The sequence below is a fragment of the Lactuca saligna genome, chromosome 4 (genome assembly GCF_052625555.1).
Source record: "Lactuca saligna cultivar CGN05327 chromosome 4, ASM5262555v1, whole genome shotgun sequence".
In the NCBI taxonomy this organism is placed as follows: Eukaryota; Viridiplantae; Streptophyta; class Magnoliopsida; order Asterales; family Asteraceae; genus Lactuca; species Lactuca saligna.
In genome coordinates, this window is record NC_136420.1 from 88956188 (window position 1) to 89028276 (window position 72089).

Consider the following 72089-nt stretch of genomic DNA (forward strand, 5'->3'; position numbering starts at 1 on the left):
AACCTTCAACCACCTTGGTGAGGTTACCGTCGGCCTAACCAAGTCCGTCGCACAGCCATTGTTGTCGGACAAAGAGCCACCAGTTAGCCCAATTTGACAAACAAACAACAAAAACTTATGAAGAAGCACAAACCAAAATCCAACCTCGACATACTTTAGATGCAGTACAAATACATGAAAAAGGTGATAGTTTATTGAAAGTCATTGGCGGTAAGAAAATCATGTCTGGGAAACAGATCGATTGGGGAAGAAACAACTGGTAGAAAATGACGTTGAGGGTTTCTATGATGGCGATGACAGACAATCAAACGTACATACCTCTAACTGTAAATAATATGATTGTTGTGGAGAACAAGTGGGGCCTCAAAAATGAAGTCGTCGATTTAGTAGATGACATCGATGCTTCCTACAAATGAATTAAATCAAACAATCCCTAATTGGTTAGAGGAGGTGAGAGTGAGAAGCATTCTCAACATTTGATAAATGACCTTAAAAGGCTATTGCACCAAATGGAGTGATGCGTTTGTTTTCTCTATTTTGATGATTTTGACTTGTTCGATATTTTTGACTGCTTTTCTAAATGCGAACCTAAATAGAAGTAAATGAAGAATCATATATGTGAACGAACCTTGTTGAATTCCCCCCAAAGCATGTCTTGGTTCTATTTCTATTTCTCTTTCTCTTTCGATTTTGAATTCGATGTGAACATCAACGGTGAACTCACCGACATCAGAGCAAGGGAACGTTTGGAGGCGGTGATGGGTTTTCCCGATATTTAATCTTGTTCTACACCTGTGTCATCTACTTCACTGATTCCTCATCACCCTTTGCTTTGTTGTATCAAAAGTTAGGGTTGAATGGTTGCCTTTAAAACCGATAGAGGAAAACAGTACCGATTGAACGGTGGTGGCAGATGCCACCAAATCTGTCCAATATTTGCTGCAACTCCTTCATTTATCTCTCAATTTCTTTCTATGGAAAACCCCCCACTGCAGTGACGACAACAAATCCAACATCGAAGAGTCAAAACTCGTGATATCCATTGTACGATTATGAATTGAGGAAGAATCATATCGATAATAGGGTTTTTGAATACACAATGGAAGATGGGTATTCGAGGAAGGGGTGAATGAGTTATGGAAGGGAAGGAAACTGAAAAGGTACCCGTTTAGTGATCGTCTCGAAAAGAAGGAGGTATATGAAAGAAATTGAAAACGGTGGAAAGCAATTGTATGTGATTGGGCACGAGAGATGGTGAGGAAACATGGATGAACCTTGAATGAAACATGGAAAAATAAGAAGCTACTTAGATAGGAACATCACACGTAGCAAGCACTGACCCACTATCATGGAAAAAATACATATCACAAAAAAGAAAAAACAACCCACCAATAGGAACAGAGTACTGTTCACTAAGGGGTTCAAAAATAAATTGTATATATAATCTCTGTCTTACATCAGAAATTGAAAAACATCATGGCTCGCCATGGCTCGTGAAGCTTCAGGCCCTGCCTTACCTTCACGCCACGCCTCACGCCTTTTAAACCATGAATTTTACTATTATGGATGCCACCAATGACAAAATGGTCGATAAACATGGAAATGAAGATGATATTTATAGTTCTGGTCTTGAATCAGAAACAAGCGAAGATGATTCAGCTTCTTGTGCTGAAAATGATGAAACTTTTTCGGGGGATGATAATGGTTGGTACTAAATTAGTTTAGTCTTTATAATATAGTGTGTGTGTGTGTGTGTATATATATATATATATATGTTACTTTACATGCTTTGTTTGATTGGATTTGGTATAACAAAACGCAGCAACATAGGTTACACGGATCACTAGATTACCAAAACTTCAGGTCGACAGGGATAGATTTTGAGGTAAAAAGCATAAGATAACCGATTTTGATAAAACGGGTAAATTTCTGGTGATAATGCACCCTTATTTTCAAGCTTATTGGATAATCTTGTTTGGAAACATGTCGGACTGAAATACACAGATCGGGCATCGAACATACATTAAAAAGTACAAAGCAATATAAATGTCACTTTTATTGATAGATAAAAGAATACATTGGATTATTAGAATTCCTAATACAAAGCTAGGTGCCTTAACAGGTAGGCATAACGATAAATGATATAACTCTTCTAAATGCTTCCTTGATCAACTGCTGCTTTCGGGACTAAAACTTTCAATCTCACGGTTTCCTAGGAATCCATGAGTTTTGAAAATGTCAACATGATGTTGGTAAGCTCACATGTTTGAGTGTTATATCATTGAAAATACTTTTTATGCGTAACTTTATTAAGTTATAAAATTATATTGATTTATATTATTAAGGTATCTTCTAATAGTATTTCTATTTCTAGATACTATACTTTTAAAACTTTACTCTTTATCACATACTACCATTTCTTTAGGTTTTCTCTCCTATCAAATGGAGTATAATATAATCCTATATGTAGTATTATTATCTTATAGACACATACTGCTTATACTTTATATTTCAAAAGTATGCCCCACTTGGATACTTCTATTAGAGTGATTATATCTTTTATTCTAGAAGTATTCCCCCTGGATACTTCTATTAGAGAGAATATATATTTTATTCCAGAAGTGTGCCCCTTGGATACTTCTACTAGAGTGATTATATCTTTTATTCCAGAAGTATGCCCCTTGGATACTTGTATGAGAGTGATTATATCTTTTAGTCCAAAAGTATGCCCCTTAGATACTTCTATTAGAGTGATTATATCTTTTATTCCTAAAGTATGCCCCTTAGTTACTTTTATTAGAGTGATTATATATTTTATTCCATAAATATTACCCTGGATACTTCTATCAGAGTGATTATATATTTTATTTTAAAGCTAAATGGGAAACTATGGCAGAGTAACAACTATTACGGTGACTTATCCTAAATTTGGCTCGTGCTACGACTGGGTATAATGTTGCTCTAGAGGTTCGGCCAGAGTAACGACGATGTATACTAAATTACACTATTTAAATGGACAAAGTGACACTGGCGTACAATAGTTATTAACATTTATACGGGCAGAGTAAAGGCGCCGTATACTAAATATCAGTATTTATACGGGCATAGTGACGACGGTGTGTAATAATTATCGATATTTATACAGGCATAATAATGAAAAATAATAATAAATATCTTTATTTGTATGGGTAAAGTGACGATGATGTACAATAACTATCACTTAGAATTGTCCATCATAACGAGTAGGTGTAAGGTTATCCAAGGAACTTGATCAATATAACTACTAGGCATAATATCATTGCTTATAACTAGGTAGAGTTTCTACCGACATATTATCCTAACATATTTATCATCAAGGTTGCAGAAAATGCTCGATGTAGGCTCGACGGTGGACTGGGGTCAAGGGATTAATCGGCTATGCGGGGATTAATTGGGGACCATTAACTATTAAAAAATTAATAAATATAACATTAATCCTAAGAATATAATATTAGATATAGCATCAATAAATATAACATTATAAATTAAAAAAAATTATTAAAAATTTAATAAAAATAAAATGAAACTATGATCACAACAATTTGGTCGATTTCTTTATTTCAAGGGATTAACCAGCTTTGACTTTGAACACCCCGATGAGTGAGCAACAAAAAAAAGAACTAGAACACAGTTCAGATTTTAATTAAGATGGTATGCAATTAAATTTAATAAAAAATCATCTATCATATTCTCAATTCGGATATTCCAGTGCTTCCAAATGAACCAAGACATTCTAGAACGGATTTTACACAGATCCTCCCTATAAACTGCAATCAAGCAAGATCCAAAATTAGATATAACCGGAGTAAATTCTATCTGTTGGGGCTTCGATATCTAGTTTTCCTCAATTGGTTGATTTCTTAATGTTATGCCATGTATATACTTTGATATGGCAGAAGCAAAGGGGTACAAGGAACAACAAAGGCATATGTGAAATGCGATAAGCTTTCCATATCAATGAATGATTTGATTCAATGATATACAATCAATGAGACATAATAATTTCAATACTTGATATACATCAATAATACTTTGTCACAGAAGACATACGATTTCTGATTAAACATTTTGGTAGATTTCAGACTTTTAACCCATCTAACCTTTTTCCAATGCCATAGCATAAAAGTAATTCTCTTACTAGACATGATCTACATGGTCAGAGGCTACATACCAGTACCACCGTGAATCTAAGTTCTTTCACTGATCACATGGTCAAATGTACAACTTTGCTACCATAATAACGGAAATAATAACACGAGATGATAACATGGAAAAGCACATAACACATATAATACATAACATACAATTGTTCCTATATGTTGAACTCACTGTGAAGTAACCGGGGATTAAATGATAATTTGGGAAACACTTCGGCTTTAAATACGACTTTCTGTAACGAAAGCGGAGATTTTAGTTGAAAACCAACATTACTCGGGCAGAGTTTCGGCTACAAAATATGATTTTCTTGAGAACTTTGGGGTGTAGGGACTTGCTTCGGGTGTCAGGGATGACACCGGGACTTTTGGGGGTTAAAAGTGGGTAAAAAGGAGAGTAGAGGGTGAAATATGTAAGAATATGTAAACAAAATACGAGCAACCTCACATGCCCTTTTATAGCTAGCCGAAGCCTCGAAGTATGATGGGAATACTTCGGTACACTTGGCGTACGTGGCGTGGCAGCTACTCCATTCCCAAGTCTCGGACATGTCACCCAGTGTAATACGTATTTGCATGCGAATAATAGGGGGATGTGGCCGACTCCGGGTCGCATACATGCAAAGTACGTTGGGCGTACCCTTCGAATAAGGCTTCAAATATTCATTTATTTTTATTTAAAAACTTCAAAAACTCATATCTTTTGCGTACAAGATCCGTTTTTGACGTTCTTTATATCTACACGTAGGTGAGATTATACTCTACAACTTTTGTTTAGACACCATCGGCTCATTTTGACTTCATTTTTATACTATATTTTTAATGGGCTGGGACAGGAAAAGTCCGTTAAAAATTCATAACTTCTTCATCCGATGTCCGTTTTCGTCTGTCTTTTTATCGTTGTACTACTATTAACGAGACTTTTGATTCTCGTTTACGTTGTGTTGGTTAAAAATCACTCGATCTTTATTTCGAGTTTTTAGCTGTCTACTCATATTCTGAAACTTAGAAAAATCATAAGTTCCTTATATGAAGTCAGATTTGAATGTTCTTTTTAAGAAAATTCTCGGTTTAACGAATACTATGACTTTAATTTAGATCACTAAAGCTAAAAAGTAGTTTATCAAAAACATAGTTTTTACGTCATACGGCGTCGTGCGGTTCTATAGCGGAACTTCAATAAGTCATAACTTCTTCGTTATAACTCGGATGCCAATGAGGTTTTCGCCTAAATGTTTCTCATAAAATTCTTTAAACCTTTCAATAATATAATTTTACTTATTTTCAACTTTATATTTCCGTTAATTTTCAATATTTGACTTTTGATTGGAATCTCATAAGACTTCAAATATTTTCCGAGTGATTCTAAACATAGTTTTACTTCTTTTCTAGTAAAAACTATCTATTGGAACTCAATGGTCAAAATCATATAATATTTCATAATATTATTTACTTTTAAAATTACATAACACGATAACTGAATGTGTATGTTACAAATACCTCCTCCTTTTGAGAATTTCGTCTCCGAAATCAGAACGATTAAAACAAGTGGGGATATTTCGTTCTTATCTCGTTCTCATGTTCCCAAGTATTATTTAGGCCTCGATGGTGTTTCCACTTGATGAGCACTAACTCCAAGACGTATGCACAAAGCATATCTTCTACTATTTGGATTGTTCTCTTCATCTGACCATCTGTCTGGGGTTACTATTTGAACTACATACTACATCAAAATGTTTTGGCCTACTAAGTTTGAAAACTTCATTAGGCTTTCCTTTGATCTTCGTTTAATTCTTCTAAATCTTGTACAACATCAATTGCGATCCTGCTGAAGTATTGATTACCATCTTCATTTCTTCTAACTCTATAAACAATCATTGCTTCAATCTGGACAGCGGTGGAACAACTTCATAGATTACACCAATACATTTATCTCATCCAAATGTGTTTCAAACGCACATCATTCTTCCAAAGATGTTATTATTTTGCCAAACATACTTTAAATATACAATACCACTCTATAGGTATTAATACACTATTTACGATATCACCTAATTAAATATTATTTTACGATATCCCTCGATCGTTTATCTATAAAATTATCGATGTCGACTATCATAATTATTTTTATCACTTCGAAAAGTTTCTTATCAATTATAACACATAAATTTTAGAATCTGGAATACTTAAAATTTCTTCTTCCAGACCAAGGTCGGCAACAGACCTTCAATTTTCTCAAGTCATAGCAATATAAACAAGCAATTTGAAAAGAATGCACAAATTAATGAGACACAAAAGAATCTAAGGCACCAAAATCAACTAATATGTGAGCAGGTCTAGAGTTGATAAGATATGTACCCGTCACAACATTTAGGTCCTCGCGTGCCTCCTCAGTGGTAATCTGGAATGCACAACCCTTAGCTTTTGGCACCTCCTCCTTTTTAATTGGAGTATTCTTTGGTTGTTGGATGGAAGCTTGACTTCCCGCCATTTGACTAGTAAGAATAGGGCAAAAACACTTCTTGTGGACAGTAATACCACATGCATAGCAAGTAACATCCTTCCTTGGGTAAGTTGGCTTTATGTGACCCGCTTCTCCACATCCATAGCAAACTACAAATTCCTTTTCTATTCTGCATGGCCTGGGTGATTGTTTCCACAAATGCGATATGATGGCGATTGAATAAAAAAAGATTGTGATCTATCGCGACCACGATGGACACTCTGAGATTGCAATTGTTGGCTAGGTTTAGATTGAACGAATTGAGTTGGTGGAATAGAGGAAACAGGAACAGTTTGATCAATACATCGATGTTTTGGAACAGAAAGAGTGGCGCCACGTATTTGTAAGTCATGCTCATGCTTTCGAGCATACTCAACAGCTTTGTCAAATGACAGAACATCCCGATTCGCTACGAAATAGAGGATTTCATATCGCAGTCCATTCAAGAATAACTGAAGTTTATCGTCTTCAGTTGGGATATACGTTGCAGCAAATTGTGCTCTGTGATTTAATTGAGTTTCATACTCATTCACGGTCATTCCTTCTTGCTCAAGCTCAAGAAACTCTTTCTCCAATATTCTCCTCATGTCTAGAGGATAATACTTCACTAGCAAACGAGTTTTGAACGTCTCCAAGGATTAATTCTCCTGGTCATACTCGTTGAGAGCTTCATACGTTGCTTCCAACTAGACTAAGGCTTCTCCGATGAGCATTGCAGAAACATAATTTACCTTGTCTTCATTATCCACATGAGAGATGCGAAATACTTTCTTTGTGTTCTAAATCCAAGTTAGAACAACTATAGGATTAAGGACACCAGAAAACTCTGTAGCACCACTACTCTTGAAATCTTTGAATGAGGGACGTTTCACCTTTCCTTTTGAAGATTCTCCGATGGCTTTTTCTGTGCCTTTATCACCATTCTCTTTGTGTTCTTCGAGATTTTTCCGAATAATACCAGTAAGTTTACCCAAGTGTCGCTCCTCACAAGGGGGACACAAGAGTATTTACTTCCTCAGGATGAGGATCTCCATCCACTTCTTGTGTATGGCTACCTTCCTATTTAGCCATTCTTCTGAAAATTTGGAGCAATATAGTATTTTAGAATATTAGGATTTATTATTACCTAATACTTTTACTTAAATATTTCTTATGGTTTGTATCCATATACTTACAATGAATCCGTTCATATATTGAACTTCCGACGGTTTAAGTCTAAATACCAATCCTTGGTATTTAGTTCACTTAAACTGCCACTCTGATACTATGATTGAAAGACCCTAACTTTTGTATTTCTGAAAGATCCAAACTTTCATACTTCACAATCTAGTTACTCCCAAAACATGCTACCTGTATATTTATAAATAATATTTTACATTGATAGTGTGATGACAAAAGACCGGATACAAACCGACTAAGTTTAGTATATTACAAAGTGTTATATCTATTACATAACTACCCATGATATTATAGTTTTATACATCCGTAAACACAGGTACAAAAGTAATAGTATAAACTATTCTAAATATTCCAACAATATATGACTATACTGGATTCTCATTTCCTAAAATTGTTAAACACTGAGAGGAGTAAGAGGTGATGCTTAGTGAGTTCAATAATAGATACAATATAACGTTATGCCATATATATATATATATATATATATATATATATATATATATATATATATATATATATATATATATATATATATATATATATATATCCATACTTTAATATGGCAGAAGCAAAGGGGTACAAGGAACAACAAAGGTATATGTGAAATGCGACAAGCTTTCCATAACATCAATCGATGGTTTGATTCAATGATATACAATCAATGAGACATAACAATTTCAATAGTTGATATACATCAGTAACACTTTGGCACAAATGGCATAGAAGACATACGATTTCTGATTAAACATTTTGGTAGATTTCAGGATTTTAACCCTATCTAAACTTCTACCAATGCCATAACATAAAAGTCATTCTCTTACAAGACATGCTATACATGGCCAGAGGATACATACCAGTACCACTGTGAATCTAAGTCCTTTCACTGATCACATGGTCAAAGGTACAACTTTGCTTCCAGAATAATGGAAATAATAACACGAGATGATAACATGGAAAAGCACATAGCACATATAATACATAACATACAATTGTTCCTATATATTGAACTCACTGTGAAATCGGGAGTAAATGATAATTTGGGCAGCATTTCGGCTCTAAATACGACTTTCTGTGACAAAACCGGGGATTTTAGTTGAAAACAGGCCTTACTCGGACAAAGTTTCGACTGGAAAACATGATTTTCTTGGGAACTTCGGGGCGTCAGGACTTGCTTCAGGTGTCGAACATGATATCGGGGCTTCGGGGGGTTAAAAGTGGGTAAAGAGGAGAGTAGAGGGTGAAAGATGTAAGAATTTGTAAACAAAATACGAGCAGCCTCGCATTCCCTTTTATAGTTGGCCAAAACCTCGGAGTACGTTGGGCGTACGCGGCGTGGCAGCTGCTCGGATCGCGGGTCTCGGATGTGTCACCTTGTGTAATATGTGTTTGCATGCGAACAAAAGGGGGACGTGCTCAACTCCGGGTCGCATACATGCGAAGTACACTGGGTGTATGAAGCGATGTACGCCGGACGTACCCTTCGGATAAGCCTTCGAATTTTCATTTATTTTTATTTCAAAACTTCAAAAATTCATATCTTTTAGGTATGAGCTCCATTTTTGACTTTCTTTATATCCACGCATAGGTGGGATTATACTCTACAACTTTTTTTAGACTCCGTCAGCTAATTTGTTCTTCATTTTTAATATTGTATTTTTAACGGGCCGGGACAGAAAAAGTCGGTTAAAAATTCATAACTTCTTCCTCTGATGCCTGTTTTCGTCTATCTTTTTATCGTTGTACTACTATTGACGAGACCTTCGATTCTCATTTAGGTTGCGTCTGCTAAAAATCACTCGATCTTTATTTCGAGTTTTTAGCTGTCTATTGTTATTCCAAAATTTAGAAAAATCATAACTTCCTCATAAGAAGTTAGATTTGAACGTTCTTTTTATGAAAATTCTCGGTTTAACGAATACTACAAATTTCATTTAGATCACTAAAGCTAGAAAGTAGTTTATCGAAAACTCATTTTTACAACATATGGCGTCGTGCTAGTTCTGTCGCGAAACTTGAATAAGTCATAAATTCTTCGTTATAACTCGTATTTCGATGAGGTTTTTGCCTAAATGTTACTAATGAGATTCTTTCCAACTTTCAATAATATAATTTTTCTCATTTTCAACTTTATATTTTCTTTAATTTTCAATATTTGACTTTTGATTTGAATCTCATAAGACTTCCAATATTTTTCAAGTGATTCTAAATATAATTTTACTTCATTTCTAGTAAAAACTATCTGTTATAACTCAACACTTAAAATCATATAAAATTTCATAATATTATTTACTTTTAAAATTACATAACATAATAACTGAACGTGTATGTTACAATATATATATATATATATATATATATATATATATATATATATATATATATATATATATATAAGGTCTTAAGTCTAGTATATTTGACATTGGTCACTTTTCATAAATGACGATCGGTGCCAAAATTCGCAATTTTTACATCCCGTGTCAAGGATACTCTTTGAATCATCAACTTTATGAATACTCTACTTGATTTTGATTTACGGTGGAGTAAAACCTGAACACTAAACTGCATTTCAGTTGCATCATGTCTATTGATAAAAGTTGGACTACTAATCCACATTGTCACTCTCCCGAGTTCCAGCTAGGACTCGACTCTTTTGTCGAGAGTTCCATGTCACACCTAGATAGTAAAGGTGAAACCAGATGTCAGTGTGAGCAATGTGATAACCGTTACTTGATGGATCCAAAAGAAATGAGATGCCATGTTTTTATTTATGGTTTCAGCTGGTCATATGAAACATAGACATATCACGATGAACCTTTAATTCCTATAGTTGTAGATGTCGTAGCACAAAGTAACGAGATGATTGATGTTATCGACGATGTTAAGTGGGATTTGAGAGAAAATAATACCAACCTCGATTAAGTAACCTCGAATAATGGGAGTAGTGGTGTCGATGATGATTTGGAACAGTTGTTAGAGGCAAACGAAACCAAGTTATGTCTTGGTTATACTTTTTCTTCCCTTGATTTTGTTAGCAAACCTGATGCGTATCATGGTCAACAACAAATGGACTGATAGTTTATGTGATCAACTCCTTTAGTTGCTCCATTCTACATTTCCTAGAAGACAACAAGGTTCCTCGTTCATATTATCTATCCAAAAAGAAACTTAAGAAGATAGGTTTGGGGTACGAGTCAATACATGTATGCAAAAACAATTGTTTTCTCTTCTAGAAGGAACATAGTTTGTTTTGTAAAGAGAGTTGGTGGGTTGATAAAAACACCAAGGGTAAGAAGGTAGCGCATAAAGTGTTACGGTACTTTCCAGTGACCCCTAGACTACGACGTTTGTATTGTTCAAGGCACACTTTAAATAATATAATATGGCATTATACCGGAGATCAGAAGATGATGTGATGCGTCATCCCGTTGATGGAGAGTCTTGAAAAAATTTGATGTACATTACCCCGACTTCTCGAGTGAAACGTGCAACGTACACCTAGGCCTGACAGTTGATGGCTTGAATCCATTTGCTAACATATGTAATCCGCATAGCCTGTAGACGGTCGTACTCACCACATACAATCTTTCACCATGGCTTTGTATGAAAGAGTCATCATGCATGTTGGACTTGTTGATTCCTGGACCCAAAGCACCTGGAAAGGACATAAATGTTTTCCTTAGGCCGTTAGTGGAAGACTTATGTTTTCTTGGTAGTTAGGTGTATGTATTAAAGACGCAAAGACAAACCCATTATTCACGATGAAAGGTATATTGTTATGGATAATAAATGACTTTCCAACTCGTAGTAGTTTATCAAGTTAGAATGGAAAAGGGTATAGTGCATGCCCGACTTGCAGTGAGGACACTCCCTCGTACCATGTAAGAAATAAAGTTGTTTATGTCGATCATCGTTGGTTCTTAGATGCTAATGATGCACTAAGGATGATCTAAAATTTAACAGACAATCGGATACAAGACCTGCTCTAAGACACTTTGTAATTGAAGCCATATAAGAGCAACTAGGTCTTCCACTACTTCGTTAACTGGGTACACATCCTAATATTGTCAAGTAAAACAGGGATCAGAAAGGATTCGAGTTAAATTGGTTGAAACGTAGCATATTTTTTGAGCTCGAGTATTGGTCTTCTTCGCAGCTGAGGCACAACATATATGTGATGCATGTTGAGAAAAATGTGGGTGAGAGTGTTTTGGGTACTTCTCTGATGATTGATAAGAGTAAAGACACGTCAAATGTACGGGAGGACTTGAAAATTTTGAATACCGTCATAATCAACGGTTGCATAGAAAGGGTAACAATTTTATTAGATCAAATTCAAGATACTAATTCAAGAAACCTGATCGCAAACTCTTTTGTCAATTTATAAGAGATGTTAAACTGCAAGATGGGTTGGATTTAACATCAGTAAGAAAGTGGTAGATAATGATACTAACATTATTGGGTTGAAATCTCATGTCTATCACATTCTTATGCACGTTTGATACTTATCAGAGTTAAAGCATTAGTGGACAAAGAACCTTCTACACCAATTGTAGATCTTTGTGTGTTTCCCATAAAATTTGCTACAATATACTAAAGGTGGAGAATATGAGGAAAGCAAAAGAAGATATTATTAGAATATTATTAGAAAATTGTGCGATTTCCAGATGCCCGATATGTAGTATATAGATGTATCCGTTTGAAAGGTATATGAATAAATTAAAAAAATATGTCAGAAATAAGTCGAGGCCGGAAGGTTGTATAGCTGAAGGTTATGTTGCAAAAGAAGCTTTGTCATTTTGTTCAATGTACCTTTGTGATGTGCACACACAATTCAGTCACCCTGAGAGAAATGAAGATGTTTTTATTCAAAAAAACAAAGTTGTGGATGTTTGTCTCCAACTGTTGACCGACTAGCGCAACTCGAATCAAACATCTTGCTCTAAGGAAAAAAAACGTAATATATAATGGTTTATATTGAATAATTGTAATGAAGTCAAACAATACATCGAGTAAGTGTTCTTATCTTTATCTTTCATTATTTATTGTAACTTTTTTCCATTCATCAATTATATATATATATATATATATATATATATATATATATATATATATATATATATATATATATATATATATATATATAAAATTCAAATATGAACATCGTGATAGTGACAAAAAGAGTTGTTGGGCCTTTCAATGGGTTCACAAATGGATGTTCATACTTACACTACATGCATAGTCAACAACGTTAGGTTTATGGTACTTAGTCATGATTCACAATGCACAATATAAAACTCTAGGGTTCTAGCGGTGAGTGAGAATCGAGAGAAATATTATGGATAGTTAGAAGAGATTATGGAGGTTCAATATTCATACGATTATTTTACTGTAATATTTTGATGCAACTGGTTCGATGCGGGAGATATTCATGATGATAATTCCATCAGTATCAACACAGAACAAGAAGTGTACCAAGATGATCAACTCATACATGTTTTGCAAGCCAAACAAGTGTTTTCTATCCGCGAGCCTTCTAGAAGAAACCAAAACAACAACGAGCGTTGTGTCGTCAATCATGTTCATAATGGAAGTATTTTGGATCTACCATCCGAAAATGCTCATGTCAAAATGCTTATAGTAACTCTGTCCAAAAAGTCGAGAATGTGGAGGCTGAAAATGTTGATGTAGTTTAAAACAACTCTTCATCCGGTGCTAGAATTTTTATTGAATTCTCACAATACTTTCAAAAAAATGTTGATGTATCTCAAAACAATGTTGGTTATGATGATGAGGACGAGATTGAAGTAACCTCTGTCAACGGGTAGAATCAATTATGTTTCCGACGAAGAGACTGATTATGATGACGACAATTCTTATTATGATACTGATGAATAAGACATTGAAGTATATGAGAGAGATTATGATTAAAAAAATTATATGTTTTTTTTTCATAATACAAATTTTATTTCATGTCTAACATTTATTCATATTGTTTTTCTAACATTTATTCATATTGTTTGTCCACATTGTACATCTTATATTTTGCAGGGCAACTAACTTTTATTCATATTGTGTTTCTATATTGTAGATCTTTTAATTTTACAATATGTGGGGTTTAGTTGGGCCATATTCTTATACAAGATGGTGAGTGTTATGGGCCTAGAATATGGAGGTGATGGAGATGGGGATCCACCATTTATAGGAAGCTTTGGTCACGGATAGCACGAACAAGATGGTAAGTCCTATTATGATATATTTGTTAGCTATTTTTATTAGTTTATTATAAGCTATAGTGACTAGTACCTTTATTTATATCTTTCCGCTGAGCTTCCTAAAAAAAGAGGTCTATCAAAAAACATCAAGCTAGCAAAGTTAATACGGGATTACAAGGGAAAGTATGTGGATTTGGATTAATTAAGTTTAGTTGTGATTGGTATTTAATTGACTAAATTTGAGTATATTTTAAGTTTAGTTGTGACTGGTATTTAATTAACTAACTTTTTTGTATCTGTAGAATAAGTTTGATTTAGATAAGGTTAACTTGGATCGCGATCATGCTCACTTGTTGTAGAGCATTGATGCGACTCTACAAAAAAAAGTTAGAGAGGTTGGAAAAGTAAAGTGCATGCTTATTTTTATCGGGGGGCTTTTAGATATCCCAAGGGAATTAGCCAACCCCCCAAGGGTATGTCATGTGAAAATTTGGTGGAGGCAGTCGAACATTTTCAAACGCTCGAATTTTTAAAGCGTTCGGCGTCAAACAACGAAGTCTGTGCACAACAACAAGTTGTAAACATAGGGGAACCGTGTTCATAAAGTAATGTATCTTTCAAAGAAGTAAGCTATGACATATTTAAATGTTTATTTAAAGTAAGCTAACTTTTAATGTTAAATAGGACATTACTCGAATCAAAGAATTCCGTAAGGCTAATACTAATCGCCAAGGGGTATTTAGTACTCCTGTAGTTGAGCAAACAATATGTAAGTGGTTAATTTGTATTTTCATATAAGTGTTTATATTGTCAAGGAGTATTTAGTAATCTAATTTGTAACATCCCGTTTGAAATAGAGTAATTAAATAATAATCCCGGAACCTAAGATGTAAATTTATATTTTGTATTATTTTATAATGACCCTAAAATCCATAATATTTAGCAAGGTGTTGCTTTCGAGAGCCAAATGTCATGATTTGGATTTTTGAGGGTTAAAGTGTAATTCCGAGATTTATTTTGTAAAGATTTTCAGAAGTTAGGGGTGTTTGCTAATTATTGGACTTGGATTGAGTTGGGCGCTACTTTGTAAATTGTAGGATTTAAATTGAAAAGGATTGGAGGGGGGGGGGGGCTGAAAGTGTAAAAAGGATGCAATGTTTGGAAATGACACGAGACTTAAAGTTGATATCTTCCCTCCCGTTTTTAAACCTCAACTAACCTAAAAGCCTAACCCTAGCTCTCTTCAGTTGCCACCATTCGTGACTTTGCTAGCTGCCGCCGTGGGGAAGTCATCCAATCGTCGCCACCGAGCCGTTGTTGAAGCCAGGAGCTACCAAAGTAAAACCATCGGTGAGTCTGCCAACAACGATCAAGAACATCGCATGGATGTTGTAATTTTGAGATACTGTCGTCGCTATCATTCGTCACCAAGAACACAACCTCCATTTCCCCCGCTGCTTTCACCACAGTCGAAGACGAAGGCTGGCTTGGGGTATCGCGACAGTAGGCAGTCGGAAGAGCATCAACGGTGTTGTTGCTGCTGTTTCCGGTGGGATTCACCCACCTCTTCTCCTCTTCATCTCCATTGTTACTGCGTTCCTTCTCCATTGATTTAGATTTTGGCCACAGTCACGACCACTGCCGCCCGTATGACTCATTCTTGTTGCTCCGGTCAACATCCACCACCCCGAGGGTGGTTGGAGCGTGCATTCTAGCTTCCCTATCGCAAGTATGTGTGTGTATTTGGGTGTTGTTATTCATTGTATGGGTGCCCAGGGTGGCAATGGGTGGTTTCCGGCCTAATGAAACCCTAATTAACCTAAAACCCTAGCCACTTGACTAATTGATTTTTGCTTGGGGTTAGAAAACCCTGATTTTGGAAAGGTGTGTTTTGGATTTGTCAGGACCTATGTTTGGACCATTGGATTTGGAATTTTGAATTATACCCGACCACATTGCATGTTTGGACTAGTGTAGTGATGGACTTAATGGATTAAGTCCTTAATGGGTTAAGTAGGAACACTTAACCCTAATCGTCATTTTATGTGAAAAACCCTAATTGGTTTTGGGTTCTTGTTGGGCCATTCATTTGACTAAGCTGCTGTGGGCCTTCGTGGGCCAATTGGGAGCATATTTATGGACTAAGGAAATTATTGGGCTTAAGGATAAGGCCCATTGGAAAGGCTTGGGCCTAATTTGGAAAATTGGGCCATAAGTGGGCAAAAATTGGGCCTTGATGGTTATGAGATATTGAACCATCGGAATGCCAAATGTTTGGACTAGAATAAATGATTGGGCCTTAATAAGACCATTTAGAGGTTTAGGCCCAATTTGGAAAATTGGGCCATATGCTGGGCTTTGGTTCATTGATTTGGCTTTTAGGCATTCATAGTTTGAGTTTGGGCCTTCGTTTTGGACCAAACTAGGTTAGGGTAAAATAGTCCACTTACCCCAAGTATGGAGTTGTGGTTATGTAGTGGAACCCAATTATTAATTGGGTGTCATTTTGATGTTGACAGTCTGGGAATTTGTCAAACAAGAATTGGAGTTTTATCCGCGGGACTTCAGCAGTGTCAGGTGATTCTCTTCACCATACCAATGGGTCTAAGGCACCAAGGCCGACCCATTTATCTAGTTGTGATGTTTATTTCGGATGTGCTATTGATACATTATGTATTTATGTGATGACCATGCGGGGGTTCCAATGGCAAGTAGTTATATATGTGGTATGCTAGTTGATTGTGTCATATTTGGTATGCTAGTTGTATTTATGATACACACATGGAAGATTCCTGGGGGTTCCCGAGGCAGTGGGATATAAGTCCATGTGGAGGTTCCTATGGCATTCTAGGCTAAGACCATGTGGGGGTTCCCATGACAGTGGGCTAAGACCATGAGAGGGTTCCTATGGCACCCAGTGTAAGACCTTGGATGGTTACCATGGCATCCTTATATGTTTTTATGTATGGTTTATATGTTAGGTAATTGAGACCATATGGGGGTTCCCATGGTAGTGGGCTAAGACCATGAGGTGGTTCCTATGGCACCCAGAGTAAGACCTTGGATGGTTTCCACGGCTTCCCTATATGTTTACATGCATGGATTGAGTAGTTGATATGATTTATGTGATTATGTGTATAAAACCTTAGAAGGTTTCCATGGCACCCTTATATATGTATATGCATGGTTATGTGATTTATATGGTTTGTGTGATTATGTGGGGGTATGCTCTGGGGAACTCACTCATCTTCGTGCTTACAATTTTGTTTATGGTTTCAGGTATCATTGGGTTTTAAAGGAAGGGATCAGCTTTATCGCAACGCACACACCCGTGTTTCTACAATATATGATTTTGGTACGAACTCTGATTAATGTTTTTAATTAATCATGTTTTCGGAATGTTTGGATTTAAAGTGATATGTGTATTGAAGAATGAAATTTTTACCCTTGATTTTTGGGTAGTTACAAGTTGGTATCAGAGACTTGGTTTGAGGGATTCAGACAAACTTTCGGGTATGTCTGAACTCAAACTGAGGATTTGTAAAGTTTTCAAAAGAAAAAAAAATGTTCTTAAGGAGAGAATTTATAAGACACGAAAATTTGTGGTGCAATCAATCAGTCGAGCTCAAGTACGTTTCCCCAAAATACCCATATATGTTATCTGTTATGAGTTGACTTATGAATATGTGAAATGCATGCTAGCTAGGACTAGGGGAGATGTCTTCATATGTTGTATGAGCTGGTAGACTGGCATGCTAGTGCTGAGTAGTCAGCGATAGATTGGCCTGATATGTAGTGCTTGTAGCCTTGGGAATATTAGATGCCATGCTAGAATGAGAATGATTATTGGTATTAGTAATTGCTAAGTGTATGCTTTTAAAATTGTATACAGTTAGAATCTTATTGCCTTAGAATAATTGATTTGGCCTGATTTCCTGTTCCTTGTCTGGTTGTGGTCCTAGGGTAGAGTCTATTATTCGATAGTCTATTAGATCATGTTCTGTGTATAATTTTCATGCATAAGGCAGCCAACAGTGATGATGGATGGATGTGGATAACATGAGTTGTGGTATGTGGGTTGAATTTTTTATGACAGTTCTTTGGATTAGAGTGCTCATGCACAAATTCTACTTGCTTTGTGCTTTGTGGAACTCTTGAATGATGGGAGTCAGCTACTAAGTAAATATGACGATATTCAGGAAGTAGATGGCAGGCATCATGAGGAGTTCTTCAGCAACTGATGGCAGGGCAAGGTTGGGAACCTAGGAAAGCCTAGGATATGCTCCAGTGAGTTTAGTGGGGGTCGTTTAATGAGGTTGGGAACCTAGGGGGAGCCTAGGAGTTGCTTCGGTAGGTATGGTGTTGCTGTTTTGCAGATATTTGGTGAATCAGTGGAGTAGGTGATTTAGAGGATTCAAGAGGATTGTTGAGGAAAGTATGGATAGGTGTGGACGGTAGTATTAGGCATGTACTACTAAAAGCACATGATCCATACTTGAATCGGTGAGAGTCTTGGAGAATATAAGAAGTTTATGGGAAGGAGAATTTTTAGCTATGCTCTAATAATGGGGGTAGTAGCTTTGCCAGATGAGGATGAGCACACATGGGGAAGGACCAGGGTCTGGTCTCGGCTCCGGTGCTGAGGCAGTTAGTGGAAGGACTGCCAGGCTTTTGTGTTCGTCTGGGATCTCTTGTATCAGGAGGAAATGATTGATTGTGCGATCTATTGCACTTTCGGGATTGGAGACTATGTCTTGGAGGTAGTTAATAGCCGGTTTAGAGCAGAGGTTGTTGCATCTATTGCAGTTCGGCTGTTAACGATTAAGCTGGTGAGTGGGACAGGGTGCGAGACCCTAAATGATATGGTCCCTAAAGCTCGAGGGTGGAAGATCGATTTGTAATACCTCGAGAAGAGAGGTTCATGTCATGTGAATTTAGTGGGGAATCTCGGGAAGAGACCCAAGAGTTCAAATCAGCTTTTGAGAGGCCAGAAAGGTCGTATTCAGTACAACACTTGCAAGAAACTACACGATGGAGTTTTCGTTCCAAGGGTTTGGGTAAGTGTTCCTTTGGGTTTTTTTCCTACTTGTTTTTGGGTTATACCTTCAAACATTGTTATATGTCATTTGCATACCATGAGTTCTGGGGTGGTTAGTGAAAGGTCGTTTCCATCTTTGCTGGTTTGGAGCGTTCACTGCTATCTTGGTCTATGGTCGAGATCGATTCAGGGACGCGATGTGGAAGGTCTACAGTCAGGATTGGTGACTCAACCAATGTTCTTGGATCGACTTCTGGAAGCGCCAATGGGAAGTGGTCAACTACAGAGGCTTTGGTCTGGGCATCGGTTATTTGGACTTGAAGATATAAGTGTGACATCATTTAAAGGCATCTAAGATTATAGTTTTACTAGGATTTGGGAAGTTTTCGTGTGATCTGTTGGACTTGTATGGTCTTTAGGGTTTGGGCCAATAATAGAACACTAGCACGAGTATGCACAGGTTGTCAGTACTTTGGTTATGCAAGAGTAAGACGGACTGGAAATCCTTCAAATATCATGTATTGCAAAGACTTAGTCGAATGTAAGTAGGGGAGAATCGCACAGGTATTCAGGACAGTAGCAGCTATGAGACTAGGATGAGTTTCTCATCCCCATCGAGGAAAATGGCGGCCCAAGTGGCTGTTTGGTTTGAGGGTTGTGAGAGTTTGGAGTTCATTAAAATTTCCAATCACGTGAATCGCGTCTTCTTGGTGCTTGATAGTGGAATTTGGGGAAGCAGGTTGGGGCTCCAGTAATGAATTAAGTTTAGTTTCGGTGTTCGGTCGAGTGCGTTCTTGACTCTGTATGTGTTTCGAATTGATAGATTAGGGGTAAGACATTGGGTTGCGATTGTGTTAGGGCAAAAGTGTTGTAAGACTACGGGGGAGCCGTAACATTCACTAATGGTCAATTAGGATGAAAGTGTTGTAAGACTATGGGGGAGCCGTAACATTTACTAATGATATGTTGGTAATTGTTTGTTTAGTATATAGTACAACGCTATAATTGAAAAATGAAAAAGTACAATGCTATAATGTATATGCAATGTTATGTAAGATGTATGTTTAAGTGTATTTAGAACGTAGAATGCAATAATGATATGTTGGTTATGGTTTGATGTGTTGGTATTTTGTATTTTAGTAATTTTTCGAAAGTACAAAGCTATAATGGAAAAATGAAAAAAGTTACAATGTTATAATGTATATGCAATATTTGTATAATGTAGTTTGGTTATAGTTTGATATGTTGGTATTTTGTAGTTTGATAATTTTTGGAAAGTACAATGTCATAATGGAAAAAGGGAAAAAAGAACTACAATGTTATAATGTATATGCAATATTGTATATGATGTATGTATAAGTTTATTTGGAAGTAAAATGCTATAATGATATATTGTTTATAGTTTGATATGTTGATATTTTGTATTTTAATAAATTTTGGAAGATACAAGTTGTTATGATATGTTGGTAATATATTTTGTTTTCTTTGTAATTGGAAATGCAACAAACAATGTTAAAAGACCTGACTTGTAGTGCGATACTGGAAGACTGGATTCGCTCATTGCCGTCACAAAATGAAAACGAACGAAATGAGGGGAGTGATAGGATGGTTAGCTACTTTTTTAGGATTTATGAATTTTTCTTTTGGGTTAGTATTTTAGGTATATTGCATTATTTTTGGATGAATATTTTGGACCGGATGTATATGGATTAGATATAATATTAAGTTTTGTTAATGTTTCAAACTATTTTCTACAAAATTAAGTTTCTTAGCAGCTTATACATGTATTGCTTATTATAATTTTAATGTTAAATAGATAAAAAGAAAACTACTTTTAGTGGCAACGCTTTTACCAGCGATATGTATGTATTAGTGACAACAGGTCTTTTGCGGTCACTGTGAGCATTAACGGCGACAAAGAGCATTGGTGATGACATATGAAGTATTTGCAGCGAGACAACATTGGCGACTTTTTAGCGATAACATGTCACTGCTAAAAGCATTAGTGGCGACATTTGTCTCCGCTAATGCTCTCTCTCTCTCTCTCTCTCTCTCTCTCTCTCTCTCTCTATATATATATATATATATATATATATATATATATATATATATATATATATATATATATATATATATATATATATATATATATATATATATATATATATATATATATATATATATATACCCTTAATCTACTAATAATTATACATATTCGTTTATATATTATGAGACTTGTAGCCCGAACCACTTGAAAAGAGATATATCTCTTACATAGCTTGATACATTAGTCCAAAAGTCATTTGTCAAAGATAAGTTGATAATATTGGATATAATATCAAAAAGTGAAAAAAATAATATTTATAAAAGAAAAAAAAATTGAGCAGTTACCGGTTGCAATGAATATAGTTTAACATGTTAGCCACAAAATAATACAGTGACGTAGGAGGAGCCCACCACTCAAATTATTACGTTTCGTGCTCGCTACTAGCTTAGAAAATGAAGAAAATACGTGTGATATATGCCGTGGCTGCTTCACAAGCGGATAACCGATAGTGTGAGTAGTGTTTCTCCAAAGAAGTTTCCCGGATGGACCCCAGCTTTTCGTCCCTTTCTTCTTTAATTAGTCACTTTCTATCTTTAGTGTTACTCCAATACTATATCACTGATTTAATATTACTCCTCTCGTGTTGCACGTTTTGGCTGTCTGTCTTTCAAGGCCATATAAAAACTTCACCATCGTTCACAGAAATCAAAATCTCCAAAAGAGAGACTAATTAATTAAGAGAACTAGAGAGAGTAAGACATTAAGATAGTAAGAGGTAGAGAGATGGTGAGAACTCCCACTTGTGACAAGAATGGTCTAAAGAAGGGAACATGGACACCAGAGGAAGATCAGAAGCTGATAGATTATGTTGCTAATTATGGCTGTTCCAACTGGCGACAACTTCCCAAACATGCAGGTTCAACTTGTTAAACACTTTTTATTTTATATTGTCCTTAGATGACTGGATGTTTACTTCAGTATTATTAACACGTGATGTCAATATTGGTTTTAGGGTTGTCAAGGTGCGGGAAGAGCTGTAGACTACGTTGGATAAACTATCTACGTCCGAATGTCAAAAGAGGAAACTTTAGCCAAGAAGAGGACACGCTTATACTAGAATTGCATCAATCGCTTGGAAATAGGTACTTTTTTCTTTTTCGGCTAAAATTTTAGATATTTTGGAAGTGTTTGGAGGTAGTACTTGTTGCTAAATATAGTGATATATGCAGATGGTCTACCATTGCGACACACCTACCTGGAAGAACAGATAACGAGATTAAAAACCACTGGCATTCATCCCTAAAGAACCGTTCAACTGCTTTTATATCTAATCCAACCATGGGATATGGTTTCAGAAGGGGAAGAAGTTGTAAGGAAGATAAGACGAATGAAGCTTGTGATATTGACTCAGTGTTGGACCTTGCAACTCATAACATACTTGAAAGCATGCCGATCCTTAATGGCCCACTACCAATATCAACGAGCATATCGTCAGTGTCTAACACGGCATCTTCAAGCATGAACTCCAAGAGTTTGGGTGTGGAGGATGATGCTTGTTCTAGGCAAGTGGTTGGAGTAAGCATGGATGATTTTTGGACAGAACCATTTTTGCAAGATTTCGATGGGAGCATTAATTGCATAAGTGATGATTTCTTGAAGCCATTGCTTGACCTTGGGATTTTATTTCCACAAAGCCCCATTGATGATCAAGAAAATTTCTGGTTGTATGGATTAGAAATTGAACAAACAAATGAAGTACAATGGTGAAAAACCTTCCATTTTGATCTCATCTTGTTCGTTTTCTTTCACTCTTAACTGTGTTATTTGTTTAATTTTTATGTCTTGTCTTTTTTCCCCTCTTCACTTGAAGCTCAATGCCAGCAACAAAGGAAAATGATTGGTCCCACATAACCATTATCCGCATTTTTTGAAAACAAAAAGTATCGACCATAGGATAAAGGTAAAAAAAAAAAAAAAAAGGCCAATAAGCTAGTTTTAACAACCTGTAAAATATTTTTCTTTTAATGAATTTCATCATCTAAAGCTTTCTCCAATGATCATATATATCTCACTATCTTCAAACGTAAACAATCTAACACATTTTCAAAAATATTACTCTTCTAATCCATTTTTCATTTCCAACCCATATACTAAAAGAAAAATTCTGCTAAATTTATTCATCTTTAAAAATACTTTAATCTAATTAGATTAATTATTTTATTCTAATAAATAATCTATTTATTTATAACTTACATATATTCAACATACTATGGCACCATTGCCTCTGTGGTTCGACACCCGTTACACCCACTTAATTTTTCTATCTTGTCCATATAATTAAGATCGATTCTAACTGTCGATGTGTGTAATTTTATATATAAATTTTAGGGTTCAAAACCTATTACATTCAAAATGTTTCCAAAATATTATCGATGTTTCATAAATTACCCCCACCCGATGGGCCATGTGGCAAATTTGACATTAACGTCCAAATGATTAAGTTCACAAAAGTTAAAAAGAGAAATTAAATATCTTTTTATTTTTATTACTAAAAATCTTCCCACTTAATTAAATCAAGACATGAGTTATATTAATATACTTAAATTTCATTAAATAAACATTAAATATTACTTATGTTACTATTTAATTGGATATGGAGATTTATAGAAACAAAAAATAAATGAATGTTTAATTTCTCAAGCTAAAAAAAGGTCTAATAATAGATAATTCGTAATTGCGAAATGAAAATCATACTACAAAGATCACATTTTCGTAAAAATGTTTCAAACTCTAATGTTCTAAACTATTATGTGTAACATAAACATCGATTTTGTTAATAATAGAAATTAACTGCCATCAAGGACCTAGAGATTTACATATACAAGACATAAATTAAGAAAGAGAACAAACAAAAACGCCAATCCCAAAGAACCAACGCAAAGAACATTGCCAAACAAATCAATCTTAAAGATAATAGGAAAACTGGAAACCAACAAGAAGGAAACCATGCCAACGTCCTCGAACCTACCAAGGAAAAAAATACACATCGAAAGATACAGCAGCAAATGCATAAAATAATTTTTCTTTTAATTTTTGTTCAAATACAATGTTGATCTCAAGAGTTGTACGAGATAAATTAGAGTAACGCCATTGAAGCCAAAATAAAACCAATGTTGACCACCTTGAAACTTGGACTATGCTAACACTATAAGAATAACATCTATTAGTGGTGACAACCCCTATTAGCGGTGATAACCACTATTAACGACCACAACCAACATTCGCGTTGTTTGTTGCCGCATCCAAAGATGATTGTAATGGGGTGCATAGTATAAAACTATTATTATCATGGCGGCCATTAACTGAAAATGAATTATAATCATAAATTTTCTATATAAAATATAGGTAAAAAAAACATGTTAAGTGGGAGTATGCACCCTAGTAAAAACCCCCATGTATCTGTATCCGCTACCGGCTGTCACCATTAATGACGTCGCTGCTAATGCTCTTCAACCAAACCATTATCTGTGTGAATGTTTGAGATTACACCTTCACAATCGATCTTGTTGCAAATCCAATGGATTGGACCCTGGTTGCGTACATTATCAATAGTGGTGACACCAATGGCAGTGAGCGTCGCCATTAATACTCTAAATAGATGGCGCCAAAACTTCCCTTAGGCATGTGCCGCCACAATTAATTCGTTGTCACTGCTAATACTTTTGTGTCGCCGCTAAAGGTCTGCACGAATAATAGCCTTTCGTTCTTTCCTCTTTTATTCGATGTCCCCAAATTACTCCACCGATTCTCTGCTCTTCACTCTTTCTTCGATTGCGCCGGAAACTTCACCGTCAAAGAGCCCCAAACCTCCCCATCACCAGCGACCCCCATCACTGTTGAGGTCCACAGGTAACGTTTTCTTCTTCTATCTTCTCAGTTTTTTCAGCTTTTCTTTTATTTTTCAGCTTTTCTTTTATTTTTCTCTTATCCTCACTGAAAACTCAAATTTCCATATTTTCTTTATCGGAATTTCCATCTTTACTGTTGGGATTTGGAGCTCCCTATCGAAAAATCTCAAAATTTGGAACATCAACTATATTCTCCACTGGATTACACCTCCACAGGTTCTTCAACACCTTTTTATTTTTAATTTTGTATGCAGAATGTATATTTTGTATATGTATGTATATATGTATTTTTGAAGTGTATTATTTGTGTATAATGCATGTATATACGCGTATGTGTATTTGTATGTGTATAATGTATGCATATATGTGTATTTGTGTTATGTATGTATGTATGTATATATATATATATATATATGTATCTATGTGTGTATGTGTGTGTTTTTCTATGTGTATTATGTATTTATGTTTTGTGTTTGTATGTGTATTATGCATGTATATGTGAATTTGTATGCATAGACATTAATCTGTAATAGAAAAGTATGAAGCAAAAAGTAGGATGCTATAATGGAAAAAATGAGCATACCCTTAGTTTGTAAAGTACAATGCTAGTATGGGAAAAATGAGCATGCCTTAATTTGTAAAGTATAATGCTCAAATGGAAAAAAAATGAAAAAAATAGTTTGTGTATTTGTAAGCAATTTGGAAAGTACAATGCTATGATGGAAAAAATGGAAAAAAAAATAGTTTGTTCTTTGTATGCAAATTGGAAATTACAATGCTTTGATGGACATAATGAAAGAAATAGGTCGTTTACTACTTCTTAAACTGGGTAAACATCCTAAGATTTTAAAGGACAACATAGTCAACAATAATTCGAATTGAACTGGTCGAAACGTAGCATATTTTTCGAGCTCGAGTATTGGTCTTCTCTGCAGTTGAAGCACAACATATATGTGATGTATGTCGAGAAAAATGTGGATGAGAGTGTTTTGGGCATTTCTCTGATGAATGATAAGAATAAACACACATCAAATGCATGCGAGGACTTCAAAAATTTTAATATATGGCGTAACTATTAGTTGCATATTAGAGGTAACAAGTTCAGTCGACCACATGCAAGATACTCTTTCAAGAAACCTAGCCTCAAAATCGTTGGCCAATTCATAAGAGATGTTAAAATGCTAGATCCATTTGCCGTTAGTTGAGTTTTCATACAACAACTAGCATACTAGTATCAAAGTTGCTCTTTTTGAAGCCATCTATGGCCGAAAGTGTAGATCCCCTTTGTGTTGGGCTGAGGTGGGTGACACGTAACTAGCTAGAGGACGAGTTCCTGACAACACTCTCACAGGTCTAGAAATCATTCAGGAAACGACAGAGATGATTGTTTAGATTTGTGAACGATTGAAAGCCTCTAGAGATCAACAGAAAAGCTATGCTGACAAGAGACGGAAACCTTTGGAATTTCAGGTTGGTGACCTTGTTCTATTAAAGTGTAACAACCCGAAATCTCAAGTATTGTTAAAATTACATTTTGGGGTGTTTTAAAGGGGGGACTCGGCGAGTTGGAGCCAGACTCGCCGAGTAGGATCGCATACCTGGTCGCGGGTTCGCGACTGGACTCGACGAGTCAGATAGGGACTCGGCGAGTCTGCGCTGTTTAGCGAAAATCCTAGCCGTTTAGGTTTGGGACGTATATAATGAACTTATAGGCCGTCATTTTCCGTCTTTAGCCTTTTGAGAAGAACCCTAATCGGTTGTGTGCATCTGGAGCAAGGATTGAAGGCCATTGGTGGTCTTGAAGAAGTTATTGTGCAAGGAAGAGAAGGGTTTGGCTAAAGGAACAACAAGGGAATCACATTATGAGGATTGGAGATACAGAAAGCACATTATCCAGGTAAGGATTCGTGTATACTCTGCTATGGTGATGTATTTAGAGAATTAGGGTTTATGGAACCCTTTTATGGATAGATTGAATGTTACCCTTGTTCCCCAAACGATTGTAACCCTGTATTAGGACCCTTGGAGGTCCAGAATATCCCATGTCTGTGCATTTCGGGAATTGGTGAAGGTTTTGGATTGAAATCCTTATGCCTTAAGTCAACATGTAAATTATAAGTCTTGGGGTGTATCATGAGCACCTAAATGAAGACCTTATGTAATGGACCAGTCGAGGAAGGCCAGACCTATGAATGGTTGGAGCAGTTATGACCTTAGGAAGCAGTTTGCGCGACTGCATGGCATGGACTCGCCGAGTCAGATGAGCAGACTCGGCGAGTAGCTTGAAGAATAACTGGGACTCGTCGAGTTGTTCATCAGACTCGGCGAGTGGAGTCGGGGTGGCCCCGCGATTCTTCCAGGAGTAACTCGTTGGGTCAAGGAGGATACTCGACGAGTAGAAGGGAAAGCTTAGAGGATTGGAGGACGACTAGACTCGCCGAGTCCGGTCGAGTTGACCGTGGACCGTTGACCAGAGTTGACCTATGTGTAATTTCTTAGGGTCAGTTGTCTTGAAGGATAAAAGTATTAATAAGAGAATACATTACCCAGGGAGCTTGAAGCTCGGCGGATCCAGTGCAAGTGATTTCAGGAGTTGCTAATTTCCAGTATCCACAAGGTGATTCTTCTCACTATACTGTACCCAGAAGGGTTTGACTGTGTGACCGGAAGGTCAGACATGATATGTGTTATACGTGCTATAAATGGTAAGATAATTGCTATGCGTGCTATGTATGTTTATATGGGCCGGAAGGCAATATGTTATGTGATCGGAAGTCAAATATGATATATGATATATGTGCTATATGTGGTAAGTTAAATGTATTATGTGCTGTGTATGTGTATGGGCCGGAAGGCAATATGTTATGGGCCGGAAGGCAATATGTTACGAGCCAGAAGGCAAATATGTTATGGGCCGGAAGGCATTGTGCAGTGGACCGGAAGGTCAGGGCCTGGAAAGGCGTATGTGCGTAAGGTGTATATTGGGGAACTCACTAAGCTTCGTGCTTACAGTGTTTTATGTTATGTTGTTTCAGGTTCTTTCAGTAACGCGGGATGGCACCGGCTCGATTGTACACACCAAAGAAAGAGTTGTATGTTGGAGGATCCTGGTTTTCTATTCAAGTGAAAATGGAACTATGTTTTGTAATTCAAATATGAATAAGATTTTAAACAAGTGTTTTAATATTAAATTGATTATTTAAATGAAAATTTTTCCTTGAAAATCACGGTGTTACAAATTGGTATCAGAGCCTTGGTTTGAGGGATTCGGATACGCCTTCGGGTAAATCTGGACTCAAACTGAGGAAGTAAGAAAAAGTTTTCAAATAAATAGTTTTCTAAAAGTGAATAAGAGTTCAAAGAGAAAGCAAGAAAGAGCAGTGTGTACAATCAGCCAGAGCCAAACGGTGATTTCCCAAAATACCCTTACTTTTGGTGTTATGAAATATCTATGATGCACTTTATGAGATATTATTGCATGCTAGAGACAGGCTAGGTATTTCATATCTTAGGACTAGAGTGGCCTGATTTGTGATGCCTTAGCCTAGGGTTTGTTGTTATATGTGTGTTATGCTTTTGTGTGTATGTGATGAGTGAGGGTATCTAGTTAGAACGCACGAGGGGTAGAGCTACAGAGTTCAGTGGTACTTCCGAGGATGAGCCGAGAAGGTGGAGCTATCACAGATCGGGAGTCCTATGTATTCTTCGATGCTCGAATGTTGCTTGCTTTGTGCTTTGTGGAATTCTCGATGATGGGAGTCAGCTACTAAGTGAGTATGACGATATTCAGGAAGTAGATGGCTGGCATCATTAGGAGCTCTTCAGCAGCTGATAGCAAAGAAGTGGGAGGACGGCGGAAGGGACTAGGGAGTAAACCTAACCAGATGAGTGCGCTAGTAGAGTAGAGGATTTCGCTGGGGAGCGAGCACGCACGATGGGATTGGTGAAAGAGCAGGTCGATCAACTACTTAGGAACTCTGGGATGGTCCGTGTGGAAAGTATGGGTAGATGTGGCAGGTAGTATGGGCCCGTACTACTGAAAGCAGAGGACCCATACTTAATACAGGGAGCATTCTGAAGGTCCTAAGGAACGGGATGAGGAGTGATGTTATGGTTCGAGTACCATACATCGGAGCGCATTGCGGAGTGATGTTATGGTCCGGGTACCATACATCGGAACAGATTGAGGATAGATGTTGTGGTTCGAGTACCATACATCGGAGCAGATTGAGGAGTGATGCTATGGATCGGGTACCATACACCGGAGCAGATTGAGAAGGGATGTCATGGGATGAGTACCATGGTTCGTAGTGGATGATGCTTGTAACTATCTTGTTATCCGGTCATGATCGATGAGGTAGAGATCGGACGCTATGGGTTTTAGGCCTGTAGACCATGATTGAGTATGGAGAGGCGTTCCTCGAGGGGAAAGGCGAGTGCCTATCAGAGTATTTTGGTAAGGAGTTAAGACAGAGGAAAATTTCGGTTGAGTCGAGCAATCAGTCGATAGAGGAGAGGTCACCTTCTAGGTGGGTGGTGCCATTATGTTCGTGTGCAAGACACGAGAGGCCTGATGTTTCAGTTTTGGATTGGGAATACACCCTGCAGGTCGTTATCGATAATGATTTCCCTCAGAGTATCAGGTAGCAGGTGTGCCGCGAGGCAGTGACTTATCGTGAGTAGACAGTCAGTTGGGACTGAGGTAGTCGAGGACCACACCACACCTAATTGGGAATAGTAGGTTGTGTTATAGTGGTAGCAGTGGGGAGTTCAGTTGAGTTTTGCAGTGCATAAAGTTTTCGTCTATGTTGGGAGTGGGTCCCTGTCCTTGGGACAATTCCGGGTTGGAACATTGGTTGATGAGTTGAGGTGAGAGGAACGATGATTTTGCGGTGCAGTCTATGAGCCAGAGATGTTATCGAGCAGTTCAGATGCTTAGTGTTAGATTGGTATGGGATTTGGAACGATTAGAGGCAGTCGTGATGAGAAGTTCTTGGAGAGTTAATCAGAGGTTCAGGGTATAGAGGGTTGATTGACTTCCTTAAGGGGGGAATTATCGGGCGTTGCATAGCACTTCCTCGGAGCAGGTGCGATTTCGCTGGTGAAAAATAGTCGTGGGTTGGTTGAGTGCTAATTGGTGATGGTTCGAACTCTAAGTGGGGGAGAACCGGGTGCAGTATGTAAGAAAGTAAAGATTTGTCAAGAGTGGTTATAAGTGAAGTATAGAGATATGCTGTAAGAAATCATGAGACCAGAGGTGTCGGTGATCGAGAAAAAGGGTCAGAGTGAGTTAATGCGGGAAGTACTCGAGGAGGAGAACGAATGTATCCATGATAGGTGTTTGGTGTCGTGCAAGTAGATAGAGAATGATTGGGTCGGTATGCGCATCCTTGTTTGGATTTTGAGTGTCGGGGAAAAGGGATTCGGAGGATTATCATCATATTTCGTAACGTCGGCGTTATCTCGTATTCCAATCGAGAAATTAGATGCACCGAAGTTGTAAGGTGGGAAAAATACAGATTTAATTATGGGTTCAGAAGGAATGTATTTTGTGTTTACATGATGTTTGGGGTAGGAGACCAGTGGTTGTGGCAGTATTCTGGGATATCCGGGTATGATATCTTTATTTCGGAGTTACTCGTGAATCTTGAATTGAATCGACTTGTGGTATATCAAGTATCTATGAATCCAGTAGGAGCCCTCGAGTATGGAGATTCAGGGAGATTATTTGAAAGAGTGGATTTTCGCAAAGGTGGGCATTTGTTATGTTGATTGCCTCCAGGGTCTGTGATGGATATTCGAGTCGCAGTACTCACTAGACAGAGGGTGTTGTGATACTGCGTGGAGTTGCAGTACTCACTAGATGGCAAGAGAATTTCGATGTTGGAATATTTTCGAGCAGTGTATGAGGTGGAAGAGTTTCGAGTTTGGGTAGCCCTGGTATTGAGTTTTTGGAGCTTGGATGTTGAGTCGGGGGCGAGACGGGGGTCTCCGTCTCTGTCGGGAGATGCGGTGAGATACGCAAGGAATACGCGCAGCAGTAACCACAGATTTAAGTCGAGACGATCCTCGGTTGGATTATATTTTCTCGCACGAGGAAAAGAGGATTTGGTGACTTGCGTGTCACTGGGTCGGGATAGTGGTCACGGGGAGAAAGTTAGTGGGATATTTGGATCACGATATGGGTGACCGTTGGGGGCTCAGATGTGGAGCCAAAAGTTGATCTGGTACTCAGTCTTAAAGAGGAACATGGGAAATAAGCTTATCATGATGACATCTGAGGACACTTTAGAGAGGGTGAACGATTCAGACGCTCGAAGACATGCTTCGGGCATGTGTATTAGATTTCGGAGAAAGCCGCGGTACGTATTTATCATTGGTTGAGTTGTCCCATATCAACATCCATCATTAGTGCATTGGTATGCCACCCTTTGAGCTGTTGCATGGAAGTTGATGTCGGACCCTCATTCGCTGAGGAAAGGTAATGCATGGACCCGAGAGTCCTTGCGAGCAGATCCAGAGCATGTGTGATACATGGAGTAGTGGCAAGGTTGTCAAGCGGATTTCCCTAGGTAAGGGAAGAGAAAGGTATGTTGGGGCTAGTGCAGCATGTGTATGTGTTTGCAAGAGGAGAACTCGTGAGAGTTGCTCTGAGAGTGAGAATGGATCTCGCAGTCGTTCCGAAATGGATAAAGTGGGCTTTGGATCGGGGATCCGGTGATTCATGGTTTCCTAACCCTTATGAGTCAAGTGATCGTGGAGATTTGGAGTAGAGTTGCATTGTGGGTAATTCTCGGTTACAGGGAGTGGTGGGCAGTACAGAGATCGTGCTTTAGTCGACAGAGCAGATTCAGCGGGTTAAACAGAGGTTATTGATCGCCTAGAGTTGACAGGAAAGTTATGCAGACAGACGCCGTTACAAGCATGTATTTCAGGTCGGCGACTTCGTACTTCTGATGGTCTCTCCTTGGAAAGGGGTGATTCGATTCAGGAAGAGGGGCAAGTTGGGGCCCCGGTATGTTGGGTCTTTTCGTGAAAATGCAAGGGTAGGACGGGTGGCCTACCGTTTGGAGCTGCCAACGGAATTGGGATGGATCCATGACGCTTTTCATGTGTCGCAATTGAAGAAGTGTATAGCCAATGAGTCAGGCAGTGGTTCCACTAGAGAACAATTAGGTGGATGCAAGCCTGAGTTACGCTGAGAGGCCAGTGGCCATCAGGGATCGGAAGATCAAGGTTCTGAGGAACAAGGAGGTACCTCTGGTATTGGTTCGGTGGCAACCTCGGAAGGGATCGGAAGTGACTGGGGAGCCGGAACGTGAGATGCGGGAGCAGCATCCGGGACTATTTTCAGAGTGAGACTTCGAGGGCGAAGTCTGATTCTAGTGGGGGAGAATTGTAACAGCCCGAAATCTCAAGTATTGTTAAAATTACATTTTGAGGTGTTTTAAAGGGGGGACTCGGCGAGTTGGAGCCAGACTCGCCGAGTAGGATCGCAGACTTGGTCGCGGGTTCGCGACTGGACTCGACGAGTCAGATAGGGACTCGGCGAGTCTGCGCTGTTTAGCGAAAACCCTAGCCGTTTAGGTTTGGGACGTATATAATGAACTTATAGGCCGTCATTTTCCGTCTTTAGCCTTTTGAGAAGAACCCTAATCGGTTGTGTGCATCTGGAGCAAGGATTGAAGGCCATTGGTGGTCTTGAAGAAGTTATTGTGCAAGGAAGAGAAGGGTTTAGCTAAAGGAACAGCAAGGGAATCACATTCTGAGGATTGGAGATACAGAGAGCACATTATCCAGGTAAGGATTCGTGTATACTCTGCTATGGTGATGTATTTAGAGAATTAGGGTTTATGGAACCCTTTTATGGATAGATTGAATGTTACCCTTGTTCCCCAAACGATTGTAACCCTGTATTAGGACCCTTGGAGGTCCAGAATATCCCATGTCTGTGCATTTCGGGAATTGGTGAAGGTTTTGGATTGAAATCCTTATGCCTTAAGTCAACATGTAAATTATAAGTCTTGGGGTGTATCATGAGCACCTAAATGAAGACCTTATGTAATGGACCAGTCGAGGAAGGCCAGACCTATGAATGGTCGGAGCAATTATGACCTTAGGAAGCAGTTTGCGCGACTGCATGGCATGGACTCGCCGAGTCAGATGAGCAGACTCGGCGAGTAGCTTGAAGAATAACTGGGACTCGTCGAGTTGTTCATCAGACTCGACGAGTGGAGTCGGGGTGGCCCCACGATTCTTCCAGGAGTAACTCGTCGGGTCAAGGAGGATACTCGACGAGTAGAAGGGAAAGCTTAGAGGATTGGAGGACGACTAGACTCGCCGAGTCGCCAGAGTACTCGCCGAGTCCGGTCGAGTTGACCGTGGACCGTTGACCAGAGTTGACCTATGTGTAATTTCTTAGGGTAAGTTGTCTTGAAGGATAAAAGTATTAATAAGAGAATACATTACCCAGGGAGCTTGAAGCTCGGCGGATCCAGTGCAAGTGATTTCAGGAGTTGCTAATTTCCAGTATCCACGAGGTGAGTCTTCTCACTATACTGTATCCGGAAGGGTTTGACTGTGTGACCGGAAGGTCGGACATGATATGTGTTATACGTGCTATAAATGGTAAGATAATTGCTATGCGTGCTATGTATGTTTATATGGGCCGGAAGGCAATATGTTATGTGATCGGAAGTCGAATATGATATATGATATATGTGCTATATGTGGTAAGTTAAATGTATTATGTGCTGTGTATGTGTATGGGCCGGAAGGCAATATGTTATGGGCCGGAAGGCAATATGTTATGGGCCGGAAGGCAATATGTTACGGGCCGGAAGGCAAATATGTTATGGGCCGGAAGGCGATTATCTCATGGGCCGGAAGGCATTGTGCAGTGGACCGGAAGGTCAGGGCCTGGAAAGGCGTATGTGCGTAAGGTGTATATTGGGGAACTCACTAAGCTTCGTGCTTACAGTGTTTTATGTTATGTTGTTTCAGGTTCTTTCAGTAACGCGGGATGGCACCGGCTCGATTGTACACACCAAAGAAAGAGTTGTATGTTGGAGGATCCTGGTTTTCTATTCAAGTGAAAATGGAACTATGTTTTGTAATTCAAATATGAATAAGATTTTAAACAAGTGTTTTAATATTAAATTGATTATTTAAATGAAAATTTTGCCTTGAAAATCACGGTGTTACATAAAGGTATCACCTTGGAAGGGTTTGATACGATTCGAAAAGCATGGGAAGCTAAATCCAAGGTACAAAGGGCCTTTTGAGTTTCTCGCTAGGATCGGCCCTGTAGCTTAGAAACTCAAACTACCACATGCACTTAGTAATGTACACCCTACCATCTATGTATTGAACCTAAAATAGTGCCTATCGGATGAGACTCTTGTTATCCCACTCAATGAAATCGAGATCGATGAGAGCCTCAACATCATGGAAGAACTAGTAGAAATCATAGACAAGGAGGTCAAGCAAACGAAACAAATCCATATCCCGATAGTGAAGGTTCGCTAGAATGCAAAACGGGGACCCGAATTCACTTGGGAGCGGGAGGATCAAATGAAACATAAATATCCTCATCTTTTCCCTTAATCTATGTATATTTTCTTAAATTCTAATTTCAGGACAAAATTCTTTTTAACAGGGGATGATTTGACAACCCATAATTTCTTTCTTGTAAAAGTCAAACTTGGTCAACGAAAGTCAAACATTCAATCAAGGGTCAAACTTATTTATTTTATTATATTAATATAGTTAGATGAAAGAGCTAAAAGTGTTTGGATCGAGCATTCTTAAGTATTATGTGTTTTGGAAGGATAGCCTTAAACCATTTGGGCCGAAGCCTCAGACCGTGAACGAACCTTCGAACCGTGAACCTCGGTTGGGTCGTGAACACTTCCCTCCTGATATATATATATATATATATATATATATATATATATATATATATATATATATATATATATATATATATATATATATATATATATATATATATATATAAGTTTAGACTAATTTTCACTTCACTTCTCCACTTCTAGCCGTGAACCCAAGGTTTCTCTCAAGTATCACCCACCCAAGAACTCTCCTTTCCCCTCTAAAATGTTAGAAACACTTACCTTTCTTGTTGTTCGTGTGAAATCCTTTGATTTCATCCTTGATTCATCATCTTTCATGAAGATCTTCAAGTGTTCTTGGGTCGTAATTCATCCTTGGGTCGTGAACACTTCAAATGTTGTGGTTCGTGATCCCTTCTTGGGCCATGAACCCATCTACTTGGGCCGTGATCAATTTTCAGCCTTTCATTTTCGGTTTTAACCCTTTTTTGTAAGCGTTCCCTACTTCCTAAGGTTGTTTCCTTTACATTTTAGTTGTCAATTGCACTAATTCTATACATATAAATGTTATTATATGCTAAATAGGATTCGTTTGTGCTTGGGACTTCACTAGTGATACCAAGTATCCTATATCGATCTTTCATCCTATTCACTCACACCAGGTGAGTTCATACCCCTAAAATTACACTTTTAAATGCTTTTTAAATGCTTTTAGGGGGAGAATACAATTAGAACACAATACAAAGTTGTTAACCATTTACATATGAAAATAGCAACCTAAAGGATTTCTTATACTCAAAATTTTGTTAGAATACTTTTAAACTATTTTAAACTTCTTTTATATATCAAAATCATATTCGTCTATTTATTTACGTATAAGTATGCTTTAACAGACTTAGGAGTATAGCTAGATACATTGACTCCTGTTACTTGTTTGGTTGTGGGCTTAGGGTAGGACCACTAGTTCGACTGTCGGCTAAATCATAGTTATAATCATTAAATACATATATGAATATTAAACCCATTTTTAAGGATCATACTTAACTTAGTTGCTTTTGTTGAACAATTGAGTGTTTTCTGCAAATGAGTAACAGTTCAAACAAACATACTAGTGAACTATGATATGTATAGTTTAAAGGATCACTACATACTATTTCTAGAACAGAGAAACTTACATGAGTTAGTACATTCATACCACAACTATACATTACAAAACATACTATAACAGGAACAGAAAGGAACTTACATACTATAACGAAAATAGAATAACTAAAATGTGAAACACTATTTCATGGCATAGCAATATACTTGTTGTGTCACGTTTTGTAACCAGAGTCTCCTAGAGAGAGTGTGTGAGTTTGTGTATAGATCTATACGGGGTTGACCATCCCACACCTTGCTGCTAGCTATAGTGGGACCTACAGGTCTACGGGTGACAAATGTCATACCATTTTTGATGTTTGAAGAACATCGTGTTTTATACTAGTCAATCAAGCATGGTTATAACCTAGTCACATTTTTTCCTTAATTAACAATCTGGTTTTAAGGTAGTTAGTGCTTCAGTAGAGTATTTTACACAACACTACTGTACATGTTCATTTTCCATTACATTTATACAGTGATACATTTTCTAGGAAGTAAACAAACATTTACATCAAAACACTTACAAACATTTTCATGAAACAAATGTAAACTTTTGACACAAAATACTTATGCACTTACTCAACTTTTATGTTGATACTCTCTTTTTCAAAATAACTTGTATTCTCAGGTCACCAATAGATAGGTACACTGGACCAAGTTTTGAGAAGACAGAGCTTGTTCAAGGCTCGTCTTTTATTTTGATATATTTTTGGTGTCTTACAACTATATTCTATACAAACATGTATAAACTATATTATTAATGCAATGGATGTTGTTGCTTGTTTTACTATTGTGCATTGTTATGATACTGTACATGATGTGCTCGACCCCCGAATGTTTCTTCCATCTTAGTTTGGGGGAGTGACACTATGGGTTTGAGATTAGGATATTCCCAAGACTGCATTTCGAACTCGTTATGGGCAATATAATTTCGTGGTAATACCCTTTTCTCTGACCGTGATATTTATGGACTTGATGAACCGAGTATGTCGACCTTTCCATGACAACTTTGTGATAGTTTTTATCGAAAACATACTGGTTTATTCTCAAAGTAAGGAAGGTCACAACCATCATTTTCAGCATGTTTTGGATATACTCAGAGCGGAGATGTTGTATGCGAAATTCTCCAAGTGCGAGTTTTGGATTCGCCTAGTACATTTTCTGGGTCACGTGGTTAGTGATGAGGGGATACATGTGGACCCTTACAAGATTAAAGCAACTGAAGGTTGGTAAAACCCAATAACCCTAACAGAGATCAGGCAATTCTTAGGCCTAGCAGGTTACTACCAGAGGTTCATACAGAATTTCTCCAAGATTGCCAAGCCACTCACCGCTTTACCTCAAAAGGTTGTACCCTTTATCTGGGAGAGGAAACAAGAGGCTGCTTTCCAAAATTTCAAACAAGCTTTATGCAATGCCCTTGTCTTGTCTCTCCTCGAAGGAACAGAAGAATTTGTGGTTTATTGCAACACATAGAATCAAGGGTTAGGTTGTGTACTTATGCAGTGCGGAAAAGTTATAGCCTATGCGTCAAGGCAACCAAAAACCCATGATGTGAACTATGCCACACATGAATTGGAGTTAGGAGCAGTCGTGTTTGCACTAAAGATTTAGAGGAACTACCTCTACGGTACAAAGCGTGCCATCTTCACGGATCACAAAAGCCTCCAACATATCCTAAACCAGAAGGAACTAAATATGAGACAACGGTGATGGGTTGAGCTGCTGAATAATTATGAATGTGAGTTCCATTACCATTCGAGCAAAGCTAATGTGGTGGCTGATACCCTAAGCCGGAAAGAGTAATCGGGTTGCCGAGTAAGAACACTAACAATAACCATCCACTCCCATTTGTCTTCACAGATTAAGGAGGCTCAACTGTAAGCCTTGAAGCCGGGAAACATCGCAATTGAAGCCTTGCGTGGGATGGACAAGAATCATACAATCAAAGAGGATGGAGCCTACTACCTTATGGACAGGATCTGGACCCTAAAATTTGGTGGGTTCAAAGATGTGTTCATGAATGAAGCACACAAGAACAAGTACCCCGTCCAACCAGGTTCCGAAAAAATGTATTTGGATCTCAAACAACATTATTGGTGGCCAAATATGAAAGTCGAAATTACTACCTATGTGGGAAAGTGCCTAACTTACGCCAAAGTTAAGGTAGAGTATCAAAATCCCTCGGGCCTCCTACAAAAATTGGAGATACCATAGTAGAAATAGGAGCGAATAACAATGGATTTTATAACCAAATTGCCCAAGACGTCAGACATACTAGATGCCATCTGGGTGATTGTCGATCGGTTGACTAAATCCGCCCATTTCCTGCCAATAAAGGAAACATATAAATGGAAAAGCTGACCTGGATTGTCACACCCCCAAACCAAGGATGGCGGAAATGTCTGGGGGTGGAGGACTTCATGTACAGTATCACAACAACGTGTATAATAGTGCTCAAAGTAAAAACAACCACCATATATATAATTGCAAAAGTTACACCAAAGTATATGTTTATATGTTTCAAAAGCAATTACATTATGATGACAAAATAAATTGTTGACGGTTTAGCGTCCCATCCTCAAAGCGATGAAGTTTTCCTGTTTCACTGATTTCCTGAGAATACAAGTAGTTTTAAAAAGTGTCAACACAAAGGTTGGTGAGTTCATAAGAGTTTTGTTTGAAGTAGAACCCGTTTTTCCTTGTAAAATCGATAGAGTTTGATTTCCAGAAAATCCAATATTTTCTTAGTTAAGTGTGATTAGAAATAATCCTACATGATGCATTAATGAACCCTAGAGTAACCCGTAGAGTTCCTCTATAATCGTCCAGCGTATAAAAGTTATATAAAGGGTTAAATTAGATAAAACGTTGAATATAGTGGGTCTGCCCTAGGTCCACAACCCAACGAGGAACAGGAGATGAGGCGGGCACCACCAATTCTAGGCCAATCAAGACTAAATTCTTATATGACTCAAACATATACGCTCAGCGACTATAGTTGAAGTCTAACAATTCTAGAGGAAGTATAGTTTTAATATCATAATAACTTTGTATAGAGACCCGGCACTTTGTATTTGTACCCATAGAGATAAAAGGTGATTTTAAATCGACATAAAACTCATTTAGGTTTTAAAAATAAAATCCCGTAAACTTATGGATTGTTCCCTATGTGAGCCGTTATAATCATACTATGACTATGTGAACCTGCCACGACGTTCTCAGTGTCGCGAAAAATAAAATGACATTTGTCACCCGTAGACCTGCAGGTCCAACTGTAGCTAGCAGCAAGGTGTGGGGTGTCAATCCCAATATAGATCTATATACAAGTATCACGTTCTCCTTCAAGGAGATTCTGATTATAACTACCAGGAATTATATCCCGCACTCGGACGTACGGGGAGAGAGAGAGAGAGAGAGAGAGAGAGAGAGAAAAAAAATAGAGAAACTCACAATATAGGATAACAAGTTTACGTGAAATGTGTGTGAATATAAATATTTCTTGTATGAATGTACCCTTCTTGTACGAGTGCGTAGAGTGATGTATCATAAACTATACCTATTATAGTTTATCTAAAATGTATGTAATATGTATGAATTCTTTCATGGAAATGTATTAGTGTTGTGAATTTATCAAACTATACTTTTTATAGTTTAATAGTACGTGTTCCAAAATGAATGAATAATATTTAATATGAATGTCTTAGTTTCAGTTCATAATGATAAACTAGCAAGGAAACACATTCAAATATTAGAACTTATGATTATACACTTTGCTCAACATAATACAAAGTGTTATGATATTTACATGCTGTTGGCAAAATTTAGCAATTCTTCCCTGTTTTGGAAAAATCATAGAAAAATCATACGAAGTCGAAAACTAGATCCGTAAATTCTGAGAGTTCACAAAATGTGTCTAGTTTGCTCATAATGTTTATCACAATTTATAATGACCTCTAACATGGGTGAAAAAGTCCATAATCACAGACTGGTCCGGATTGTTGTTTGAAATGATAGGTAGTTTTGTAAAAATCACCATAAATTGTAGAAAAATCGTATGGAGATGTGCAAGTAGCCATTTTAAAGCTAAAAACTTGAACTATTTGCACCTTGTACAGTTTTGAAAACAAAAATGTTTAAGATGCCCAAAACAGTCCGTGAATGGAGTTGAACTTTTCTGATGAAGGCTGTTAGAAAAATTTAGTTATGTTCCTAGTGTTTTAACTTGTATTCCCCCCCCCCCCCCCCCCCCTGAAAACTTGAGAAAACATGAAAATGTAGGGGTATGAACTCACCTTGAGTGATTTCAGTAGGTAAGTGTTGAAGAAGATAAGTGTTCAACCCAAGAACACTTGAAGAATCACTTGAAGATTCGAAGATCTAACACAATTATGAGAGAGTTCGCCTAAGATATCCATGATTTGAGTGGAAATAAATGAGATAATCATAAAGAGAATGGATTATGCTTACCAAATGTGGAGGAAAAACTCAAGATCAGCCCTTGAATCTCGGATTTCTAGAGAGAGAAAGTGAGAGAGGAAAGAGTTTGATCTTCTTGTGAAATGAAAGCAAATGAGAGAAGTGAGGAGAGAGGATGAATAATCAGCCCTCAAAAACGTGGGAAGAGGGATAATTGAGTGGAAAAGACATTGATGTGACCTAGGTAAGGTGGAGAGGTGTGGTTAGTCAAAGAGTGGGTGTGAGGTGGTTGCTTGTGACTTTGGATAAGGCAAAGTCAACACTCTACCTTTAATAATTCACCCATTTGATTTTTATTATTTAAATAATGATTTTCATCAAAATATGTTTAAATTATGAATATTTAGAGTTTATAATGTTAAAATATAATTTCTGGAGAAAATCCCGCTTTAAAATCACGAAAAACGGGCTTAAAATGTTAAAAATATCAAAAATGGGCTAAAAGTGACAAAAATGCGAAATCTGGCCGAGGCTCGGCCTTCTGGTGCTGAACCGAGAGAGAGAGGGAGGCAGAACCGAGAGGGAAGAAGAAGGAGGGAAGGAACCGAGAGGGGGAAGGAGAGAACAGAGGACGCGAGACAGCGAACAGAGAGGCGGAGTAGCGAACAGAGACCGAGAGGAGCAGAGCGTGAAGCGACAGAGGCAGAGGCTCGGTCTCTGGTCTCTTAGCCACCAGAGGCTCGGTCTCTGGTCTCTTAGCCACCAGAGGCTCGGTCTCTGGTCCTAAGAGGCCTCTCACTCCGGTTTCGGTTCCTAAAGCCTATTTTTCTCGTTTTCGCCCCGTTTCAAGCCGTTTTTGATACGGTTAAGGGTCGGAATGACCCGAATGATTCCAAAAAGTTACGGGAAACTTTTGAGAGAGATTTGGGAGAGATTTCTCACACTTGGAGAGATTTGGGAGAGATTTGACATTCTTGAAGAGATTTCTCATACAAAGAGATATTTGAGAGAGTTTTCACATACTTAGAGGGATTTGGGAGAGATTTGACATTCTTGGAGAGATTTCTAATACAGAGAGATATTTGAGAGAGATTTCACATACTTGGAGAGATTTGGGAGAGATTTGACATTCTTGGAGAGATTTCTCATACAGAGAGATATTTGAGAGAGTTTTCACATACTTAGAGGGATTTGGGAGAGATTTAACATTCTTGGAGAGATTTCTAATACAGAGAGATATTTGAGAGAGATTTCACATACTTGGAGAGATTTGGGAGAGATTTGACATTCTCGGAGAGATTTCTCATACAGAGAGATATTTGAGAGAGATTTCACATACTTGGAGAGATTTGGGAGAGATTTGACATTCTTGGAGAGATTTCTCATACAGAGAGATATTTGAGAGAGTTTTCACATACGTAGAGGGATTTGGGAGAGATTTGACATTCTTGGAGAGATTTCTAATACAGAGAGATATTTGAGAGAGATTTCACATACTTGGAGAGATTTGGGAGAGATTTGACATTCTCGGAGAGATTTCTCATACAGAGAGATATTTGAGAGAGATTTCACATACTTGGAGAGATTTGGGAGAGATTTGACATAGAGAGAGATAGAGTGAACACGATTGAGAGAGGTTCCGAGTGTGGCATTTGTGAGTGTCTAGCTTCGCAAGGCAAGGTTTGTGAACACTGTTAAACCTTATTTTAGGATCTTACACACTCCTGATGAGTATGCAACATTGTTTTATCGGTTTGGCTCGCCACGTACTAAAGTTTTTAGGTTAAAGAGATCTAGTTGTACGTACGTTTTGATTTATGTTCTCTTATTAGTAGTGGGTTGTTTAGTAAATACTGAACGTAAGTCCAAGTACACAAGGGTTAGTTGAGCTGACCGGTTTGACTTGTTGACTTTATTTGACTTTGGATTGACCAGAATTTGACGGTTGTCACATCATCCCCCCGTTAAAGGGAATTTCGTCCCGAAATTTGCACTTCGAATGGGGATCCAGGAATTTAGAGGAAAGATGGGGATAACTTTTCGTAGTACAAGAATTTGATTATGGTGAGGAATAACTTGCCCGATGCCACATGATTACTACTATGCATGCTTTAATCGATGCTAGATTTAGCATATAAAGAAATTCGGGATTTAAATGTCGATGTTAGAAACACGTACTGATATTTGCGAGTGGTTCCGGAGTGGTTTCTCCCTCGGTGATTGCAAACATCCTCCCGCCACCACCAGCATCTCTTGTCCTTGGGCATTCCCTTTTAAAGTGTCCCGTTTCTCCACACTCGTAACAGGTTGGGCTTACTCCAGAGTCGGGTACCTGGTTGATGGGTCGTGCTGGTGCCTTACAGAAACGAGCAGTGTGCCCCTCTCTGTCGCAGTTTTTGCAATGCATCTTTCGGCAAGCCCCAGTGTGATGGAAGTTACACTTGTTGCATTTTGGAAGTGTTCCAGCGTATGGTTTCATGGGAGTTGGCGTGGTGAGGGTTGTGGCAGCATGAACAGCAAGGATCTGTTGCTTCTTAGCGAGGCCTTGGGTTGATTGGTCCTTCTTGTTGTCCCAAAACTTTCTTTCGTTGTTCCCTCCTCTTGCTTGGGTAAGGGTGGTTGTCATAGTGTCATGGTGGGCATGATGGTCAATGAGTTGTTGTGCTAACTCCTTAGCGCTGTCGAAGGTAGTTGGTCTTGAGGCGAGCACGCTATCTTGAATTTCGGGGGACAATCCCCAGAGGTAACGCTCCAACTTTTTGTCTTCCGGGGTGACCATAGCGGGACAAAGGAGTGCTAGATCACAAAATCGGTTGGTGTAAGTTGTAAGGTCGGAGCCTGCCATTCTGAGATTCCATAGTTCTTGCTCCAGCTTTTGCACTTCACCTCTTGGGCAATATTCCTTCAACATCATCTTCTTTAAGTCCTCCCAACTTAACGAGTTAGCCACTGCAAGCGTAAGCGACTTAACTTTGTCGTTCCACCAAGTGAGAGCTCTTCCGATGAAGGTGAATGTCGCGTACTTGACTTTGCTCGCTTCGGGGCAAGCACAAATCTCAAAGATTGCTTCGGTCCTCTCGAACCATTGAATTAGTGCGAGGACACCTCCACTTCCATCGAAGGAATCGGGTTTGCCATTTATGAAGTCCTTGTAAGTGCATTCCCTTGTGCGTCCTGCACTATCCCCGTGGTTAGGGTTTGTGGCTCCAGATCCAGCACCACCAGTGCTATTTGTGCCAATTTGTGACATTGCAGCTACCACGGCTGCTGTTACTGCAGCTTGGAACATTTCGGGATCAAACTGGGGAGGTGGCGTCGGAGGTGGTGGCGCTGTGCTGCCCGAAGGTCTGGGTCTTTTCCTTGGTGGCATCGTTCTGTCACGAGTTTGTAAAAAGAAAAATGATCAGATGGTAAGTTTCTACTAGTAAAGACAAGTCAGTTGTTATAGATTTTGATTTTTTTTTTTCTGCATTATTCTTTGATTTAAGAATTTCTTATATATATTTCATAAAGGAAGTCCATATGAATGAACTTCACGAGTTAGTAGGTTTTGTGGTCCTTTTAGATTTTTCACGAGTGTCCTCAAGGCGATTGGTGCGGATCGTATGTATTCTTGCATTTCTATCAACCTATGCGATACTATAGAGAGTTGTTCTACCCTGAATCTCATTTCGGGCAACTCTATGGACCAGGATTGGAAAAATCCTATCTGCTGAGCTTCCTTCGTTTATGTTGTAGAAGCTTCGTTCTCTATTAAACGATGTATGTTGGTCTTGTTCTTCGCTCCAGGTTTCCAAGCACTCTATCCAAGGAGGCGTCGGGCCTTGAAAAGTTGAACAAGGGTTAGGATTGGGAACAAGAGTCATCGGGGTTAAGTTCTCCACTTCAGAGTCAGAGTCAGAACCATCAGCATAGCCTTCAGTTTGGTGACCATTTCCAGGGGTTGGGAAATCATTCTCTGGCTCCTCTCCGAGCCATTTGGTATTGTCGCGGTTAGGGTAGTACGGGTCGTCGTGTGGATGGAATCCAGCCATGATATCTTCGCGAGAAATGGGGATATAAGAAATAACTAAGCAAACGTACTAATTAGCTAATTATACGATGATCTTTATCAGGTACTTCAACAAATTGTTTAGTGCATACTAATTATATGTATTCGGGACAAGATAGACCTTCGAATAAGCGACCCTAACTCTAAATCCCCAATCCAACGAGAACAGGAAGTAGAGCAAAGATCCACAGATTCTAAGTCTATGACGTCCTGGATACATAAAATTTTAATGTATCCACTAAGCAACTATTGACCTATTGATAAAGATCTATTTAGTTCTCGCAGATGAAATTTTAATAATGCCAAAATACCGCTATGGTATTTCATTGTGGTAGTGTTGGTAAGTTTTTAGACTTGTTGCCACATCACAACCATTCTTGGGCATATGCTAATCACTCCTCGGACCAGCATAGTTGATCAGGCTATGCCATTCCCAAGACTGATCATACATCCCCAGACTTACCTATGATATCCAACAATCATTACTTTTGTTTTGTCCTAAAATGATGCTGACCTTAGTATGTATGCATGCATGTATACTTTTAACAAAAGTTATTTATTCTTAAAGGTATAGTGGTTTTGAAATCTTAAAATCAGAGACCTTAGTCCCAATGCATTTATAGTTTGTATATCTTATGTGGTTCGATATACTTAGTTCACTATAAACAATGCTCTGATACCAATCTGTCACACCCCCAAACCAAGGATGGCGGAAACGTCTGGGGGTGGAGGACTTCATGTACAGTATCACAACAACGTGTATAATAGTGCTCAAAGTAAAAACAACCACCATATATATAATTGCAAAAGTTACACCAAAGTATATGTTTATATGTTTCAAAAGCAATTACATTATGATGACAAAATAAATTGTTGACGGTTTAGCGTCCCATCCTCAAAGCGATGAAGTTTTCCTGTTTCACTGATTTCCTGAGAATACAAGTAGTTTTAAAAAGTGTCAACACAAAGGTTGGTGAGTTCATAAGAGTTTTGTTTGAAGTAGAACCCGTTTTTCCTTGTAAAATCGATAGAGTTTGATTTCCAGAAAATCCAATATTTTCTTAGTTAAGTGTGATTAGAAATAATCCTACATGATGCATTAATGAACCCTAGAGTAACCCGTAGAGTTCCTCTATAATCGTCCAGCGTATAAAAGTTATATAAAGGGTTAAATTAGATAAAACGTTGAATATAGTGGGTCTGCCCTAGGTCCACAACCCAACGAGGAACAGGAGATGAGGCGGGCACCACCAATTCTAGGCCAATCAAGACTAAATTCTTATATGACTCAAACATATACGCTCAGCGACTATAGTTGAAGTCTAACAATTCTAGAGGAAGTATAGTTTTAATATCATAATAACTTTGTATAGAGACCCGGCACTTTGTATTTGTACCCATAGAGATAAAAGGTGATTTTAAATCGACATAAAACTCATTTAGGTTTTAAAAATAAAATCCCGTAAACTTATGGATTGTTCCCTATGTGAGCCGTTATAATCATACTATGACTATGTGAACCTGCCACGACGTTCTCAGTGTCGCGAAAAATAAAATGACATTTGTCACCCGTAGACCTGCAGGTCCAACTGTAGCTAGCAGCAAGGTGTGGGGTGTCAATCCCAATATAGATCTATATACAAGTATCACGTTCTCCCTCAAGGAGATTCTGATTATAACTACCAGGAATTATATCCCGCACTCGGACGTACGGGGAGAGAGAGAGAGAGAGAGAGAGAGAGAGAAAAAAAAATAGAGAAACTCACAATATAGGATAACAAGTTTACGTGAAATGTGTGTGAATATAAATATTTCTTGTATGAATGTACCCTTCTTGTACGAGTGCGTAGAGTGATGTATCATAAACTATACCTATTATAGTTTATCTAAAATGTATGTAATATGTATGAATTCTTTCATGGAAATGTATTAGTGTTGTGAATTTATCAAACTATACTTTTTATAGTTTAATAGTACGTGTTCCAAAATGAATGAATAATATTTAATATGAATGTCTTATTTTCAGTTCATAATGATAAACTAGCAAGGAAACACATTCAAATATTAGAACTTATGATTATACACTTTGCTCAACATAATACAAAGTGTTATGATATTTACATACTGTTGGCAAAATTTAGCAATTCTTCCCTGTTTTGGAAAAATCATAGAAAAATCATACGAAGTCGAAAACTAGATCCGTAAATTCTGAGAGTTCACAAAATGTGTCTAGTTTGCTCATAATTTTTATCACAATTTATAATGACCTCTAACTTGGGTGAAAAAGTCCATAATCACAGACTGGTCCGGATTGTTGTTTGAAATGATAGGCAGTTTTGTAAAAATCACCATAAATTGTAGAAAAATCGTATGGAGATGTGCAAGTAGCCATTTTAAAGCTAAAAACTTGAACTATTTGCACCTTGTACAGTTTTGAAAACAAAAATGTTTAAGATGCCCAAAACAGTCCGTGAATGGAGTTGAACTTTTCTGATGAAGGCTGTTAGAAAAATTTAGTTATGTTCCTAGTGTTTTAACTTGTATCCCCCCCCCCCCCCCCTGAAAACTTGAGAAAACATGAAAATGTAGGGGTATGAACTCACCTTGAGTGATTTCAGTAGGTAAGTGTTGAAGAAGATAAGTGTTCAACCCAAGAACACTTGAAGAATCACTTGAAGATTCGAAGATCTAACACAATTATGAGAGAGTTCGCCTAAGATATCCATGATTTGAGTGGAAATAAATGAGATAATCATAAAGAGAATGGATTATGCTTACCAAATGTGGAGGAAAAACTCAAGATCAGCCCTTGAATCTCGGATTTCTAGAGAGAGAAAGTGAGAGAGGAAAGAGTTTGATCTTCTTGTGAAATGAGAGCAAATGAGAGAAGTGAGGAGAGAGGATGAATAATCAGCCCTCAAAAACGTGGGAAGAGGGATAATTGAGTGGAAAAGACATTGATGTGACCTAGGTAAGGTGGAGAGGTGTGGTTAGTCAAAGAGTGGGTGTGAGGTGGTTGCTTGTGACTTTGGATAAAGCAAAGTCAACACTCCACCTTTAATAATTCACCCATTTGATTTTTATTATTTAAATAATGATTTTCATCAAAATATGTTTAAATTATGAATATTTAGAGTTTATAATGTTAAAATATAATTTCTGGAGAAAATCCCGCTTTAAAATCACGAAAAACGAGCATAAAATGTTAAAAATATCAAAAATGGGCTAAAAGTGACAAAAATGCGAAATCTGGCCGAGGCTCGGCCTTCTGGTGCTGAACCGAGAGAGAGAGGGAGGCAGAACCGAGAGGGAAGAAGAAGGAGGGAAGGAACCGAGAGGGGGAAGGAGAGAACAGAGGGCGCGAGACAGCGAACAGAGAGGCGGAGTAGCGAACAGAGACCGAGAGGAGCAGAGCGTGAAGCGATAGAGGCAGAGGCTCGGTCTCTGGTCTCTTAGCAACCAGAGGCTCGGTCTCTGGTCTCTTAGCCACCAGAGGCTCGGTCTCTGGTCCTAAGAGGCCTCTCACTCCGGTTTCGGTTCCTAAAACCTATTTTTCTCGTTTTCGCCCCGTTTCAAGCCGTTTTTGATACGGTTAAGGGTCGGAATGACCCGAATGATTCCAAAAAGTTACGGGAAACTTTTGAGAGAGATTTGGGAGAGATTTCTCACACTTGGAGAGATTTGGGAGAGATTTGACATTCTTGAAGAGATTTCTCATACAAAGAGATATTTGAGAGAGTTTTCACATACTTAGAGGGATTTGGGAGAGATTTGACATTCTTGGAGAGATTTCTAATACAGAGAGATATTTGAGAGAGATTTCACATACTTGGAGAGATTTGGGAGAGATTTGACATTCTTGGAGAGATTTCTCATACAGAGAGATATTTGAGAGAGTTTTCACATACTTAGAGGGATTTGGGAGAGATTTGACATTCTTGGAGAGATTTCTAATACAGAGAGATATTTGAGAGAGATTTCACATACTTGGAGAGATTTGGGAGAGATTTGACATTCTCGGAGAGATTTCTCATACAGAGAGATATTTGAGAGAGATTTCACATACTTGGAGAGATTTGGGAGAGATTTGACATTCTTGGAGAGATTTCTCATACAGAGAGATATTTGAGAGAGTTTTCACATACTTAGAGGGATTTGGGAGAGATTTGACATTCTTGGAGAGATTTCTAATACAGAGAGATATTTGAGAGAGATTTCACATACTTGGAGAGATTTGGGAGAGATTTGACATTCTCAGAGAGATTTCTCATACAGAGAGATATTTGAGAGAGATTTCACATACTTGGAGAGATTTAGGAGAGATTTGACATAGAGAGAGATAGAGTGAACACGATTGAGAGAGGTTCTGAGTGTGGCATTTGTGAGTGTCTAGCTTCGCAAGGCAAGGTTTGTGAACACTGTTAAACCTTGTTTTAGGATCTTACATACTCCTGATGAGTATGCAACATTGTTTTATCGGTTTGGCTCGCCACGTACTACAGTTTTTAGGTTAAAGAGATCTAGTTGTATGTACTTTTCGATTTATGTTCTCTTATTAGAATAGTGGGTTGTTTAGTAAATACTGAACGTAAGTCCAAGTACACAAGGGTTAGTTGAGCTGACCGGTTTGACTTGTTGACTTTAATTGACTTTGGATTGACCAGAATTTGACGGTTGTCACATGGATCTACATAAAGGAGGTTGTTAGACTGCATGGCATGCCAAAATCTATTATCTCAGACAAAGATAGCAGATTTACATCATGATTTAGGCAATTACTCCAGATATCCTTGGGAACCCAGCTCGATATGAGCACCGCCTACCATCCCCAGATAGATAGACAGAGTGAGAAGACCATCCAAACCTTGGAAGATATGTTAAGGGCCAGTGTGATAGACTTCGGCAAGGCATGGAATGTCCACTTGCCACTGATTGAATTCTCGTACAACAATAGCTATCACACGAGCATCAAGGTCACTCCCTTCGAGGCCCTATATGGACGAAAATGCAGATCACCTCTCTGTTGGGTGGAGGTAGGAGACACATAATTGGCAAAGGGACTGGTATCCAACAACACTCTAACTGGTCCTAAAATCATCATAGAAACAACTGAGAAGATCGTCTAGATTAGGGAAAGATTAAAAGCGTCCAGGGGTAGTCAAAAGAGCTACGCGGATAAAAGTCGAAAGCCTTTGGAATTTCAAGTGGGTGATCGCGTGCTGTAAAAGTATCTCCTTGGAAAGGGATTATATGTTTTGGCAAGTAGGGAAAGCTGAACCCAAGATACATCAGACCATTAGAAATCCTCGCCAAGATTGGTCCGGTGGCTTACATGTTGCAGTTACCACCAGAACTTAGCAATGTACATCTTGTCTTTCATGTGTCAAAACTGAAGAAATGCTTATCTGACAAGACTCTCGTTGTCCCACTTGATGAAATTGAGGTGAACGAAACTCTCCATTTTCGTTGAGGAACCAACTGAAATTATGGATACAGAAGTGAAACGAACAAAGCAAAGTCGCATTCCCATTGTAAAGGTCCACTGGAGTGTCAAGCGAGGACTTGAGTACACCTGGGAACGTGGAGACCAAATGATGCAGTAACCACATCTCTTCCCTACTTCGTGAAAGCTGCTTTAGAACGAATTTCGAGATGAAATTCCCTCTAATAAGGGAATGATGTCACAACTAGCAAATTTAGGGTTAAGATGGTGATTCATGTACAAAAATTTCCTCTATGTAACCTTGCAACATCAAATTAGTGAAATTCAAACTACAATGTTATTTGAATACATACGTGCATACATTCTGAAGCAAGTCAAAAAAGCCTCTTGCAAGCCCAGAAACTTGATCCAATAGATAAACCCAATCAATTTTAGGCCTTGGCCCGATAATTCACGGAACAAACACCCTAGGATGAAAACCCTTTTTTTGGGCCTTATTGGACCAAAAACCCTTATATTGAGCCAAATTAAGCCCAAAAGCCCATACATTCTTCGAAAACCGCAAATTAAGGAGATAGGGTGTTTTCTGCCACCCTAAAACCAAAAACTCCCATGAAAGAGCCATCAGGGCCAAAAACCTTATGGATTTTCAGTTGGAAGTGGAAAAAAATAACAAAAAAAAAAAAAACTCAAAAAGCTTGCCACCTCACAATTACCCCACAAATCTCAAGGCTATTATCTATCATGTATCTGTGCATGAACTAATGACCACCACGTATCAAGGAAGAGTCCACCCCCCCATATAAGATAGATAGATAGATAGAGAGAGAGAGAGATCGGTCGAACCCTCCCCCTCACCCTCACAAAAATCATTTGCAACCCATTCTACCAAACTCTCTCTTTTTCTAACATGATTTCGTGAGCCACTTCAAGGGAGGATACATCTTCAAGAGGTCCTAGGAATTTTGGGTAAGTTCCTTGTAAAACTCTAGTTCTTATATACATGTTAGTGCTAACATCATTCCATTTACACACCCATTTTCGTGTATGATCTTTAGAACACTTCATTTTTCGAGAACTCTTCAAGTTGTGCAAGGCTAGGCTCAAAATCTCTTCAGTTTCCTTCCAACAAATCACGAAAAAAGACCAAGGTGAGCTCATACCCCCATATTTTTGTGTTTTTCATACTTTTCGTGAGGAGAATATAAGTCAAGTCTCATTTAACCTGTGGATAAATGCATGCATCATAGTTATGGGTTGAAAATGGAATAAGTTCTTGAGTAAAAAGGTTCTTAACATGTGCTAAAATCATAAAGTAAATGTTGATAACATCTTTGTGTTATAAAAGTTTTGCGGTCGTGATCTTAGCACTAAAAGTGGGGAAAATATGAGTGTTATGATCAAACATGTTTAATTCTTGGACATGTGCATTTTTAACCCTTATACTTTACACAAATATTTGAAGATAATAGATCTCAAGGTTACTATATGTGTTTTGTAAAAATGGTGACTTACTAGAGTCAAAACACAATAAAATATTTTTTGTTAAAAAACTTTTAAACCGGTTATGGAGTATTAAACAAACTACAAAGCTTGATATTTTGCTAAAAATAATGTTATTAGTAAAATAGTCGTAACTATGTTGTTACTATTTTGATGGCTTGAAAACCGGAACTATTATGCTATTTTCATAACATATGTTACAATTAGACATGTTCACTAAATATTATTTATAAAAATTATTATAAATAATTTAATCAAAATGGTATACAAAACAAAATTCATAACAGAAAATTTTGTTTGTCATAATCTGCCTATCATGAAGTTTTTAAAGCATGGGTATTAAGCTGAATGTCATAAAAGCTGTAAAACATGTGTCATAAAACTTCAGTCATAAATTTACACTAGTAATGTCATTTTCATTATTCAATAATGGGAGTCAAAGTTCGTGTAAATCCATTAACACTTAGTAAGACAGTGTCTTCTCCGAACCTACCTAGTGTACATTATAAGTCCTGCTTTATAACTAGAGTTTACTAGAGGGAGAGCGAGATCGTTGTGTATAGATCTATATGGGGATTGATACCCCCACACCTGAGCTATTCGCTACAGTTAGACGGGCCCGTCTAGGGTGACAAACATCTTACCTATTTCGATGCCTGAAGAACATCGTACATGCATAACAGTCACATCAAGCACCGTTATAATAACTCACTTAGGAATTAACAATACTATCTTGATTTACCGGAAGCTTATACTTCACCAATTTTAAAAAAAATAAAACTGCATATTTACTCTCGGTACACTATTGTTTTCCACTCCCGCTCTAGGTTTTAAGACCACAATTTTCATACAAAAGAAAATATTGGATTTTCTAGGAACATATTCTTTACAATTTTAAACAAAAGAAAAAAAAGGACATACATGCATATATTCACAATTTTAGAACGAGACTTACAAAACATTTTTATAGAAAATATCGTATTTTCTAGAGTCATACAAACTATTACAAACAAGGATGTTACAAATCTTTTCATACAAACATGTTTATGAGCTCACCAACATTCAATGTTGATGATTTTCAAAATGACTTGTATTTTCAAGGAACCAGTAAGCAGGTACCTAAGAACCGAATTTGCTGGACTTCGAAATTTCTTAATTTATGTCACTTTTGTTTAATTGATGAACAAGTACAATATGTTAATATTGTATGTTGGTATCTCTTAATGTATGCTGTTTGGTTTCTATGTTTCATTCATATTCAATTGTTGTGATACTATAAAATGATGTTATCCGCCCCTGGATGTTTCTGTCCTCCTGGTTCGTGGGTGTGAAACCGTTGAATAGTTCAATGAATCTCAAAAGATTTAGGAATTTCATTTAAAAATCAATTCACTTAAATTTCATTTTTCATGATGGTGAAATTGGTAAATCGTTATTACCTACCTTTAAATCATTTCCAATTAGATTATGGCATCCATCTTCTGAATTGTGAATTATTTAGTTGGATCCTAGCCTTAATATTTCATTTGGGTGTTATATTAAGGATTTTATTATCTAATAAAATCTTATCGTTTTTCATTTTAGATGTCAACTTCAAACAATGCTTCGGGTTCCTCCAACAACAACTCCAACCACTTCTCGCTCTTGAGCATTTTATCGAAGATCACTTTTGATGGTTCCGACTTTACTGATTGGATTCGTAACATCAAAATGGCCTTGTGCTTCAAGGACAAGGAATATGTTCTCGAAAAGGAGCTGAACGAGATTGATGAAACAAAATCTACTCCCAAAGAGATCGCTGAATATAGGAGACACCTCAATGATGCTACGAAAGTGGCATTCATCATGGTGGCTACTATGACTCCCGAACTACAAAGGTTCTATGAGGACTATTGGCCTTATGATATGTTCAAGGACGTTATGGAGAAGTACCATCAACGAGCCCGACAAGAAAGCTATGAAATAGTTAACTCACTCATAACTAGTAAAATGAAGGACAGAGAGTCCATCACGACCCACTTACAACACATGCAACATTATTTAGAACGTCTGTTGAAGCTCAATGTTAACTTCGATGAGGAATTGGCTATTAATATAGTCTTGCACTATTTTCCTATCTATTATGATCAGTTTGTTATGACTTATCATCTAAACAAGGAGGAAATCACATTGAATCAACTCCAAAGCTTGCTGAGAACCGCCAAGAGTGGGTTGATGGGAAAGAGTATTGCCTCCACTCTTGTTGTTATTGCTGCTCATGTTTTAGCCATAGGGCAAGGGAAAGGGGAGAAGAGGAAAGCTCCCTTAAAACGAAACTAGAAGGGAAAGTCACTAGCCGAGTCATCAAGTAATTTCCCTAAAGGCAAATCTAGTTCTGAAGCTCCCCTGCCTCTGATCCAAAGGAAGCTACTTGCTTTTACTGTCATGACAAGGGGCATTAGAAGAGAAACTGCACCAAGAACTTGCAAGACATAAAGGAAGGCAAGGTTAAGCCAACCTCAGCATGTATTTACACTATTCTATCTAAAAACTCATCACATTCGAATTCTTGGGTTCATGATACAGGGTCTGGTTTTCACTTTTGCTCTGACTTGCAAGGACTAAAAAGAAGTGAAAATGTGGAGCATGGGAAGATGAACCTAATTATGGGCAATAGGAGATCATCGCCTGTTACCAAGATTGGTGTTTATTCTTTAGTGCTTAGTAGTTGGTTAAGCTTAGATTTAAATAATTTTTGCTACTCGTCGGAAATGACAAGAAATATTATTTAATTGCATGGTTTATGTACACAAGGTTTTAGATATTCTTTTTGATAATGAGAATGGTTATATTCATGCTTATTATAATGGTGTATTTTGTTTTTAAGCATTACCTTGTGATGGCGTGTATGAAAATATGATGGTTGTAGACAATTTAGAAAATAGTGTGTTGTAAATTTATTCATCTGATGGTTTAGACAAAGCATGCTTGTGGGATTGTCTTCTTGGACATGTCAACAAGAAACGCATTTGCCAACTCCAAAAGGATGGAATGTTGGACTCATTTGGTGTAAGGTCAGATGATACATGTGAGTCTTGTATTCTTGGAAAGATGACTAAATCACCTTTCGCATGTTCATGTGAATGAGGTGAGGGATTGCTGGATCTCATACACACGGATGTATGTGGGCCCTTCAGATCTACCACAAGGGATGCAAATCGATTTTATGTGACTTTTACCTATGATTATAACAAATATGGATATATCAACTTAATCAAGCATAAGTCAGAAACCTTTGAAAATTTCAAAGAATTCAAACATGAAGTTGAGAATCAATTAGGCAGGAAAATCAAGATGCTCAGATCTGATAGAGGTGGTAAGTATCTTAGTATCGAGTTCCATGACTACCTCAAGGAATGTCGAGTAGTTTCACAATTGATATCACCTAAGACACCACAACTCAATGGTGTGGCTGAGAGGCTTAATTGAACCTTTGGATACTTGTTCTACAGACCTAGTGAGAACATGGTCTTCGTAGCACGAAGATGAGTCTTTCGCACGCGCACGCGCACGCGCGCACGCGCGAGAGAGAGAGAGAGAGAGAGAGAGAGATAGCTCATATGTCAAGAGGAAAGTCAGAGTGTAATTGATCTTGAAGACATTTAAGATCCACACGATGAAGGAACCTCTGACACTAGCACTCAACCCGAGGAAGAAATTCTTGTTGGACCAATTGACGAGTCATTGCCTCTTAGATGTTCCACTCGAGTTAGAATGACAAAAAAGTTTTATGGTTTCCATATAACTACAGATTGTGATACGTTTATTAGCGACAATACACTGGTAAATTTGGATGAACCTTCTAACTATATGGAAGTCGTGGCGGGCCTTGAGTTTGCTAAATGGAAAGAGGCAATGGAAAATGAGATCCAGTCCGTGTATGACAATCAAGTTTGGAACTTGGTTGACAATGTCCCAAGTCGTAAGACAGTTAGATGCAAATGAATCTTCAAGAAGAAGACCGACATGGATGGAAAGGTGCACACCCTCAAGGCTCGATTGGTTGCTAAGATATTTACTTAAACCTCGGGGGTTGAATATGATGAGACCTTCTCTCTGGTAGCCAAGATTAACTATATTAGGGTTATGTTAGCCATAGCTACATTTCATGATTATGAAATTTGGCAGATGGATGTCAAAACTGCTTTCCTTAATGGAAAGTGGGCTGAGGATGTTTACATGAGTCAGCTAGAGGGTTTTGTAGTTTCTAAATACATCAATAGAGTGTGTAAGCTTGAGAAATCAATCTATGGATTGAAACAACCTTCACGCAGATGGAATCTATACTTTGATGAGAAATTCAAAGAGTTTGGTTTCTATAGAAGTGAGGATGAATCTTGTGTATATGTCTAAGCTAGTGGGAGTATAGTCACCTTCCTATTATTGAATGTTGATGACATACTACTTATAGGAAACAACATTCTAACCTTGTAGGAAGTTAAATCTTGGCTTGGAAAGTGTTTTGCTATGAAGGATCTAGGAGAGGCTGCTTATATTCTAGGAATAAGGATTATGAGAAATAGGAGTAGGAGACTAATTGGACTTAGTCAAAGTACGTATTTAGATAAGGTGCTATAGCGTTTAAGCATGGAGAATTCAAAGAAAGGGGACTTACCTATCCATAGTAATACCAAGTTGAGTAAGACTCGGAGTCTAAGTGTCGACGCAGAGGTAGCAGAAATTGGTCGAGTTCCATATGCTTCTGCTATTCGATCGATCATGTATGCTATGACATGTACTCGTCCAAACATAGCTTTTTCTTTGAGCATGGTTAGTTGATATCAGGGAAATCTAGGTAAAGCTCATTGGATAGCGGTTAAGAACATCCTTAAGTATTTGTGAAGGACTAAGGACTGGGTCCTTGTGCTTGGTGGAAGTGATGACTTAATAGTGACTGGGTATAGTGTCACTATCTTTCAGACAAAAAAAGACAACTTTCATTCTCAGTCAGGCTAGGTGTTTACCCTTAATAGAGGAGTAGTGACTTGAAAAAGTTCCAAGCAGGAGACCGTGGCTGATTCTTCTTGTGATTCAGAGTATATTTCCACAAGAGAAGCATCGAAGTAGACTATATGGTTAAATAACTTCATTGGAGATCTTGGTAATACCATCCATTAAATAGTCGATGAAAATTTTTCTGCGATAATGAAGGAGTGGTTGCCTTGACCAAGGAACCAAGATAACATGGTAGGTCTAGACATATCGACAGAAAATATCACTTTATCAAACATTGTTTAGAAGAAGGAATTCTCGTTGTCAAGAGGGCATCATCAGAAGAGGATCCTGCCAATCCCCTCAAAGGGTCTAAGTAGGATAAAGCTTATTCAACATGCAAGGAGCATTGGTCTGAAGGATGATATCAGTCTTAGTGATTAGATAGTTACTTAGAAACTTGTAACAAATAAATCTAATTGACATTTGATGATTAAATAATAGAGATTTATTTATGAGTATTGTTTACAATCTTTTGTCAATTGTTTATCTTTGTGTTTCTCTTGCATGTTTTACTTCCCGAATAATTGGATTATTCTAATATCCACAGTCGATCATACTTTCGAAGTAAGTAGTGAATTAAGGCTATCATGAATTGGATTGTACATTGTCTAAGTGTTTAGACATAACAATGGTTTGTTGCAACATTCATGAGTACTTCTGAAATGGGGATTTAAGTATAGATTAAACCCACGCACAGTGAATTACTTCATGGAATTCGTCATGGGTAATTATGAGACGATAATATCGTATAATCTTTAAAACAAAATATATGAGTTGTTGTTTACGAGTTTATGGTACATTGATAATGCATAAATGCATCAGTAACTTGGTGTTATAAAGCGCATTGTTGTGCATGATTTGATTAGTAAATAGTACAAACATATGAGTCAAATTTTATCTGTTCCTTTTTCCTTAAGGGGGAAAAGTGATATCTTGGGCCCCTCGATGATTTGATGTTGATGTAGGTGTCAGATCCTGTCAGGACTGAATTGATGTGTTTGATTAAGATGTTTGTCATTACAAATCAGAAATCAGGAAAGAAACTGTTGGAAAATGAGAATGATTTTGTTCCAGGTCATTTTTTCACATGATATCTTGCAAAACAAAGGATTATATGATCCCTGATCTTAGGACACGCAACTAACTAGGTCAGAGTAAAAAGCTAGGAGAGCTACGATTGCTTAACAGTTTTTGAAGTCATACTTGCAATTATAGTTATTAGACTTATCCAAGTGGGAGACTGTCAGATTAAGTGTCTGAGCTCATAACTATAATTGGTATGTACTTGAATTGATAATGGCATGGTCCTTTTGGGTTGCCTTCGCACGTGCAACTATACAGGATGATTAATTGAGGAAGAGGAAGAATTTATTAATTTATTAATAATTTGGAATAAATGATTTATTGATATGTTATGGAAATAATATAACAATTATTAATCATATTATTAATTAATATATAATTAGAAACTAATTTAGAATTAATTTTGCGATTAAAGGAATTAATTAAAAGTGTAGGAACTAAAAGTGCAATTGTTCAATAGTTGAGCAAAAGGGTCCATAACCTTCCTAAGGGAAGGGTGGAAGATTTCAATGAATATATGTAAGATTATTCTAGAGTTTCTAAAATATCTTATCATATATAGATAATCAAAGGAGGTGGATAATTGTCACATTTGAGATTAGGGTTATCTATAGCATCCTCGATGCACTATAAATAGAGTCCTTAAGCCTAAGGAATATGGCCACTTTTTAGAAGAAGCAAGAACCAAAAATTTGATCTCCTCCTCCTCTCATATCATTATCTTTCATTGTGTGTTTGTGAGCCATTAGAGGTGTTACAGTTATGACACTAAGTTCTCAAGCTTCAAGATCTACAAGGGAATCATTGTTATTACAATATAACAATCAAGGTATGTAATCAAACCCTAGTTTAATATAGATTTCAAAAGTAGTAGAAACTTCTTAGGGTTTCTCCTTTTATGTTCAAGTTTGCATGTTTAATTAGAGAAAACCTAGATCCAAAGCATTTGTGTTGCATGTACACATAGGAATTGTTATTATCCTCAAAACTCATTAGGTTCATTATAAAAAATTCATTAAAACTTATTTTTTTAGATATATATTAAGCTAAGCATCCATTTATTTTTTTGTATGATTCAAATTAGAATATTCATCATCAGAAAAAATTTCAACATATAACCACATGTTCCAGATGTAAAATGAACAAATTAAAAAATATCAAACCATTCAAACTTCTTGCATGAAAACCTAACAAGAGGAAACAAAAGTTTCAAATGAAACCACATTAACCCATCAAAGTTAACTACTCAAAAGGATTTTTTTTGGTTATATTCCTAGCATCTTGATATGAAGGTTAACCACAACATGCACATCTCCTCTTACATTTGATATTTTATAAATTATAATCTCCTTTGAGCTCCTCATCCATGTAAGCCTACCACTTCCTTTGTTTCTTATACCACTTGGATTATGATTTTCACCCATCAATGAAGTTGTTATACAAAGAAACCTATCACATTCAGATTATTTGTCTTGTTCTTTGTTAAAAGTTTGTTAATCAAAACACTTATTCCCCTTTTCTTTAATATAAGATATATTCTTCCAACTTTTGTTTCTCAACTTTTAACAATGACTAACTTTTGTCATCAGGTGCACACCCATCAATATCAACTATATCAACAGCAGCATCATTGTCACCATATCTGAATGTTTTTCGCAAAATACTAACTGAAATAATACCTCTTTTCCATTGTCTCAGAATATACTGTGAATTTCAATTTTATTTGTTGGATCTAAAAACACAAATTATATGATGACATAATTTGCTAATATGCTCAAACATTATGCAACTAAAATTAAACTCTTTCTCAAGCCTTTTCACATTAACCTGAAATTTGTAAAAGATACAATTTAAACATTAATTATTTTATACTTTAACATAAATTTTTATGAAACTATAAAGTATTTATAAAATACATTAAATTCTTTATCATGAAAGAAATCATCATAATCTTCAGCATCGTCATCTTGATCTTCATTTCTGATTATGATAAGATTAGAAGTTCTATCTATTCTTCTCCTTAACAATAGTAACATAATTTAACTCTTCACCACTATACTTAGCTATTTGAAAACATCATATGACTGAATGGTTTATTTCCTTGTAAACTACAAGAAAAATTAAATGTGTATATTGCTTGTAAGCATTAACCTCAACAGGAAAAAGTGTAGGCAATCTAGGATACTTCTTAGTGTCTTTAAAATCAAATACACTTTTCGTTGTGACTCTGATTCTCTGTAGCCATTTCAAAATAGATCGTGAAAATCACTAAATTCATACTAGAATTTATTTGAGTTTTTTTAACATTCGGTTTCGGGATATTTCTTTTGTTGCAAAACTAGACTTTAAATTAATCCTAAGAAGGTCTCAGGTCTTAAAGGATAAATATAGGGCCTTGAGGAATGAGGTTTTTAAGATAAGGGTATAAGACATTGGACGAAAGGTTTAGTCCTGCGTTGAAAGGTTGTTTGATCTTATATTGGTTTTGGGCCTTACTAGATCAGGACTTTCATGGTGTGACATAAGGATTGTCACAACGCGAAGTTTGTGCAGCCTAAGCCCATGATATAAGGGTGTTATCCCATATTTAAGTGATTTATCTATGAGAATCAGGTCATTTTGCAACCCTCATCACATCAGCAAGCCCTTAGGAGCAAACCCTAGACTCTCTCCTCTTTTTGTAGTCTTTCATACTTGTTTATGCACCTTGAAGGAGAAGGGAATGCAACTTCTGGGACAAGGAATCAAGAAGCAAGTCATATCTAACCTTTTGTATATCTTATAAACCATTATAAGTCTTCAAGCTTGAAGCTTTATGAGTAATAGGTTTAGATCTATAGATTTATGAATCTTTTAATAGTTTGGATGTTGTTTTATTAGAGTTTGAAGAATTCTAACCTTAAAGGTTCTAATTTTATTACTTTTGGATGCATTATGGTAAGTAGAGGAAAAGTTGATCTTGTTATTTAGTCCATGCATGAGTTTAAGATCCGTTCAGTCCCATTTTGACATAGACTTCAAAAGATCATGTTAAGGACATGAAAATGGATAAATTTGGTCAAAGGATGGTCAACTAGATAAAACCCTCTCGAAAGGAAGTGTTCAATGATAGGTTAACTAGAGAAAATCGTCTCGGTGAGAATCTAATTAGATTGGTGTTATCTATGCAAGCAGATGTTATGTGATAGAATCTAAAGTGATTAGTGATTATTACTTGGTGTATATGTATATAATGTGAATTAGATATGTTTTATAAAATGAATAAATGTTGTGATTACTCACTAAGCCTTAGGCTTACGTATGATGTTTTATGTTTTTAGTTATAGGTCCTTTAGATTCAAAGGGCAAGGAGTTGGCATGATTGGGATATCTAAACATTCTCAGAGGCACATGGCATCTAGTTTATCCATTCTATGTTACAGTTTTCAAAACAATACTTAGCTTCTGCATTTTATTATGATTACGTTGATGTGACATGATACAATGATTTTATGATTTATTAATGATTATGAATAAAACCTTTTAGCAAAACCTGCACTTTGATTTTTAAAAATAATGGTTAGAATTTTTTATATTATAGGTTTGGAAAGAAGCATTAGAACTCTAGGAGCAAGAAGTTGTACGCATTAAACCCGACATAGGTATGAAACCCGACATAGGTATGTCAAGTAAATACACAAGAATCCAACATTCTCTCAATCAAAACATTTGAGTAATCCATTTGTTATCATTCAACTTATATTCATTAATGAACAACTTAATCGTTTCTCAAACTAATTTCGATCAATCTTTGAGTTCCTTATTATAGAATTAAATATGCTTAAATTCAACGTTATTGTACAAATCCCAACACAGCGAATTTTATTTAAAACAAATATTGAACATGATTATCCTTTTATAAATCACCAAACTCTTTGTCATGTAGCTAAGAAGTCTCAACAACCCAAAATATAGCATCAAACTTCTTATCATCTATTTTATACTTAAAGGAAAAGTTATTAACATGCTTCACTCTTTCTTTCATCTTATACACAAGATATTGGGCATCGATGACACAAACATGACAGTTAAAGTCACAAGCAAAATTCTTAAAGTCATTGATATTTCTAACATGGTGATTATATCATCCATGTAATCTATAAAATAGCCGATGAGATACTTCAGCACCAACATTCTGAGATGACATCTTAAATATGAAAGCTTTTTAAATATTCTCAAGTTTTCTTTTTATTACAAAGATGCATGTTCTCCTCAGAATACAACTTATGGTTATGTCTTTCCTCAAAATCATATATTTCAAATTGAGTTGACCTAGGAATAACTCCACAATTTATACCAGGTTCAGATCTACATCGATGCATATCAGCTGTCTTTTTGTACCTAGAATTACAATCCAGTGTATCAAATTCAGATGTGTTAGGATCACATTGACAATTACATACAAACTATCTCAATGTAATATATCCATTGATCTTCTTCTTAATTGTTCTTTTAACATCAAATCCATCTTCAACAACATAGTACTATTACAAAGCTTCATGATAATAAGATTGATATCTTGAACACATTAACAACCTTATTCGATCAGGAACATTTGGTATCCAATATATATGACCCCCGAGAGAATGATATTGATTACTATCATCTAAAACTTGCCTACAATATAAACATTTCAAATATAACTACTATGTATACTCATTTATTTCATTAAAGAATAATTATATGACGAATCACAATTAGACAAACCTTTAGGATATTCAATATGATCACGGTCACTTAAAACATTTTCATCGTTAATACTAGATTGAGAATTTGAATTGAAAATGTCACTTTCATTCATCATATAACTATATTTTGAATTTATATCCTCAAAATAACTACCATTGTCACTATGCTTACTTTTATCATGAAAACGGTTACTATCACCTTTTAAGAAGAAAATTCATGGATGAATCGTATGAATTCATTTGTAACTTCCAATAATTGGTTGCAATTTTGCAAAACAAAAATGAAATTAACAACATTTAAAACTATATTTCACTTATTATTACAAAAAATATATAATAAAATATTGATATTATTATATGTATGCATCCAACAATAAACAAAATATAAATGATAACCGTACTACGCTTTGATGTATGAATGTATTCATCTTTTTTTCTCTTCTTTCATTGAGCAATTTCATTACAACCAATCTAACCATAACTAAACATCACATATAAGGCCTAGGATTGGACATCTTTTGACATTGTTGATTACTAATCAAAATATTGATTGGAGATGATAAAACTTCACTTTAAATTGATGGAGACGATATATATATATATATATATATATATATATATATATATATATATATATATATATATATATATATATATATATATATATATATATATATATATAAAAGATCGGGTGATGACTCTTTTTAAAGTAAGGACTCGTAAGAACACCTTAAAAAAATTGAAATTTAAAAAAAAATAAAAATCATAAAATCGAACATATTATAATATCGGAGAGAAAAAAAATTAGAAAAAAGTTGATCATTAAAATTGAAGCATGGATCATTTTTATAATCCATGATTTAATTTTTTTGATCCATAATTCAATTTTAATGATTCAAGTTTTTTTTTTCCACCAAAATGCAGGTGTTGCACCAAACACTGGTGGTTCTTTCTTGTTGTAAGTGAATGCAACGAAAAGAATCGGAAATAACGAATAATGAAACAATTCATTTGTTGACGTGCTCATGATTCTTTTTTCTCCCGGATATAGTGTTATCATCGATTTTATGATTTGTATTTTTTTTTTGGATTTTTTAAAATTTTTTTAAGGTGTCCTCATGACTCCTCACCGAAGATATATATATATATAGAGAGAGAGAGAGAGAGAGAAAGAAAGAGAAAGAGAGAGAGAGCTAGGTTCAAATATTTCTCACATCTATTGTGTGCTAGAATCCACCAATAAAAATTTAGTAAAAATTATATATATATATATATATATATATATATATATATATATATATATATATATATATATATATATATATATATATATATAATGATATCCGTACTTATAATTTATTTTTATGGAAACTAATTAAATCTGTCATTAATGTCAACAATAATATTCTTTCAAAATTAATTCGTATCTAGAAAAATAAGAGTGTATTGTAGGAGAGTGGGTGCTGAAACAAGATACAAACCCATAAATAAAAACTTAGTTGGGAATGCGAATTCATTCTGAAAAAATATTATTGCTCACATTAATAACGAATTTAATTAGTTTCCATAAAAAAAGAATTATAATTAAAGATATCATTTAATATCTATTTTTATTTAATTAAATACTTATTTAATGTTACTAAATTCCTATTATTGCATTGTAGTACACGATAAATGTAAGAAACACATTAATCTAACCTTATATATATATATATATATATATATATATATATATATATATATATATATATATATATATATATATAATAAAAAATAGTTTTATTATCATTTTTACATGTGTCACTATATTATGCCAGATAATTAATGCATATTTTTTACCATGTGTTAACTTATTACGTCTTCTAATTAATGCATGTCATTTGTCGACATATTGATTCTTCATTTCATATTTCAAATTTTAAATTTCTCACTCTAATTAAATTAATAACATTAGAATAAAAATTAAAATAAAATTAATACAAATTATAAAGTGATATAATTTTACATATTTATTTAAATCAATGGTTATAATTTTATATAATTAACAAAGTCTCTTTGTTAACGATTTATTTTAAATAAGTGATTAATAATTTTAAGTTTTTACTATTAATGTTTAATTAATTTTATAACCATATATATATATATATATATATATATATATATATATATATATATATATATATATATATATATATATATATATATATATATATATATATTTTTACTACTTATAAAAGAAATCTAACTATTTCTATAAATAGATTGAATATAATAATATTATTTTTTTAAGACGTACAAACGAGTAAGCTAATATTACAAACAACCATTAATAAAATAATATTAAATTTTAAATTTGTTTTGATTCCTTATATTTCTCAGCAAAATCCTAATTTCATGGTCATTCAAAATTTAAAACCTTTTCATCCTAATACGCTTCAACAAATATCCTTTAAATGTTGCATTTGCAGCTGATTAAAATATCTCATAGCAGACGTGTGTTTGTTCTCTCCACCTTATAAACCCTGCTATAAATCCCACTGCCATGAAGTATTTCCCTTATAAACCCTAATCGTTTTTCTCCCTCTCTTAGACGAAGACAATGTGTTTTCTTTAAGAAAAAAAGTTTGAAAATATTCCAATTTCTCAAAAAAATTTACCCCAAATGCGAAACTGGGTAAAATTTTCCATTTTGCGAAGACTACAGGGATGCGAAATGAAAATTCTGCACTTGTCTTTTTATGACCCCATTTTGCGAAGTTGGACCACTTATATTATTTCTTGAAAAGATCAGGTGCCAAATGCGAAACTCTAAGCTTTCTTCCCCAATTCGCATTTATACATTAAAAACTTCGCATTTTCATTCAAATTCTTCGCATCTTGCATCCATCCGTCTTTGAGTTCATTCGCATTTCATCGCATTAACTGAGAAATTAATCAGTTGTCTCATATTCGCATTTCAGTTGTTTGAGAAACCCAGATACGAACCCAAATGCGAAACCCACTGATTTCAAATGCGAACCAACCAAAAATCATCAACCACGTACTTGTGTCACCAAATGCGAACTGAATATCACCATTAAATTCTCCTCGCATTCCATAGATGCGAACACAATCCAGATCTCCGACTCCAAGCTTGCGAAATCAAAATCAATTAACCTCAAACAAATCGTGAACTTCTTATGCGAACTGTTTTGACCCACAAAACCAAATGCGAACTCAATTGATGTCATATGCGAACTGATTTCATAGATGCGAACACAATTGATTTCATATGCGAATCCACATCCATCGATATGAAACCAATACCAGTTACAAGCAATTAGTAGCAACCATCGATCCTCTAATTTTCAATTACTCAGCCTTCGCTTTTCATACAACCCGTCGACCCTGAAAAATCGATAAACACCAAATGTCTCATTTTTAGATCGATTTTCTGATTAAATGTCATATTTGAAGAATGATCGATTTTCTGATTAAATGACCCCATTTTGCGAAGTTGGACCACTTATATTATTTCTTGAAAAGATCAGGTGCCAAATGCGAAACTCTAAGCTTTCTTCCCCAATTCGCATTTATACATTAAAAACTTCGCATTTTCATTCAAATTCTTCGCATCTTGCATCCATCCGTCTTTGAGTTCATTCGCATTTCATCGCATTAACTGAGAAATTAATCAGTTGTCTCATATTCGCATTTCAGTTGTTTGAGAAACCCAGATACGAAGCCAAATGCGAAACCCACTAATTTCAAATGCGAACCAACCAAAAATCATCAACCACGTACTTGTGTCACCAAATGCGAACTGAATATCACCATTAAATTCTCCTCGCATTCTATAGATGCGAACACAATCCAGATCTCCGACTCCAAGCTTGCGAAATCAAAATCAATTAACCTCAAACAAATCGTGAACTTCTTATGCGAACTGTTTTGACCCACAAAACCAAATGCGAACTCAATTGTTGTCATATGCGAACTGATTTCATAGATGCGAACACAATTGATTTCATATGCGAATCCACATCCATCGATATGAAACCAATATCAGTTACAAGCAATTAGTAGCAACCATCGATCCTCTAATGAGGAAACAGTTTCCTATTCGATTGTGCTTTGCAATGACAATCAATAAAGCTCAGGGACAAACAATTCCATATGTAGGTATCTATCTTCCAGAACCAGTATTCTCGCATGGACAACTTTATGTTGCATTGTCCAGAGGAGTTTCACGTTGCAATACAAAAGTATTAGTAAAGCCTAACGAAAATTCAAAAGGTGATGGGGTTTATACAGCAAATGTGGTGTATAAAGAAGTATTGCACGATTAATATTTTGTGTCGTCTTGACTGGTTGCTTTTTATTGGTTATTTGATGCATGATGTAACAAATAACACCATAGTTTGATTATATTGTCTTCAACATGTACTTTTTTTTAACATAACAATTTTGTAATGGAAACATATCACCGAAAGAACTCACGTGCCCCGCCGCTTTGCGCGGGTAGACGGCTAGTATATATATATATATATATATATATATATATATATATATATATATATATATATATATATATATAAAAGTTAACTTTTCTCTATAAGTTACTGTACAATAAAGGTTGATCTATTATTCACATCAGTTCATTTCTTTTGCTACGTTGTGATTGAGTTACATCATTCAACACATTTAAATTATGAAACTGGTCCCTAAACTATTTCCAAACTATCTCCAAATCCAAATTATTTTCCTTAAACTTTTTAGAATTAGATACTTTGAAGTTTAACGCAAACTTTCTTATGTTTATATGTTATTCAACTTTATTTACTATATATTAACACCTATTGTGGGTTGTCACATTACTTGCAAAAAATAGTCTTTTTTTTTTCCTTCAATTCTGGTCTTATTTTTCACTAGGCAAAAATATTTTATGGACTTATTAATATGTTTTTTACTCTACTTTGAAAAGATATTTAACAGTTGGATTTTATCAGGTATTTTGTTTGTTGTATTTTGTTGATTTGTGAGGGGGACTCGGCGAGTTGGAGCTCAGACTCGCCGAGTAGGAACGCGGATTTGGACGCAGGCTCGCGCCTGGACTCGACGAGTCCAGGATATGGACTCGGCGAGTCAGCGTTGTGTAATGAAACCCTAATTTCTCGGGTTTGAGACTTATTTAAAGGGCCTAATGGCCGTCATTTGTGCTCACCAGCCCCTTGAGTGAAACCCTAATCGAGTGTGAGCATTGGAGTTAAGTAGGAGGCCATTATTGACCTTGGAGGTGCCATTGTTGCAAGGAAAGGAGAAGAGCTAGCCAAGGGAAAGCAAGAAGGAGCCACTTCTGTGGGATTGGAGTCCAAAGCATCACTTTTGTGGTAATAAATCCGAGTTACCTTCTTGTTGTTGTTGTTTATCTAGATTTAGGGTTTGTTGAACCCTTTTATGGCAAGATTTGGTGTTCTTTTGGTCCCTTATGAGGTTGGAACCATAGATCTGGACCCTTAGAGGTCCAGAGTGTCCCTTTACCCAAGCTTTTTGGGAATCAATGGAGGCTTTGGATTGGAATCCTCATGCCTTAGGTCAAAAACGCCATTATTGAGTTATAGGGTGTGTTATGAGCACCAAGATAGGAGCTTTACGTGATGAATCAGTCGAGGGAGGCCAGATCTATAGTTTTTGGAAGCAGATCTGACCTTAGAAGCGAGTTGGAGTGATTGCATGGCATGGACTCGCCGAGTCTGTTCATCCGACTCGACGAGTAGCTTGAAGATTGCCTTGGGACTGCTCAGCGAGTGGTCCAATCGAGTCATGGGTAGACTCAGTGAGTCAGGGTGAGTTGGAGAGGGTTGACGAGTGGACTAAGTCAAACTTGGACTCGCCGAGTTGTCCTTGAGACTCGGCGAGTTGAGTCGGGGTGGCCCCGCGATTCATTCAGGTGAAACTCGTCGAGTAAAGGGGGGGGGGGATACTCGATGTGTAGTAAGAGGATTTCAGAGGGTTGGTGAAAACATCTAGACTCGCCGAGTCACCGTGGGACTCGCCGAGTCCGGTCAGAGTTGGCCGTTGACCGTTGACAGAGTTGACCTGTGTTGACTTCTTATAGTTAGTCAACCTTAGAGATATAAAGTGTTAATTAGAAACATATAACGTTATAGGAGGATTAGAGCTCGGAGGATCGAGCACGAGGGATTTCCAGGATTCGTGAGATACCGAGATACGCGAGGTGAGTCTTCTCACTATACTATATTACCTTGAGTAGGTAACCTGAGTTATGTGATAGAGTATTGTATGCTATGTATGTTATGTGTTGTACTGCATCATTTCTATGTGATTTATGTAGTGCATGTTTATCAGAGCTAGAACCTGAGGGTTCACAGAGTTTGGGTGCACGGACCCACAGAGTCATAGCCTCGAGTGGCTAATATGTGTTATATGTGGTATTTTGGGGAACTCACTAAGCCTTGTGCTTACAGTGTTTGATGTTATTGTTTCAGGTACTAGTGACGACCGCGGGAAGGCGCCGGGTACACATACACTCGGAGTTTTTACATTGTGATCTTGGGATTTTGTATTAACTTATATTGGATAATTAATATGGTTGTTTGGTGAATATTAATCGAAGTATGTTTATAAGAAAATTGAAAAAAAAATGGTTTCGAAATTTACGGTGTTACAATTTGGTATCAGAGCCTTGGTTTGAGGGATTCGGGTACACCTTCGGGAGTATTTGAACTCAAATTGAGGAATTGGAAAGATATTTTCAAAAGAAAACCTAACTTTTCTAAGAGTAAAAGATTTTCTTGAAAAAGAAACAAATTCCAGGAAGAAACGTGTGTACGATCAGTCAGCGCCCGAATGGTGAATTCCCAAAATACCTTTATATTACATGATATTAGTATTGATATGATGTATCTGCATGCTAGAGTAGGCTAGGTGTTGCTAATAGGACTAGAGTGGCCTGATTTGTGATGCCTTAGCCTAGGGAGGGGTGAGCTGCTATGACATGCTGAGAGTGAGTAGGTAGCAGCAAGGGGTTTACGAGAGATCTATTAGAGAGTGGTATACGCATGATAGAGTACTTGGGAATTGGGATCCGAAGAGGAAGGTTTGGGGTGTGTACTGAGACGGTGTGGACAGTAGTATTTGGCCCGTACTACTGAAAGCACCGGGGCAGTACACAATCCAAATAAGAGTCTTGGGATACCAAGAATCAAGGAGGGGTGGATTGTCAAGTGTGGGAATGTTCGAGTAAATTCTAATTTATTGCATGTTGTATTTCAGAGGTTGATCATGGTGAGGACACGTCATATGTCGGAGGATGCCGAAGCTAGTGATGAGGAGATTCGGCAGATCATTCATGAGGAGGTGGCTGCGGTCATCAGAGCTGAGATACCAGAGATGTTCGGGTCTATTAAGACCGCGCTAATTGAGACATTTGACGAGCGTTATGCCGCTCTTTCTGAGGCTGCTATTGCAGCGGCTACCGCAGCGATCGCTGCGGCGAGACCCCAGGGAGGTGATGCGTCACTGTTTTGGGAGTTCAGCAACACCAAACCACCAGAGTTTGATGGTACACAGGATCCGGTGGCAGCTTTGAGGTGGATATCTGATATGGAGGGGTGCTTCTTCACTTGCTCGTCCCCTGAGCATTTGAAGGTTAGGTTCGCGCTGAACCAGCTTCGCTTGGGAGCGAAGGACTGGTGGAAGTTTGTGACGGTGCATTTCACGCCTGCTGAGCTTTCGGCAGTGACCTGGGAGAGGTTCACTACCATGTTCCGAGATGAGTACGTTCCCCAGGTGGAGGGGGAGCGTTTGGCACAAGAGTTTCTGACCCTCAAGCAGGGTACTGAGTCAGTTACAGCGATCACGAGGATGTTTCATGAGAGGGCGATGTTCTGCCCTGAGCACGTGTCCACTGAGCAGGCACGTATGAGCCACTACCTGAGCATTTTGAGACGGGATATTTGGGAGTTCTCTGCGAACTCCTCGTATCGGATATTTGCTGAGCTTCAGGCAAATGCCTGGAAGAGGGAGATTGAGCTTGAGACTTAGGCCAGGGAGGAGGCGGAGTCTCTGGGGAGGGATCGGCGGTCGGCACAGCTTCAGCTGGTAGCCAAGCGGGCCAAGCCCGCTGATCCCAAGCTCGGGAGCCAGAAGGGCCGCACTTGCGGGAGGTGCGGCAAGGGTCACGATGGAGTTTGTCGAGCAGGGTCTTGCTACAAATGTGGCAAGGAGGGGCATATGGCCAACGACTGCCCCAAGGGGTTTGCAGTGTGTTTTCACTGCAACCAGACCGGACACCGGAAGGCGGAGTGTCCGCTGCTGCGTGGAGTGTCTCAGGGATCTGCTCCCGCCGCCATCAGAGCTACAGAGAGTCGGCCCGTGAAGGCCGAGGCACTGAGAGCTCGAGGGAGAGCCTTTCAGCTGACTGCGGAAGAGGTCCGCGCTGCACCCGACGTTGTGGCTGGTACGTTTCCTTTTATATATTTATTTTTGGTGTTGAGACATTATGCTTATATTATGCTATGCATAGGTACCTTCCTTGTGAACTCTGTGCCTGCTTTAGTGTTATTTGACTCGGGTGCGAGTCGGTCTTTTGTATCTTTGGCCTTTAGTCAGCATATCAGTGTTAGTCGTGAGGCATTGAGTCGGCCTCTGCGGGTTTCCATAGCCGCCAACAGAGTGATTTGTGCCACGGAGGTCCTCCGGGGATGTGTGATAGAGATTTTTGGGGTTGAGTTTCCGATCGACCTGGTTCCTATTGCGATGGGTGATGTCTGTGTCATAGTGGGCATGGACTGGTTGAGCCGATTCGGCGCGGTTATCGACTGCGAACGTCAGCTGGTGACCATACAAGATCCTAGTGGGGGAGTTCTTTCGGTATACGGCGAGGGTACACGTTCTGGATCAGCCTTTTGTTCGGCCGCTAGGGCGAGGCGGTGTTTACAGCAGGGTTGTAAGGGTTTTGTGGCGTATGTGATGGATACACGAGTGATCTCCGAGAGACCGAGTTCAGTGGATGAAGTTCCGGTGGTGCGTGAGTTTCCAGATGTTTTTCCCGAAGAATTACCAGGTGTGCCTCCCGTGAGGCAAGTGGAGTTCGGTATCGATTTGGTTCCGGGAGCCGCGCCTATCGCTAAGGTGCCTTATCGCCTTGCACCTCCAGAGATGCAAGAGTTATCCTCGCAGCTTCAGGAGCTGCTGGGGAAGGGGTTTATTCGGCCGAGTAGCTCGCCGTGGGGAGCACCCATTCTGTTTGTGAAGAAGAAGGACGGCTCGCATCGAATGTGTATTGATTACCGAGAATTGAATAAGCTCCGTTACCCATTGCCGAGGATCGACGATTTATTCGATCAGTTGCAGGGAGCATCTTGGTTCTCCAAGATCGATTTGAGGTCGGGCTATCATCAGGTGAGAGTTCGGGACGAGGACGTCCGGAAGACAGCATTCAGGACGCGTTATGGGCATTATGAGTTTGTGGTGATGCCTTTTGGACTCACCAATGCCCCGGCTGTGTTCATGGACCTCATGAACAGGGTATGCAGGCCGATGTTGGATCGGTCGGTGATTGTGTTTATCGATGATATTCTGGTATATTTGAGATCTAGAGAGCAACATGAGGAGCATTTGAGGGAGGTTCTTGGAGTTTTGAGATCGGAGAAACTTTATGCAAAGTTTTCCAAGTGCGATTTCTGGTTGCGGGAGGTCCAGTTTCTGGGGCACCTCGTTAATCAGAAAGGGATATTGGTCGATCCGGCCAA

At 37.4% G+C, this 72089-nt stretch overlaps 2 protein-coding genes across 2 annotated transcripts; both read left to right on the plus strand.

Annotated features, from left to right (window-relative positions):
• Positions 1-21838: 21838 nt before the first annotated feature.
• On the plus strand, positions 21839-22961 carry LOC145038677 (transcription factor MYB30-like). The gene is made up of 3 exons (XM_078986958.1): positions 21839-22088; positions 22185-22314; positions 22402-22961. Exons 1-3 carry the CDS (start codon positions 21956-21958, stop codon positions 22937-22939), a joined length of 801 nt encoding a protein of 266 aa, XP_078843084.1. The 5' UTR covers positions 21839-21955; the 3' UTR covers positions 22940-22961.
• Positions 22962-49876: 26915 nt separating this feature from the next.
• LOC145039873 (uncharacterized) lies at positions 49877-53809 on the plus strand. Its single transcript, XM_078987876.1, has 2 exons — positions 49877-49987; positions 53075-53809. Exons 1-2 carry the CDS (start codon positions 49877-49879, stop codon positions 53807-53809), a joined length of 846 nt encoding a protein of 281 aa, XP_078844002.1.
• Positions 53810-72089: the final 18280 nt, after the last annotated feature.

What these genes read in the sequence shown, in the direction of transcription:
- LOC145039873 (XM_078987876.1), top strand. Translation starts at nt 49,877, where the DNA reads ATGTTGCAGTTACCACCAGAACTTAGCAATGTACATCTTGTCTTTCAT. An exon ending in TCCCACTTGATGAAATTGAG is followed by an intron (nt 49,988 to 53,074) that starts GTGAACGAAACT and finishes TTTTCATTTTAG; the next exon opens with ATGTCAACTTCAAACAATGC.
- LOC145038677 (XM_078986958.1), top strand. Translation starts at nt 21,956, where the DNA reads ATGGTGAGAACTCCCACTTGTGACAAGAATGGTCTAAAGAAGGGAACA. An exon ending in ACAACTTCCCAAACATGCAG is followed by an intron (nt 22,089 to 22,184) that starts GTTCAACTTGTT and finishes TATTGGTTTTAG; the next exon opens with GGTTGTCAAGGTGCGGGAAG. An exon ending in CATCAATCGCTTGGAAATAG is followed by an intron (nt 22,315 to 22,401) that starts GTACTTTTTTCT and finishes TGATATATGCAG; the next exon opens with ATGGTCTACCATTGCGACAC.